This window comes from Oculina patagonica, chromosome 11 (genome assembly GCF_052425735.1).
Source record: "Oculina patagonica isolate OP01 chromosome 11, crgOcupat, whole genome shotgun sequence".
Classification (NCBI taxonomy): domain Eukaryota; kingdom Metazoa; phylum Cnidaria; class Anthozoa; order Scleractinia; family Oculinidae; genus Oculina; species Oculina patagonica.
The window spans coordinates 8,346,884-8,418,972 of NC_135768.1; the positions used below are offsets into that span (position 1 = coordinate 8,346,884).

The 72,089-nt window shown below is 38.7% G+C and overlaps 2 protein-coding genes across 9 annotated transcripts; both read right to left on the bottom strand.

The window, feature by feature from the left end:
* Positions 1-7,024: 7,024 nt before the first annotated feature.
* Positions 7,025-45,752, bottom strand: LOC144631042 (uncharacterized). 8 transcript variants are annotated; one of them, XM_078489405.1, is made up of 10 exons: positions 45,499-45,752; positions 43,918-43,978; positions 43,515-43,568; positions 26,556-26,616; positions 24,707-24,767; positions 22,666-22,726; positions 22,113-22,177; positions 20,336-20,396; positions 17,351-17,406; positions 7,025-12,253 (listed from the first exon to the last, which is right to left on the bottom strand). In XM_078489405.1, the coding sequence occupies exon 10, from the start codon at positions 12,240-12,242 to the stop codon at positions 7,965-7,967; it is 4,278 nt and encodes a 1,425-aa protein (XP_078345531.1). In that variant the 5' UTR covers positions 12,243-12,253; positions 17,351-17,406; positions 20,336-20,396; positions 22,113-22,177; positions 22,666-22,726; positions 24,707-24,767; positions 26,556-26,616; positions 43,515-43,568; positions 43,918-43,978; positions 45,499-45,752; the 3' UTR covers positions 7,025-7,964. The 8 variants fall into 8 exon arrangements, with proteins under 8 accessions (XP_078345531.1, XP_078345535.1, XP_078345538.1 ...); XM_078489409.1 differs by lacking the exons at positions 26,556-26,616; positions 43,515-43,568; positions 45,499-45,752 and adding an exon at positions 44,343-44,466; XM_078489412.1 differs by lacking the exons at positions 26,556-26,616; positions 43,515-43,568; positions 43,918-43,978 and having other exon boundaries at positions 45,503-45,752.
* A 9,410-nt stretch (positions 45,753-55,162) lies between these two features.
* Positions 55,163-58,906, bottom strand: LOC144631043 (uncharacterized). The gene has a single exon (XM_078489414.1). The coding sequence runs from the start codon at positions 58,904-58,906 to the stop codon at positions 55,163-55,165; it is 3,744 nt and encodes a 1,247-aa protein (XP_078345540.1).
* Positions 58,907-72,089: the final 13,183 nt, after the last annotated feature.

Consider the following 72,089-nt stretch of genomic DNA (forward strand, 5'->3'; position numbering starts at 1 on the left):
GATAAACTTTAAATTCTTTCTACAGATTCACAAACATTCATTTTAACGTTAGTCCTGAGTTCATCAACGCAATTTATTCCGTAGCCAATGATGTTTCTTTAGAATATGTTCAGTTTCGTTACGCAAGGGAGTCAAGATGCCCATCACTGGTGGGAATGAAAGAATTTAGTAGCAACAAAGATGTCACTTACTTAGATGGACGCTAATTGATAAGTTTTGCTAGATTTTACTCTTTTGTCACTCTGCTTAATTCAGTTAACCATAAGCACTGTCCTGCTTTTTCTCTTTGACACATCTTTTATATCAAAATCCCATGTAACTTAAAATATTTAGCCAACCGAAATATCAATTCTCTCAAGTGATTGACAGATATCGTTTTAACGTTTGTTATGAGAATTTAGTGATACATGAAGACCTAATAATTTTATTTACTGTGTTCACTTGTCCGCTTGACAATGTATTGGTTTGGTAACAAGAAACAAAACGTTCACTTTTCTAGGAAAGGAAAGGTTTTAAGAATAACAAAAGCGCAAAATACCTGAACAGACGCTGATGTTGTAAATGGTTGATTGGTTTTGCCAACTTTTTTCTCTCTTCTTATTACTTGGCTTCACACTAGAGCTTAAAGTATAGTCTAAGTGCACTTGGAACCTACTTTGAGTGTGAAGGGGTAAAACGTACTTACTTGAACTTTTCTTGGTGACCATGGAAACTTTCGTAGTTCAAAGAAGCCGAAGTAGGCCGCCAAGTATGGTCTACACCACACTTGAGAACGCACTTGACCAATAGGAAATGGAAGCCAACTGAAAGCGCGCGCATGCAGCGTTGTCCCGATTCTGAAAAACAACTTGCCAACTGAAATCAGAAGAAATTCAAAATGGACGGCTGGTGTTCGGAGGAGCAAGAGTCTTTTATGTAAGTTAACAAAGAAAGAAAAGAAAAGTCGATGCATATGGTTAAACTTATAATAAACTTATAATCCTATTTTAACTTCCTTTTTTTCAGAGACGGCTTTAACCATCGGTTTTCATTTCTACCACGAAATGCGGTTCTTCAAAACCAGCCACACGTGCAGCCACTATTTAAACCTGGCCACTTCTTCTTCTTCTTCTTCTTCGCGCCGACAAAATAAATAGGAAATTACAAAAAACTATTATCTTTTGCAAAGGCCTCATGATTTCACAAGCGTGCAATCGTGTTTGTGATAATTATGCGTGACTGATTTACCCCGCGAAAGATGATTGACAGCTTGTACCTCAAGTAATATACTTAGTCATCAAGTGTGAAGCCAGATTTTGTAAAATACGACTCAAGATTTTTAAGTGCACTTGATTCAAGTACTGACTTGAAACTAACTTAGCTTCTAGTGTGAAGCCAAGTATTGCAAAAGAAATTTTGTAAGAATGGAAACAGATTGATTGCAAACAGATATGATTGCCAGTTTTCAGCTTTCGTAAAAGTTTACATGGAAATGGTAGATTCAAACGAAATACCAGACGAGCGACTATTTATTGAAATACACCTTGAGCTTTTGCCACATTGTTAAGTAAATCACATAGAGTTTCTTTATCTTCTCTTGTCTTTATCGATTTGGAATTATTTGGTAACTTTTCTTGGAAACGAAAGGTTTTAAGAACAATAAAGATGCAAAATACCTAAACAGACTTTGAAGTTGTAAATGGTTGGTTGGTTTTGCCGATTTGCTCTTTTCTTCTTTCTTGTTTATCCAAATGAAAATGTGCAGGCATGGATAACAGACAAAAAGTCACCGGTAATACAGCTTTCTAAAAGTTTTACTCGGAAGAAGTAGATTTGCATCCTAAAGTCCTGCCTAATGTCTTTAAAGGACACCAGACGAGCGACTATTTATTTATTTTATATACAACTAAAGTAAATTATACGTACTAGTGTTTGTCAAATCAACAACCACTGATCGCTACTTCTGCCTTTCTGTTCTTCACCAAGCGCCTAACAGATGTGAAACCTTTTGACACGCTTTTGACAGTTAGTTCCTTTGTAATCACATGACTTTTTAAGGGGGTACTAAAAATAATATTAAAATTAGAGCTTTTGGGATGAGACTCGTGATGCGTGGCCTGATATGTCAAAACTAACCATAAACCATAGCTTGGTGAAAAAACATTACGGAAACAAACAATTAAGAATTATTTAAAACGAACTTTCATTGTCAATGTAAACTGAAATATTGAGAAATTGCTATCACTACTGCACGAAGTGACGTCAAAGACAAGAATAACAAATCACAACAATTACCTTAGTTAAAGTGTATATGACAGATTTTTTTTTTATTTGCCTGATCAAATCTACGTGGTATGCTGATGCGAACATCGAAAAAAAGAAATTCGAAATCTCGTTTTTTAACCGCGTTTTCGAACTAAAAAACGCAATATTTTCACTTCCGGTTGGGTCCAAAACCGCGCACGGTGGGGAGCTGGGTCTATTCTGCTTTTGACGTCATGGCCGGTCTAGACCCAGCTCCTCACTGGGGGCCGTGACGTGAAACAAGTGATACCCTCAAGAACCAAAAAAAAATGAACAGGGAATTTCAAAGGAAGATTGCGACTGGGTTGCCGGGAAACCGAAGTCTAGAGAGATACCAGTGTAATAATAGTTTTCAGTTTTAGAAAAGCCGATGGAAACAGCGTGTGAAAATAAATCGTATATCATATCATCAAATACACAGGTAAGTAAAATGAAAAGGTGGTTTTTAATTTTGACGTATTAGGCTCAAAACGAATTTAGAAGTAGCGCATGTGTTGTTATGATTTGAGCGATTTTAAATCCATGTTCGGTTTGTTTGGTTATTGAGTGCATGTATCACTGAGCGCATTCTTTCTTGTTTGACGTCACGGTGCACGGTGGGGAGCTGGGTCTAGAACAGTCATGACGTCAAAAGCAGAATAGACCCAGCTCCCCAATGTGCGCGGTTTTGGACCCAACCGGAAGTGAAATTTCACGATTTTAGAGCGCGAAAACGCGGTGAAAAAAATAGATTTCGATTTTTTTTTCCGTGTTCCCATCAGCATCCCACGTACATTCGATCAGGCAAATAAAAAAACTGTGTTATATACAATTTAACATATAGATTGATTTTTGTCCACTCCCGGGGACGATTGCGGTCAAGATAAATATACAAAGAAGGTGAATAATTGGTGGTTAACGTGAAAACAAAGAACTTTAATTAAATATCTTGTAAAGATTAAGCAATGCTGGAAAATGTCGTTAAGCAAGCATAAAATTAGGGGTTTTTCCCGTTACGGTTTGGTAGACTTAAATGGTTGTAAAATAACACTTTATGATTGACATTAATATTCAAGTATTTGAGGTTTATTAAGGATTTCAGCAAATTTCTTATAAAACCAACTAAGGACCATATAAAAATTTAAGAAAGACAGTTCTCGTTTGCTCAAAACATATCAATCCCACGACACTGATTAAGTTATTAACCTTTTCAATCCAACTCTTCATGAACTTTAAATTCTCTCTACTGATTCACAAACATTCATTTTAACGTTAGTTCTGAGAATCAAGTTGTTCATCAACACAATATATTCCGTATCCAATCACTTGGAAATGAACGAATTCAGTAAAAAAAAAATATCTTACTTACACAGACGCTGCTTTCGGTTCTGGTTTATAAGTTTTGCGAGTTTTTACCCTTCTGTCGCTCTGCATATTGCATTTTACAGAAAATGTATAGTTGTGTAAGACAGCTGTTTGGCCCCGACGTGGATTCATCCATCTCATGCCGAAAATCTTTAAGACAAATATCACGCGATATATCGTTCATCGGAGACTGGTTACCATGGCCAGAGGGTCTCAATGGGGTGGTAGCTTTTACTGTTAACAGTTAAAATTTTGGCTTTTTACAACTAACGGTTAATTTATTTCCATTACGGTTAACAGAAATTAAAAATTAGTTTCCATTGTTTTTAAAAGTAACAAATTAATTTCCAATTTTTAAAAAGCATGTTTTAGATCTTAGGACCATTCTGTGACGATGAAGTGATTTAGTCTGTTGTATTTATAATTACTGACCGATATTTCACGGTTAACATATTTTATGGCTAACGGTTAAAAATTTTCAATCAGTTTACGCCTAAGGGCTAAATTTTTGTGTTAAATGACTTGCTCCGCCGCATCTAAGTGACAAATATAAGAAAAGAGACGTCAGTAAACACTCTCGCAATACCAGGAACAACATCGGTTAGACTGATTCCACTTTTTAGATCCGCCGTTGGTCAGCAGGCAATTGTATTTCGAGCAGTCTGTCTCTGGTTTGATCTCCCAGAATTGTTAGCTAGAATAAAGAGCCCCATATCAAAAATAAGTCTTTTTGGAATCATTTTTTTTTTTCATTAGAAGCCATATCATAATGATGTATTCATAGCATTATTAATATAGTAGATTGATTATTTTCATAGCATTTTGCGTATGTTAAATAGCTCCATTATTGTTAAATATTATATTCTTATCTTAATATTTGTAAAGTTTGCTGAAAAACCTTTAATTGGAAACAACTAATAAAATATTATTATGTAAACCGTGGAGGGGGGGAGGTCAGGGTGCTGTTCCCCCCCCAAACAAAACGTTTTAGGGCGCAGCGCTAGCCCTCCATTCTTGCTAAAATACTCAGTCTAGTAAAGTTTTTTACAAATGGTTTCATAAGGATCGCGCTCGGCGAAATAATATGTTGTAGGACCTTCAACAAATCTCTCGCCACCAAAACGCTACCAGGAATGATTTGTAATTGGCAATACCATATTTGGCACCGACGACTGCAGAGTATATATTTTCTGCCCTGCTACGACACAAGAACACTGCAAGAAGTACAATGAAGCAGGATCCTCTGAACCGCTTCCTACTTATGCATTGTCACAAATCAATTACTGAAACATTGGGCATTTTGGGAAATTTGAGTGGGGGTATGCGCTTGGCTTGGTGTACGATGTCTTCCCCCTCCCCCCAAAAAAACTTCCCGAAGGTTTTGAAATGCTTCGCCTCCTCTTCTGATTAAAAATTAAAGATATTGACGTATTTATAGTTATTGATTTAGTTCTACCTACTTGTGTTTCGGTACTGCTCAAATCGGAAGCGATCACTATTTTTTACTTTTGCGTTCGTATTCTTCACCTCCTGAACTTGTGAAACTAACTTTCCACTTCAGAAGAAAAGTAAAGTGAAAGTGCGAAAGACAAGGAATAAACTTCAGCCCTTTAGCCTTCAGTTTCGCTATATCTAAAGACTCCACATGTTTGACGTCCGATATAAATCTTTGTCCTGTCCTTTTAATAAATTCTGTAATTATAACTTCCCCGGTAGATAAATGGATCTAACGGCCTTTATTGGTTTTGAAATGTGCCGCATTGACGTTGAATCATGGTTCGAAGTTCTTGTAATTATTTCTTGAATTTCTTGAATGCACGAAAAAGAATTTTACAATGAATTGCAAGGACTTCGAGTTAATTTTTAATTGCTGCAAACAACCTTAAAGCTTAAGACTTTCTGGTTAAAATAAAAAAAAAGATGTTCATGTCGATTAAAATAGACGTGTGGTTTAATTTTTTCGATAACCTCAATATAACGAATTTTCGGAAAAACAACTAAAATGTTCGTTATATCACGGTATAAAACGGTTTTACGTTGCGCTACCCTGTGCATTTTTATGAGTAGAAATATTAGTTAAATTTGGTTCTTCTTGATTTTGTTTAGCAACAAGATATTTATCAGTATTCATGATTTTTTTAGCAACCAGAGATATGTCAGGATTCATTAGACCTGGACTCGAACAAGGCTGGACCCTCTGGAAAATACCAGGATGATGTAAGAGTTTACTTTTCAATCCATAGCTTGAAATACTAACTCTTCCTACATCAAGGTAATATCTCCTAGTTGATGGACTTGCTTATTCTTAATACCTGTACACATTACAGTGTAATGATGTTTTAAAGGAGAAATAATAAATGGATCACTTTTCGAAAATAAAATTTTCACTTTCGATTATTGATTATTGGTTTTAATGCAGAGATAGTCATTCTCGACCCAGAGCTCTTGTCTTTTGCAAAAGAGAAGTGCTCTGAGGTCGAGAATGTGTGAGAGTAAAATGTATTGCCATAGAACACAACACAGCGACCTTGCCCAGGGTCTTGATAAATAGATAGAGAGATAAACTTTATTTAAACACGATTATAATTAATTCAAAGCTAAAAGCTACTATACGATAACAATAAAACAACTAAAAACTGATTGTATATATTAAGTCACTATGTCTGTGGCAGGTTGTTGAAACCAACAGGGCGTTAAAATTAAAATCTTTAAAATAGGCTCTATTTACAACATGCTTTCTCAGCTCGAAAAAGCTTGAAATACTTTTATGTTGTTCGTGGTATAAAACAATGTTCCAAAGTACAGATCCCTTATATCTAAGTGAGTCCTTCATGAATCGCAAGTTAAATCGTGGTATAGAAGAAAGTTATTTCCCTCGGAGCGAAAAGCCGTGACTGGAGTTGTCAAGTATCGATTACGAACAGCTTGTTCCTGTCCAGCACGATAACCATTAGTCCAACACGTCTCCTATATTGGGTGTATATGTGGGAGGAATACCGCGTAAAATTAACTTATCATAGTGACATGACACCCTTCAGTAGTGAAACGAACACTGCAAGTCCAGTCTCTGCGCATACCCTTACAACGTAAAGTACAGAGCGAGTGCTATTTTGGGGGATTATAAACGGAAAGGCTGTCCCATGAGCTTATATTTGGGAAGGCTTATTTCTTATTTCGAGGGCTTTTTTATTTTCATCATCATCATCGTCATCATCATCATCGCCATCATCATCATCATCATCATCATCATAATCATCATCATCATCATCATCATGATCATCATCTCTTCTTGGGGAATATATCGGGGGGGGGGGGAGGCGGGCTTATTTTTTGAATTTTGCGATCTGCATAATAAATGACAGAAAGTGATGTTTATGAAAGAATCAAAACCTTGTTTTAAAAGTGTTACTTTAATCATATTATTTACAATATAAACACAGAAAATGATGCACTTAAGGCCACTCGTCTAGTATACTTTCGAAAATATATATAAAAAAAGTCGCCAATGGAAGCCTTGAATATCTTCTGATATGAACGGTCGCAAGGTACCCTGGTGTCAGAATTTTCTAACCTTAGTCAGTGGATTGCGTGAACTGCGTACAACTCGCAAAAAAATAAAGAACCTGGCAACCAGGATACTTGGAATATCTAATTTACACTCAAAGCTGCAAAGTTGAGTAATCTCATTTTCAGCGTTTTACATTCGCGGCTGTTATAGCCCATGGAATACAATACCAAAAATATGCGACGAGGTTTCATGAATTTGCCTCTACTGCTTAACATACAACCATCACAAAAATGTCTTCAAAATACGAAACTAATTTATTTCCCAATAAAGCAAGACATTAACAAATGGCCATTATTGTTAAAAGTCTGTGCCTTATTACTCATGATTTGGACAATATAACCGTTATAAAAGTTGTCATGGAAACAACTATAACAAAAGTGCACAATGCTTATATAATAAGATATTTCATCCCTCACAATATTGTTAATGACGGATTATAACTGTTGCAAGCAAAAGACTTCTCGGGAGCCAGAAAACTAAAAAAACGATTCTATATGTACACATTTTCTTTTGAAAATGTTAATTTTCCGCCAAGTTTGCAACATCAAAGTTTAATGAGTGTAACATTATAACAACGTAACAAATTATAAGTAAACCGTTGTAATTATAAGACATCACTGAGTTGCAAAATTACTTCCAGTTTCGACGTCTTCGGTAAACAGAACACAATAAAAAGTTGCACAACCGGAAAAAAGCTCACGAATGTAAAGCATGAGAGACCGGAAGTGAGAGCCAACTTCCGCTCCCTCACGTTCGATGTTTAATCTTGTTACAATAAATTACAAACCCTCGTCCTGGATCGGTTACGCTGACTAAGGTAACTATTAACGATTTCTAAGTTGCGGCAACTTTCTGCGACAAGAGGATGTTCTTCGCCGTAAATCGTTTTGTAGATGACCAGTCCCTTCTCGTGGTATTCTTTTGCTTCATTGTACCGTCCGAGATCTTGATAAACAAGTCCCAAGTTTTTATAACTTACTGCTACATCTGCATGTTCCTCGCCCAAAATCTTTTTCCTGATGGCAAGTCCCTTCTCGTGCTTTTCTTTTGCTTCATTGTACTGTCCGAGATCACGATAAACAAATCCCAAGTTGTTATAACTTGCTGCTACATCTGCATGTTCCTCGCCCAAAATCTTTTTCCTGATGGCCAGTCCCTTCTCCAGGTATTCTTTTGCTTCATTGTACTGTCCGAGATCTTGATAAACAAGTCCCAAGTTGTTATAACTTGCTGCTACATCTGCATGTTCCTCGCCCAAAATCTTTTTCCTGATGGCCAGTCCCTTCTCCAGGTATTCTTTTGCTTCATTGTACTGTCCGAGACCACAATAAACAAGTCCCAAGTTGTTAAAACTTGCTGTTACATGTGCATGTTCCTCGCCGTAAATCTTTTTCCTGATGACCAGTGCCTTCTCGTGACATTCTTTTGCTTCACTGTACTGTCCAAGGTCACCATAAACATTTCCCAAGTTGTTATAACTTGCTGCTACATCTGCATGTTCCTCGCCCAAAATCTTTTTCCTGATGGCCAGTCCCTTCTCCAGGTATTCTTTTGCTTCATTGTACTGTCCGAGATCTTGATAAACAACTCCCAAGTTGTTATAACTTGCTGCTACATCTGCATGTTCCTCGCCCAAAATCTTTTTCGTGATGGCCAGTCCCTTCTCGTGGTATTCTTTTGCTTCATTGTACTGTCCGAGTGTACGATAAACATTTCCCAAGTTGTTATAACTTGCTGCTACATCTGCATGTTCCTCGCCCAAAATCTTTTTCCTGATGGCCAGTCCCTTCTCGTGACATTCTTTTGCTTCATTGTACTGTCCGAGATCTTCATAAACAAGTCCCAAGTTGTTATAACTTGCTGCTACATGTGCATGTTCCTCGCCGTAAATCTTTTTCCTGATGGCCAGTCCCTTCTCCAGGTATTCTTTTGCTTCATTGTACTGTCCGAGTGTACGATAAACAGGTCCCAAGTTGTAATAACTTGCTGCTACATGTGCATGTTCCTCGCCGTAAATCTTTTTCATGATGGCCAGTCCCTTCTCGCGACATTCTTTTGCTTCATTGTACTGTCCAAGGTCACTATAAACATTTCCCAAGTTGTTATAACTTGCTGCTACATCTGCATGTTCCTCGCCCAAAATCTTTTTCCTGATGGCCAGTCCCTTCTCCAGGTATTCTTTTGCTTCATTGTACTGTCCGAGATCTTGATAAAGAAGTCCCAAGTTGTTATAACTTGTTGCTACATCTGCATGTTCCTCGCCCAAAATCTTTTTCCAGATGGCCAGTCCCTTCTCGTGGTATCCTTTTGCTTCATTGTACTGTCCGAGATCTTGATAAACAAGTCCCAAGTTGTTATAACTTGCTGCTACATCTGCATGTTCCTCGCCCAAAATCTTTTTCCTGATGGCCAGTCCCTTCTCCAGGTATTCTTTTGCTTCATTGTACTGTCCGAGACCACGATAAACAAGTCCCAAGTTGTTAAAACTTGCTGATACATGTGCATGTTCCTCGCCGTAAATCTTTTTCGTGATGACCAGTGCCTTCTCGTGATATTCTTTTGCTTCATTGTACTGTCCAAGGTCACTATAAACAAGTCCCAAGTTGTTATAACTTGCTGCTACATCTGCATGTTCCTCGCCCAAAATCTTTTTCCTGATGACCAGTCCCTTCTCGTGATATTCTTTTGCTTCATTGTACTGTCCGAGATTTCGATAAACATTTCCCAATTTGTTATAACTTGCTGCTACATCTGCATGTTCCTCTCCGTAATTTTTTTTCCTGATGACTAGTGCCTTCTCGTGATATGACTTTGATAATTCATACTGGCATGCCAATGACAGTGCATTTCCGTGCTCTTCAAAGATCTTTGCTTTTAATTGGTCACCCTCTCTTGTGCTACTGATGTATTGAACACAATCACAGGCTGATGCGGAAAATAAATTTGCAACTGATGGATTGCTGAGGCGACAACACACTGAAGCAGTGGAGCAAAGCCACAAAACAATGTTGTCTGGAGGAATAAAGGGTGTTAACTCTTTCACTAAAACATCTTTTGTAGCAAAAGAATTAGAAATAATTCTATGCAACTCTTTACAATGGGTCACAATTTTACGTAGCATTACACAAACGTACCCGCTTTCATTTAAAATATTACGCTTTGACTCAGTAAGGGAGCGAAACTCCTCCATTGCCACAGATATACACTCAAGTTTTTCTGTAAGGTCAACATCCAGCGTCAACATTTTTTTGAGTGCTTTATGAATAACGTTATGTACTCTTATATAGTCGGGTCTCCCATCTTTACTGTATAAGCAAGTAGTGAGGGAGGATTGTAAAATCTTTGCTCTGATTAACTCTTCTGTTTCTCCTGAGGTGCGATATTTGACAAAGTTAACAGCTGCCTCTACTGGGAGCGATTCGGAATCACAAAGTGAAAGAAATAACAGTACCTGGCGAAGAACTTGATCGCTTTCCAACGCACTATTTATTGCCATTGTTATTGCAGTAGTCATTGTTTTCGAATACGCTGGATTCCCTTCAGCAAGAGGTTTTTGTGTCGCTTCATGATCGCCACGACCGAATGCTTCTATGTAGTTTGTCCAACTGTAATTTGGAGAACCTTTTCGCACAACAGTTTGTACATAGAATGCAGCGGCTGCTAAGGCAAGTGGTTGATAATCTAGAACCTCAGTAACCGTTTGAACTTGGTCGTCATTTGACATTTGCGCAACTTGTTTCAATAGCTCCACTGCGTCCTCCGGCTGCATTCCTGCACTTAGGGATTCGTGGTAAGTATGAGGAGCATTTGTAGGAATCACACTGCTGTCTTGAGTTGTAATCAATACCTGACCGTGACCCCATTCTTCACTGGCAGTCTGAGGCAGATAGCTACGAACCAGGGACAGGTCAACAACGTTATCAGCAATTATTAACCACTCTGAGAACTGTCTAGTCTTTGGCAGGGTTAAACAACGGAGATGCTGGACTATTTCCTTGGGGCTGTTTAATTTCGAGGTCGTCAGGTTAGTTAGAGTGTATTCTGTAATTTCTAACCGTTTAGCCAGACTGATATACGAGTCTGCTAGCGTTTCAAGTGTTTCTGCATTAAGGGTTGCGACAAATGTTAAGCCTTTCCTGTTACTTGACCACTTTGTAAAGATTTCTTGTCCAATTCGACGAGCAATTTGAGTTTTGCCACACCCAGGATTTCCTGACAGAAAAATGGTACTGACTGCTCCATTACTTTCATCGTGAAGCTCTTGCATTTTTGACATAATCCTTGTGACATCATTTGAACGTCTGATGATCTGATGACATGGTTTGAATGTGAGATTACAGAAAGACTCGACTTTGGAATTAATCTCTTGCATGAGACATTCAACTTGTTCTTCTTTACTCTGTATCGTGTCTTGTGCGACTTGTAAATCAGATACAACAGCTTCGACTTGTTTTTCTTTTGTCGTAATTGTGTCTTGTGCGACTTGTAAATCAGATTTGGCTTGTCTCAATTCTGCTAGGAGATTAGCAGACTGTAACTTTAAGTTATTTACTTCTGCCGTGGGAAAGCTCGTCTGGTTTTTAACTGCTTCGATATCAATGACTGGAAGACTTAAAGAGTTGAACGCAAGCAACACTCTTGCAACATAATTTTTGAACTCAGCATCCGTAAGTTTGGCTTCCCTGATGTGAGCAATATCATTTCGGACCTGACGAAGATCATCGACTTCTTTCCTGATTGCTGCACTAATGGTTGTGCCAATGCTATCTGAGAAGAGGATTGCGAAGAACAAACAACTACAGTCCCACTCTGCCGTGTTTCCATTCTGTATTGTCGCTAGAAATCTTGCGTTCTTTGAACGGCTTCTACGAGATTCGTTGTTGTAGAAGTCTAATCCATTCTTTGGTGTGTCTTTCCATTCTCCAAGGGTTGTTTTGTAACGAAAATCCCATTCTTGTCTGAAGATTTTTCGTAGACCTTCGGGCACCAAGTTAAAAGCGATGTAACAAATTCGAAAATAGTTTAATTGTTCTGATGAGTACTCCATTCTGTAAAGCCCTACAGTGAAAATCATCAGGCGTTGGCAAGTTTGTTTAACAAAACAAAAAGATCCGCTGATGCCCGTGGGGCATAATCTGCGGTAGTAATGTTTGTGTACGTTTGGTTTTTGGCAGGGGCGTGTAAGCCGTACAAAGGTAATTTGGATGCCACCAACCCCACCACGTCAAAAATGCGCGGCTGGAACTCTTTGAATTTGTCTTTCATTTTCTTGGCACATTATTATAACTGTAATAATAAAAAGACCCTACTCATATATTAGACAGTTCGCAGTCCCCTATTTCCCCGTGTTTGTCGTGAGACATCGCTGTGTTTGACTTTTCGTCATCTTTTTTTTTTCATTAACAAGGGCAACCTGGGGAGAGAGCAAAATGCCCGTGGGGAGGGGATCTGGTGCGGACTGTTCCATTTTCCATTGTCACAGGTATAGAGGACTGTAAACAGTTTACTCATAGAGCTGCCAGAAAAAAATAGGACGTCACGAAAACGTCTGTACGAAGTGCATGGCACATTTGACTCTAGCCTGAATTTCAGACATCCCTCTTTGGCCGCCTACCCCGGCCCTAATGCCGTCTGGTGACGTCACTACACTTTGGTTTAATTCATGCGGAAAAGTTTCTGTCGAGGCCATGACTTTGTGTAAGAAAAATCGCTTCAATAAAGGATTACAGGGTAAAGAATTGTTTTTATAGTAAACTGTAGAAAAGTTGAGACTAATGGATAAGATTTTCATCGACTGCAGGCTATATTATTTACGGAACCGATTTAATCTGAACTGATTTGCTGTATCTAGCGATCAAAATATAATATGTTACGCAGCGGACAAATACAACACACTTGTGAATACTTAAATGAATCAATTTAGACGGTTTCAGAGGCATCAAGAACCGGAATTCAATACAAGAATATCCTACTTGACCGTGCACATTGAGTTCAGAAATCACTGGCTCGTCGAGGCTGCAGGGCAAAGGCGTCGAGCAGCTTTATCCAAAAAAAAAAATTACCGGCCTGGCAGCTGGTCATTGGTGGCATAGTGGGGATGATAAATGTGGGTTAAAAAATTCCCAGTTGATGCGTGACACTTTCAAATTAGTACTATAAAAAAAAACTAAAAAAAATGTTGTCAAACAGTGTCATTTTGTGTAATTAACACAAACGTTTCGGGCATAGCCCTTCATCAGTGTGAAAACCGTTTTCCAATGTGTGTACGCGATCGCATGTTGGATTTAAAAGGCCCAAGAGCGCGCGAAAACCTGAGCGCGCGCGCCCAGTTTAAATGAAATGAAAAGCATTGTTCAAGCCCAGCGGTTTCATTGAACCGAGCTTAAAAATGCTTTCCATTTCAATTTGCTTCCGTATGGGATGATTCCCACTTAGAAAATCGTGTACCCGGGTTCGATTCTTCTTGGTGTCAACTTTTTTTTAACTTAAAAAAGGTAAAGCGTGATGTTTACTTCATGTATGAAAAAATAAGAAGTCTCACATGGTCAGAAGTAATGCTTGGTAATGCTTTCCTGCATGTCGAAGCGACGAATGCCGCCAACTTAAAACCTACCGGTTTACTTTTACTATTCTACATCCGTAGGTAAATTAAAAGGGTAATAAACTTAAGGTAAATGACTAGTAATTTCATTTCTGGGAAGTTGAACTCTTTCGAACTCTTTGCAAACGTTTTCAAATGACAATCCTCGCGCGTTTAGATAACTTCACATAATTATGCAAATAATTTGTAAATCAACCAATCAAAATCACTATCCGGTTTTCGCGTAGTGACGTTACCGGACGGCATTAGAGCCGGATTTTTTTAGACGACCCTTCTCGAGAGTAGGCGACCAGAGAGGGATGTCTGAAATTCAGGCTAATTTGACTCCAGCAAAAGACAGATTAAGCGACAAACCAATTTATTTTTGAGCGTGGTGGGTGTTTCTCCTTAATTTTTCAAAGATTTTTTTTCTTTTACCCACCGCCGACTTACCCTCGTGTTCTCTTTCAATTGCCATTCTTCGTTTGCTCCCCAACAAACGAATCGATTGGACAGGCTAGATACCCGATTGGGCTCCAGGCAGTCTAATATACCAATTTGCAATAGAGTTAAAGGGACTACGTCACGGGGATTTCGCAGATTTTGGTCTTAACTGATCTGAAATAATTGGTAGGCAACTTTACCTATGAAAAACATTATCTTTAAACATTAAACTGAAGATATACCTTTTAAAAATGGACCTATTTTTTTAAATTTCCTACGACACAAAAATAAATTTTGGGTGTTCAAAAATCTGTTAAAATCCGTAACATAGTCTCCTTAATGTTCGCGGGCGTTGATACCTTTTTGACCCGACTCAGGTGCATTTTAACCCGAGCCGCAGGCAAGGGCTAAAAATTAGCTCTGAGAAGGGCCAAAACGTATTTACACCCAAGAACACCAATTATATTTATTTACTGTTACAATAATTTCAGAGGGCATTTAGAAAAGGAATCAAACACAGAAAGCGATATCTTGAACACTGCCGTTGACAAAATTGGGCAGAAAACCGCTAAAGTACTCGGAAATAGCAGAATTCTGTCGAAAGCAAAGAAATAGTCGTCATTTAGAAGTGTTAATTTAATTGTGCTGTTAACTGAACTGGCAGTTTGGCTTTATGCCTGAGCTGAGCGAGTTTGAAAAAAAAAATCAAAAAACACAAACCAGGGGGCGGGGGATAGAAACCCGGTCTGGAACCGCGTAGCAATGCTCTCACAACTTGCAACGCGCTCAATTCACGATGTAGTCAGCGGTTTTTGGACGATGATGCAACAGGCAATCTTTCCCCGCGAAATTAAAACTATGGCAGTCACGACTACCATGCTGTTGAATCACTTATTATAAAGGGGTCCAATTCTCTTAACCCTATTCAGACCGGGCTTTTTTGGACCTTCTCAGACCGGGGGGGGGAGGGTTCGGAAGCCCCCCCCCCTATGTCCCTATGTAACTTCCAAAATATTTAAGCAATCATCTTAAAACTTATAGGATGTATGGTATGTCCAAAACTCTTTCATTTGGTATACGTCACGTGGGATGGTGACGTCACATCACGTGACAATTACATCATGATGTCAAAACAGCCGCCATCTTGGATCCGCCATCTTGGATTTCAAAATTTTTCCAAAATGCCAGAAAACCACCCAAAATCACTGCAAAGTACTCAAAATAAATAAAAACGTGCTTTAAACCTCTAAAAATGTAAAAATAGTTCCATTTAAGTTGATTTTTATTAACAGAAACACGCAAAATTACAAATTTGGGAAAACATGCCTGTCAAAATGCCGTTGCCATGGTGATGTCAAGTTCCTGACACATCATGTAACCCTATCAAATTGTTGCCAGATAAATTTTAGGAAAACTCAGAAAGTTTGGCAGCGTTTGGTTAAGTCTTAAACAAGTTATAAAAGGTCAAAGTCAGCGCGGGCCTCAAAAGCCCCCCCCCCCGGTCTGAATAGGGTTAACTAAAAATCTAAAACCAGTGTGATTATCTGAAAATTTCGTCATCGTCGTGTAGTTATAAGAACGCAGAATTTTGTGATGCCGTGCTACTTTATAGTGCTGAAATGCAAATGATTGTACCACGATGAATGAGTCAAAACAAAAAACGATTAAGTCAACAAACAACCTCGAAACAATAGTGAAAGAACAATAGTTCCGTCCGGCGAAGGAAGATTCGATCGCCACGTTTTCATTAATTACCATTTCCGTGATGGTTTTATTTCATAACAAACACCACATATTGACACCAAGAACCTTTCCGGAGACATTTTCGCTGCTTTAAAGACAAAACTTAGAAAACCTTTTTTTTTCACTACTATAAAAAATAATAATCAAACTCTCCCACTGGTCCCATGTTGTTATGGCCGCTGACTGCCGCCCCGATGATTGCTTTGCAAGTTGTGAGAGTATCGCCCAGATTTCATATAAGAGAATGTATGGGAAGTTGCCCCCCCCCCCCCCCTCCGCTTGAGACAAACTAACATTTACTTTGCCGCCTTTTACTTTTTCGTCATAAAGCTCAAAACCAGTTTGCAGTCGAGGATGGAAGCGGAGCTTGGAGTGATGCCAGCCAGCAGGAAGGGCGCGAAGAGTTGAGTGGTTTTCAGTTCTGATTGGCTGGCTTCAATATTTTTTTATTTCTGATTGATCCACGGCAGCGGGCTAAAATGCAATGAGTTCATCATTTTAGCCTGCAAAGTACGCTACAATGCCCCATGAAATTATTATAAGTAGTGATTTTAGATTTGATAAGATACATCTAATGCACACCTTAATGGCCTACGTAAAGTCCATCTCGGCGGCTCACAGCTCTGTAAATATAGCAAAGAGAAATAAAGTTAAAATGTGCCAGTAAAGCGAATAGCAGACGGGAGCAAAATTAAATGGGTCAACTTATTGTTTAGAATTTCTCTGACGTTTACAATATACAAATCTGTTATTTGCTTTTCACTGCTATACTTTCCTACCCCCACCCCACCCCCTCCCCCCCCCAAAAAAAAAACTTATTTATATAAGATAGCAAAGTCAAAAGTTCTCATTAAGTTACCCAGATCAAATTTAAATCAAAGTATTCAAATTGTGGGAGTGAAGAGTTATATGATCTCTTCTTGGAACAATGGATGGCTTAACAACAACAACAACAACAACAACAACAACAACAAACAACAAAAAATAGGATAACTAGACATCTTTAATGACCTTCACAGGATTTAGTTCAGGTAAAATTGTTCCGTTACGCTATCTATGTGTGGAACTCTAATTAATTAATAGAGAGCGTTCGTTTTTAGTGTTTGCTTCAGCAGAATTGGAAACATTGTTTTGCATCATTCACCCGGCTAAATAAATGCGCAGTAGTCTGATATTTTTCCATAATATATCTTGTACCTAACAGTGATTAAACCTTATTTCTTCCCAGAACAGCAATACAAAAGCAAGGAAGCAGGTCAGGAGAATTAAGGAAATGATCACATAATTTTGACGTATTAACAACGGAGAAAGTTGTCCTAATTGTTACGATCAAAATGAAACCATCCAGTTTTACTTTGATAAATAAAATTTGGAGTGTATAAACTTACTGAAACTCGCAATCCTGCTTTTGGTCACTGAAGTTGATTAAACAGTGCTAGTAGATCTAGAAAGTAAGAAAACCTTAACATCAAGCAAATGCAAGTGGCACTTGTTCACCAGATGTTGACATGTTACGTTTGTTCGGACTAAACTGCTATGCAAAATGTTCTATTTCAGAACAGATCATTACATTCCTTTTAACAATAACTAAAAGTGGCTATAAGCCACTAAACTCGGAAAAGTTATTATGAAACAAGAATCGAAAACAACAAACTGACAAATAAAGGTTTGCTAATACAAATGATGTTAAACTTTCCAAACTTCTGTTTACTTCACTTTGATTGTCATCAAATACTGATCGAGAGCAGACCGAAAGGCCAAGAGATAGAGTTGCCATCTGTTGCAAATTGATTTCTTTCTTTTTATTTTTCCTTTCTGTTATTTGAAGGTAACGGAAAATAATAATAATAATAATTTATTTATATATCATTGGCTATAAGTCGAGCGATTTTTTTTCAGCAAATCATACTGAAATAAATTCATCTTTAGCTGAGTGTTTTGGGTTAGTTTTTTCTAACTGATTCTAAAAAACCAAAGGTTTACGGTCTCTGCTTATAGCTGAATAAATATCATAATGTTATTTCAAGAAAACTGACATTAATACAATATTTCAGTTGGTGACTAAGCATGTTAATTTTATGTAATTTAACAAGAAATGTAGGTAACATAGAAAAGGTCTAATTCTGTAGAGGCCTTAAAACACTTGCACGCATTGCGTGCATATGTCTAACAGGAAACGAGTGAAGGAGTGATGGAGTGAATTCACTTCGCCCACTACAACTCTTTTCCGAGTTAAAAAGCAGCAAACGGTATCAAACTAACTTTTTGGGCACTAGCACTTCATTTTTCGATCTATTAAACTGGGAATAAAAAATTCTGATATTGATATTATTCGATTTGATTCACACTCAGACGTAAATAATGTTGAGGTCTATTACATGTTTCATCAGTGTATCGAAGTGTATTTATGAAGTTACTAACTTCTGTACTTGGAAACTGGACTTAATTAAATAGTGCCACAAGCTGGGAACTAGACGGTAGAAAAAACGTAATTAAAAACACTTAACAACTGGCAAGAGAAGCTAGTAAATAGACATGTACATGACAGTGCTTCCATTTCCCTCATTTCGAACTCTTTGATGATCCAGTTGCCTTTGTAGCAGTCACGTGCCCTAGGGTGGCAATTTGTTGTTTAAAAACCGTGATGGCGAAGAAATTAATTCTGTCCGGCAAACTGTTAGCCTCCCACGCAGTCGTTCTAAGGCGCGATCGTGGGGAGGAGTGAAACACGATCGCCCCTAAGAACAACTGCGTGGGAGGCTAGCAAACTGTAAGAAAATTTCAATCATCGCAGAAAACTCAACTTTTAACCAAAATATGTGAAATAAAAGACCCCTCATCGTCTCGCATGATCCAGACAAAAAATAGAAAAATAAAATCTTTGGCCTTTCTGAATGCACTGCACAACTGATTGGACACTTTGACACCTTCTAATATACACCTACATGAAAACGTTCCAAAATCATCGTAGTTTCTTCTCGGTGGCACACAGTTTTGGCAGTTTTGCACTCTGAACAATGAAAACGAGCTAGAATTCCTGACAGACGGTGCAAGCGAAGTGTTATATGATCCACTCGCATTAGGAACAATGAATCACTTGTAATCACTAAGTTAGCACGAGACGGGAAAACGTATTAAAAGGTCAGCTAGAAGTCTAGCAGAGTCCTTCATTAAATTAACATTCTGTCACATCGACTTAAATTGATTTCTCTTTCTTTTATTTGCTAAAAAGTGCAATTTGCTTTTCATTGCTTTATGTACTTTAAAATTAGCAAAAATTGTATGCCTTGAGGTAAAATTGTTCAGTTTCACTTGTGTTTTTTTCTCGGTGCCTACTTTATCAGACAATACAAACATTAAAGTAAGCACTTGTACATACACATATATATATGTTGTGGTTTAATTTTTTCTTTGGTTTAATTTTTTTCAAACCAGTTTGATTTTTATTTTCCTTTGTTTGAGATTATGTTAATGAATATAAGACAATGAAAAATAAAAATCAAACTGGTTTGAAAAATTTTAAACCAAAGAAAAAATTGAACCACAACATATACACGTTATGCTCACATGCTTTATTTGTAATCGATTGATATTTTTCCATAATCTTACACCTTGCAGTGATCAAGCCTGATTTTTCTTCAAAACAACAATACAAAATCAAGCATTCAGTAATTAAAGGAGAAGTAAGCAATGATCACCAAAAGAAATACGCGCTATAATGTATTGACATCGAAGAAAAATTATCTCAATTGTTATAATAAGAAATGCATGGAAACCAGTAAGGAGAATTTACATGTTCACATATGTCAGAACTAAAAGAAGAAATTAGAACATTTTGCACTCGTATCTGCTGTTTCCGTAATTAATAATAAATGATTGTGTAGTGTGGTAAAATGCTGGAGGCTTCTTTAATTTGTTTACTGCAGAAATCACCAAAAGTTGTGCGATAATAATTTTGTTGAAACTTGAATAAACTTAAGTTATATAGACGTACTACAATTTGAAATCCTGTTTTTGGTCACTAAATTTAAAGTTGATTATGCTTCAAACTGGATCTAAGAAGTACGAAAATGGAATTTAAAACCTAAACAACAGCTTAATACACCAACATGTCACTGTTCGAACTAACTGCTTTGCAAAATGTTCGATTTTAGAACAGACAATCACGTTCCTTTGAACATAGTTATTAAAACAGCAGTAAACGCGTATACCAATTCTAAAATAAATTCTGGGGCATTTCACGTTCTCGATGTATGGCAACGAATAACAAATCTTCTACAACAGTATTCAACAGTTATTAACAATTATGAAATTCGGATATTAAATCAGTTTGATACACACGTAGACGAAAACAATGTCGAGTTCTAACTTACTCGAACTAGTACTCTTGTATTTGGCCACTGGATTTGATTGAAAAGTGCTACAAACTGGAATCTGGAAGGTAAAAAGAAAACGCAATGAAAAACTAAACAATAAGCAAGGCAGCTAGAACAAATATAAGGGATATGTTCTAGCTGGTCTTTACTAGGTGTATCCCAGAACTGTTTACTGTCGAGTTAGACTCATGTTTTGCTGCTTCTATAGCAGTCTAGGGTCCCGTGGATGCAGTTGGAGGTCTGAGTTTTCGAGACACCCGATTTAAAACCGTAATTTAAGCGAAATACTGTCCGGCCAACTGTTAGAGAAGCTTAGAGAATTACAATCTTCACAGAAAACTTAACTTTGCCAAAATACGATACTGTATGTGAAATCAAAGACCTCTCGTCTTCTTACATGATCCTCAAAATAAAATTACCTACATAAAATGTCCAAACTGTTCGTGAAGTTTCTTCTCGGTGGCGCACAGTTTTGTCAGTTTTGCATTCTGAACAAATGAAAACGAAAGTGGATTGTGCAAACAAAGTGACGTTATATGATCTGCTCGCATTATGAACAATGGATGGCTTGTAATCACGAAGTTAGCACGAGACAGAAAAACAAGGTCAACTCTATGTCTAGAATTCCTCTCCACTAAAATAATTTAACATCCTGTCAAATTTTACATCGATTTCGCTTTCTTTTATTACCACAAATTGTGGTTTGTTTTTTACTGCTTCATGTACTTTCAAATTTTAAAAGCAAAAAATAGTAGACTTTGATGGAATATACAGCTCGCGAAGAGCTCATTTCGGGTGCTCCTCATTGAAATGGCAAGCATTGTCTTACATAATTTGCAAGCAATTGATATTTTTTCCATCATCTTTAACTTAACAGCATTGAAATCTAATTTTTCCTGAAAACAGCAATACAAAATCAGCAAGAACGTCAGCAGATGTAAATTAAATGAACACCAAAAGGAAAATGTATAAATAGCAATGTATTGATACCAGAAAGGAATTGTATGTTCACAATAGGTTTGAACTAAAACTATTTATTATAACATTCTGTACTCTTATACTTTTATCTGAACTGCTGTTTTCGTATTACGAAAATCATTAGTGTAGGGAGGTGCAATATTGGAGTTTTCTACAATTTGTTTGCTGCGGAAATTATCGAAAGTTTTGCGACAATTAAAGTCCCATTTCAAGTAGTTCTGCATATACCGTCCCTTACAATTGTCAATTAACTGAACCAATACTCTTTCTACAGGCAAATCAATTTTTAAATAAGGCAATTTGCGAATTCAGAAACCTCAGATTTCCCGTTCCCATGCAATCAAGAGACACATAAGATCTATCGAGTTTGCGCATCCCGACACATTTGTTACCGCGCGCACTCGCGCGCACTGGTTTCTGAACCCGTGTTAAAGAGTACTGAAATTTGTACGCAAATATGCACTGAAAGAACGCTACGTATCCTGTATTAAAGCGGAGGGAACACAAGATTCTTTGAAGTTCTGTCCTTAGTTTGGTAATAATGTTCTGAACCGAACAGCAAACAAAACGAAACTGAAAGTTACACTGATTTGCGAAGTTACACTCCTTCGCTATATACATCCTCCAACTGGTTTTCTCGTTTTGACTTTTGACTTTGCCTTCCTATTTTATGCCAATAATTTTTTTACTTCGCGAGAGTTCTGCTTTTTCTTTTTTTTTAATCGCATGGTTTCACTTTGATCAGAACATAATTTTGAGCATATTGAGTGAATTGTTTCAGTTTGTATAAACTTACTCGAACTCGCAGTCCTGTTCAGTTCTCGGTCACATAAGTTGATTAAACAGTGCTACAAGGTGGATCTAGAAAGTAAAAAGAAAAATGGAAATTAAAACCCAAACAACAAGCAAGCGGCACTAGTACACCAACATGTCACTGTTCGGTCTAAGCTGCTCGAAAAGCAAAATGTTCGATTTGAGAACAGATCGTCACATTCCTTTAATAAACCCTGATACAAACAGCAACAAACGATATCGATACCAAAAGGAATGGCATTTCACCTTTTCGATTTAACTGTGAATAACAAATCGTGACAACAGTATTCAACAGTTATAGGAATTACGAAATTCTGACTTTGCATGTAAAAGATACACTGACGAAATCAACTTAAAATTTGAAAAATTGGCTTTAAAAATCCTGACATAATCTTAGTCTTCCAAGAATAAGCTGGCTTATATATATATATATTCTTTTTTCTAAGAAACAAAGATAAATTCAATTTGATACACAGTTAGACCTAAACTATGTTGACTTTCTATTAGTTGCTCATTGTTTTTATAAAGAAACTTACTAGAACTAGTACTCCTGCACTTGGCCACTGAACTTAAGTAAAAAGTGCTACAAGCTGGGACCTAGACAGTAGAAAAAAAGTAATTAAAAACCCTTAATTAACAAAAAGGAAAAGACTGATGCTAATACATAAACATGTACATGTAAATCCTCCTATTCCCCTTTGCTGGTTTTACCTAGGTATACCCCAGAACTGATCGCCGTCGATTTAGGCTGTTTTGTTTCCTCTGTAACAGTTTCTTGTTTTGAAACCATGATAACGAAGAAATTAGTTCCGTCCGGAAAACTGTGAGAGAATTCCAATCTTCACAGAAAACTCAACTTTACATGTTTATATGTACAAACACAAAGACTCCTCATCTTCTCGCATGATTCTCACAAATAAAATCAATGGTCTTTATGAATTACCACACAGTCAACTGATTAGACACAATTCTAATACACCTACATAAAACGTCTAAAATGATCGTGAAGCTTCTTCTCGGTGGCGCACAGTTTTGTCAGTTTTGCACTCTGAACAAATGAAAACGAAAGTAGATTCCTGTCAGACAGTTCAAGTGAAGCGTTATATGATCCGCTCGCAATAGGAACAATAGATGGCTTGTAATCACGAAGTAAGCACGAGACGGAATAAGATATGAAAGGTCAACTAGAGGTCTAGAAATTTCCTTTACTAAATTTAACATACTGACACTTGAACTGAAATTGATTTCTCTTTCGTTTATTTGCCAAAAACAGCAATTTGCTTTTCACTGCTTTATGTATTTTAAAAGTAGGAAAAAATATATGCCTTGAGGTAAAATTGTTCAGTTTCATTGTGTGTTTTTTTTCACAGTGCCTACTTTTTCAGACAATACAAATATTGTCCTACATGTTTTGCTGTGCTTTATTTTGAAATCGATTGATATTTTTCTATAATCTTACACCTTACAGTGATCAAGCCTGATATTTCTTCAAAACAACAATACAAATTCAAGCAGCACAGGAGAAGTGAGGAATGATCATCAAAAGGAAAATGCGCTAAAATGTATTGACATCGACGACAAATTCTCTCAATTGTTGTTTTAAGAAATGCATGGCAACCAGTAAGGAGAATTTGCATGTTCACAATAGGACTATTTTGAACTAGTATCTGCTGTTTTCGTAACTAAGAATAAAAGATAGTGTAGCGGGGGTAAAATGTTGGAGTTTTCTTTAATTTGTTTATTGCGGAAATCACCAAAAAAGTGTGACCGAAGTCCTGTTTCACAGAGTTCCGCATCTACCCGTCGATTATCAAATGCCAATTTACTGAAGCTATTCTCTTTCTACAGGCAAATCAATTTTTTAATACTGCATTTTGAGAATTAAAAACATCAGATCTCTTGTTTTATATCTGTACATCCCGATATATTCGTTGCCGACCTGTACTAAAAATACGCTAAAGGTACGTGAATTTATACTGAAAGGTAAAATCGTCCTGTTCTAAAGCTAGGGTGTAATGTGGTTTCACTTTGGCATCATTTGAAGTATATTAAGTAAATTGTATTTATATAAACTAGCTCGAGCTGGCAGTTCTGTTCTTGGTCACTGAAGTTGATTAAACTGCAGTGCTACAAGGTGGATGTAAAAAGAAAAAAGAAAATGAATTTTAAAGCTAAACAACAAGCATGCTGCACTAGTACATGTCATTGTCTGGACTTAACGGCAAAATGTTCGATTTTAGAACACATCATTACACACCTTTGAAAATCTACTGCAGCAGACGATACCGATTCCAAAAGATTTTGGGGCATTTTAACTTCTCGATATAAGTGCGAATAACAAATCCTTTACAACAGCATTCAACAGTTATAAGAATTATGAAATCCTAATATTGCACGTACAACATAAACTGATGAAATCAACTCGGAAATTAAATGTTTTCAGTAGCATGGTTATAAAAATGTTGACATTATAAATCTCTTCTAAGAATCAGCTTATATTTCTAAGAAATTACAATTAATTTATTTTAATAAAAATTAAGACCTAAAACATTTTGAGATCTATTAGTTGTAACTCACTTGAAATAGTGCTCCTGTACTCGGCCACTGAACTTAATTAAAAAGTGCTACAAGCTGGGATCTGGAGGGGAGGAAAACAAAATGAATTACAAACCCTTAATCGACAATAAGCAAGAGATGTTAGTACATGAACATGTACATATAAATTCTCCTTTGTTGGCTTGTTTTTACTTGGTGTGCCGCAGAACTGATCGCTGTCGATTTAGGCTGTTTTGTTGCCTTTGTTGCAGTTTCTTGTTGTTTTGAAACGAAGAAATTAATTCCGTCCGAAAAACTGTAAGAGAATCTCAATCTTCACAAAAAACTCAACTTTACATGTTTATATGTACAATCACAAGGACTCCAAATCTTCTCTCATGATCCTCGCAAATAAAATCATAGATCTCTTTGAATTTACCGCAATTAACTGATTATAGACGCACGTCTAACACACCTACTTGAAACGTCAAAATTATCCGTAAAGTTTCTTCTCAGTGGCGTACAGTTTTGTCAGTTTTGCGATCTGAACAAATGAAAACGAAAGTGGATTGTGCAAGCGAAGTGTTATATGATCTGCTCGCATTATCAAGAATGAATGGCTTGTAATCACGAAGTGAGCACGAGACGAGAAAAGATATTAAAAGGTCAACAAGAAGTCTAGAATTTCTCTTCACAAAAATTTCACATCCTGTCTAAATTTACATCGATTTTGCTTTCTTTTGTTAGCGAAAGCTGTGGTTTGATTTTTCATGCTTTGTCTGTTCATGTACATTCAAATAAGAAAAAGAAATGTACGACTTAGATGGAATTTTATACAGTTCGCTAAAAAGCTCACTTTCGGTGCTCGCTTCGTCAGAAAAGTATTGCATTGAACACACACATTATTTTGCACGCGATTGTAATTTTCCAGCATCTTTAACTTAACAGGATTTAAACCTAATTTTTTCTCAAAACAACAGTGCTTAAATTAATCAGCAAGCAGGTCAGAAGATATAAAGAAATGATCACCAAAAGGAATTAAAATGCAATGACGAAGTGGCAAATTCTCCCAACTTTCATTATTAAGAAATTATAGAGACCAGAAAGGAGAATTTGTATGTGTTCAACAGGGCTACGCTTAGTTAGAGGGGGGAGGTACAGAATAGGGAGGAGGGAGAAATGGCCAAAACAATTAGGGAGGAGGGAGAAATTTTGGTTAAAAATAGGGAGGAGGGAGAAATTTTGGCTAAAAAAATAGGGAGGAGGGAGAAATTGGCACAAAAAAGTAGAGAGGAGGGAGATTTACTCTCCTGTCCCTCCTCCCTCTAGTTAGTACTTTTATCTGCTGTTTTCCTACAAGGTATCGCGTTAATGTAGTGAGGTACAATGTTGGAGTATTCTTCAATTCGTTTGCAGCGGAAATCAGCGAATGCTGTGTGGCAACTGAGTCTCATTTGCCACAAAGCGGAAAGGGTGCTCAAAGCTACAAGAGTTTTGCATCGACCGTCGCTTTAATACAATTGTCAGTTTACTAATTGTAGCCAACTCGCCTCCGACAAGTGAATCCGCTTTTAGCTCGGTCATGGTTTGTTGAGGAGGCTATGGTACGGCAATTTAGAAATTTGAAGACTTCAGATTTCTAGTTCTCAATCTGAGAGACATAAACGATCTGACGAGTTTGTACACGGCGGCACATTATTTTAGTTTCCCCAGCAGCAAACGCGTATACCAATTCCAAAATTAATTCTGGGGCATTTCACTTTCTCGATGTACGGCTACGAATAACAAATCTTCTACGACAGTATTCAATAGTTATTAACAATTATGAAATTCGGATATTAAATCAGTTTGATACAGACATAGACCAAAACAATGTTGAGTTCTAACTTACTCGAACTAGTACTCTTGTATTTGGCCACTGGATTTGATTGAAAAGTGCTACAAACTGGAATCTGGAAGGTAAAAAGAAAACGTAATGAAACACTAAACAATAAGCAAGGAAGCTGGAACAAATATAAGGGATATGTTCTAGCTGGTCTTCACTAGGTGTATCCCAGAACTGTTTACTGTCGATTTAGACTCATGTTTTGCTGCTTTTATAGCAGTCTCGGGTCCCGTGGATGCAGTTGGAGGTCTGAGTTTTCGAGACACCCGATTTAAAACCGTAATTTAAGCAAAATACTGTCCGGCCAACTGTAAGAGAAGCTTAGAGAATTACAATCTTCACAGAAAACTTAACTTTGCCTAAATACCATACTGTATGTGAAATCAAAGACCTCTCGTCTTCTTACATGATCCTCAAAATAAAATTACCTACATAAAATGTCCAAACTGTTCGTGAAGTTTCTTCTCGGTGGCGCACAGTTTTGTCAGTTTTGCATTCTGAACAAATGAAAACGAAAGTGGATTGTGCAAACAAAGTGACGTTATATGATCTGCTCGCATTATGAACAATGGATGGCTTGTAATCACGAAGTTAGCACGAGACAGAAAAACAAGGTCAACTCTATGTCTAGAATTCCTCTCCACTAAAATAATTTAACATCCTGTCAAATTTTTTCATGGATTTCGCTTTCCTTTATTACCACAAATTGTGGTTTGTTTTTTACTGCTTCATGTACTTTCAAATTTTAAAAGCAAAAAATAGTGACTTAGATGGAATTTACAGTTCGCGAAGAGCTCAATTCGGGTGCTCCTCATTGAAATGACACACATATAAGGTGGCGCTTTTGGCACAAATCGCGACAACTCGCTCGGCTCGCCATGGCTCGCCTCGCTCCTTGTCGCGATTAGTGACCAAAAGCGCCACCTTATATGTGTGTACAAAAATCGCGAGCGGCACCCAAAATCTATGCGGCTTGAGAGCTCACAAATCTCAAGCTCCATTGATGTGCCAGAAAAAATTCCTATTGAACAAATGTTTCTCATTGGTATAAACGCCAACATGACTGCTGCAAGTTATTCGAAAGAAGTTTTGCAAGCACTCTTGAAGGAAATTCGCGGCTTTAAAGAAAATCCACAATGGAACAACAATTTTTTATTGGCCCAATCCGATTTCAATGAATGGCTACGAGTGTGGAAAATGACCATACCAGAAGGAAGCCGAATCAGCAAAGACCTTTTTGTCTTTCAAAAGAAAACAAAAGGAAAGTTTGTTTATTTGGTAGAGAATGAAATAAGAGATTTGAAAAGCGTAAAAGTGAGTTTTGAGATGAAAATAAAATTTACAAAAGAAAATTTTGAGACTGGTGTAACACAAGAGATGGAGCATTATTTTAAAGAAAAAGAACCGCACGTTTTTAACGAAAATAATAAACAACAGATAAAACAAGATTTCGATAGATTTATTGAAAGAGCAAAAGGTCAAATTGAGGCTTGGTCAGAGCGCGGCTCAGGCTGGGTTATTGAAAGAATAACCGAAGCGTACGTCAATGTTGCACGCTATCAGCCATTGCGCGGAGGAACTTATTTGCCTCTCCCAGCCAATTTGGCAAAAAAGAAAGCAATAATCAACGTGCAAAACAGGGATAACGAATGTTTGAAGTGGGCTTTGAGAGCTGCACTTTTTCCTCCAAGGGACGGAAAAACCTTCAAAGAACAAGCAAATACCCGGCCAACGACGGAATTAACTACAGAGGCATCGATTTCCCCACACCTGTAAAACAGATTGACAAACTCGAGAGGCAAAACAGCAACCTCTCAATAAATGTGTTCGGCTGGGAAGACAATCGTGTGATTGTGCACAGAATAAGCAAAAAAGAAAAAAACATTCCTCGTATTTGCCTTATTTTGATTGAGTCAGGATTAATTCAGCACTACTGTTTTGTAAAAAGAGTAAGCGTGTTACTCTTTGATCAGAGCAAACATCAACATGCAAAACACTTTTGCATGATGTGTTTGACCGGTTTCACAAGAGCGGACTTGCTCGAGAACCATGAAAAACATTGCAATGGCATGAACGGCAGGCCAACAAGGATCGAGATGCCGGAAGAGGGGAAAAACACCCTTTCTTTCCAAAATCATCACAAACAGATGAGGGCGCCATACGTGATATATGCGGACTTTGAGGCTTTGGTCAGAAAGATTCAAGGATGCGAGCGTGGGCCAGAGAGCAAGCAAAAAAGCTACACTGAGAAAACAGAACAGCACGAGGCATGTGGTTTTGCTTACACAGTTGTAAGGAGTGACGGAAGAAATGAACGGCCAGTGGTTTACAGAGGTGAAAATGCTGTTGAAGTGTTTTTGAACTGTCTTCAAGAGGAAGAGAAAAAAATAAGAAATAGTTTGTCATCGCCAAAACCTCTTGTGATGACAGCAATAGATTGGGAAAAATTTAAAAATGCAACTGATTACCATATTTGTGAAAAAAGTTTGATAAAAGATTACTTTTTAGACTCTTTACCTGTATGGATAAGTGAAACAGGTAGAGTATACACTTATGATGGGCAATGGCATAAAAAATGTTATTACAATGTAAAGAAAGAACACGACAGTTCGTTTCTCATTCTAAAAAGATTGACAGAAGAAGAGCACAAAGAAGCTGCAGAAGAACAAGATGACTGCTTATGCTGTGGACAACCTTTGCTTCAGCAAAACTTCAGAGATGCAGTTAAGGACCATTGCCACATAACAGGCAAGTTTCGAGGAGCCGCGCACAACGCATGCAACCTTAAAATGAGAATAAAACCAAAAACGGACCAAATACCAGTTGTATTTCACAACCTTAGGGGCTATGATGCACACCATTTAATGCAGGCGATGTCAAAGCTGTCTCAATCGACACAAAAAGAGGTGAAATGCGTAGCCAACAACATGGAGAAATACATAACATTTTCATTTGGCGGTCTGCGCTTTATTGACAGCTTGAACTTTCTACAAGGAAGCCTCGATTCACTTGTAAGCGCAACACCGAAAGACTCATTGAAAATAACAAAATCTCTTTCTTCGACAAAATTTTGAACTTCTTTTAAAAAAGGGAATTTACCCTTACGAATACATGGAATCGTGGGAAAGGCTTGACGAAACAAGTCTGCCAGACAAAGAAAAGTTTTACAGCAAGCTAAACGACGAGCACATAACAGACGAAGAGTACGATCACGCAAAGAGGGTATGGGAAGCTTTTGGATGCAAAACGCTTGGTGACTACCACGACCTATACGTGAAAACAGACGTGTCCCTGTTGGCTGACGTTTTCGAAAACTTCCGAAAAATCTGCCTTGAGCAGTACGGGTTGGATCCTGCGAATTATTACACGTCGCCTGGCCTTTCTTGGGACGCACTCTTGAAAAAGACAGGCGTGCAGCTTGAGCTCCTTACAGACTCAGAAATGCATCTATTTGTCGAAAGGGGAATAAGAGGAGGTATTTCCATGGTTAGCAAGAGATATGCAAAGGCAAACAATCCTTATGTTGAAGGCTATGACCCAAGCAAGCCAAAAAAATACATAATGTACCTTGATGCAAACAACCTTTATGGGTGGGCAATGAGCAAGCCACTGCCAAAAAGTGGTTTCAAATGGAAAAGAGTTATGCCGACTGAAAAAGAAATAATGAGAAAAAAGGAGTTTGCAAGAACTGGCTGGATATTGGAGGTAGACCTTGAATACCCCGCAGAACGTCATGAAGAGCACAACAGCTACCCATTGGCACCAGAGAAAAAGAAAATAAGCGAGGAACTTTATTCTGATTACCAAAAAAAATTAAATGATAAGCTTGATCTGGACCCACCAGACAGCGAAAAGCTTGTTTTGACTCTTGAGGACAAAAGTAACTATGTTGTGCATTACCGAAACTTGCAGTTTTATCTTAAGCAGGGCATGAAACTAAAAAAAGTTCACAAAGTAATGGAGTTCGAACAAGAATGCTGGATGGAGCCGTACATCCGGATGAACACAGAATTCAGGAAAAAAGCGAAAAACGACTTTGAAAAGAACTTTTACAAGCTCATGAATAACTCAGTTTTCGGAAAAACAATGGAAAACCTGCGTAACCGTGTTGACATAAAAATAGTGCGAAGCAATGAAACAAACAAAATACGAAAATTGATTGCAAGCCCATTGTACTCAAGGCATGTAATGTTTTCTAACGATCTGGTTGGAATAGACATGCGCAAAAGCAAGCTTATTCTTAATAAGCCTGTTTACACTGGGATGACTATCCTTGACAACAGCAAGATACTAATGTATGATTTCTTTTACAACCATCTGAAAAAGGTATACGGTCCGCGTTGCGAGCTCTTGTATACGGACACAGACAGCCTTTTGCTCGAGATCGAAACAGATGACATCTACGAAGACATGGAATGGAACAAAACTCTGTATGATACAAGCGACTACCCAAAAGAGCATCCACTCCATTCATACGAAAACAAAAAGGTCTTGGGAAAAATGAAAGACGAATGCGCAGGAACCCCCATATCAGAGTGTGTTTGTCTCAGACCGAAAATGTACTCAATAATTTATGGGGCGCAAACCGAAGACCAAAAAAAAATCAAAAAAGCGAAGGGTGTAAAAAAGAGCGTTGTAAAGAAGCAAATTGTACATGAACAGTATAAGGAAACGCTTTTTAGCGCTAAGCAGTTATGGCATGGAATGAACATACTTAGAAGCGTGGGACATGAGATTTACGGAATGCATCTCAACAAGGTCTCGCTGTCGCCTTTTGACTCAAAGCGATGGATAGCGGATGATGGGATACATACAAATGCTTACGGGTATAAGCTCAAAACTTTTATAGCTTTTTTAGGGTTCGCTTCGCGAAGGTTGTAACTGTGTATTTGGAGGAATAACGAGCAATTCTTCACGCACGAAGCCTCGCTTGGGGCCATCGTGCAAGTAATAAAGCACTGGCTGATCAGGTTTAGTAACAGACCTTTCAATGCTGTAGACTTTTAATGACCAAATCGGATCTGTAGCCCTTTTTACGCCGCCTTCCAGCTCGCCAGGTTGGTAAAGATAGCGCACATTAACGAGAGAGGGGAGCTTTTTTTCTTTTAAGCCAACAGGTCTTGTATATTTTGACGACGGTTTGGAAAAAACAGCCTTTTCTTTGATTGCGGCAGCTGGTTTCTTGCCAGTAAGACTTGTTACTTCGTTGTTCAGAGCTGTAACAACTTCGGGTAGCCTTTTAACCCACGCTGTCGACCTCTGGCCAGATGGCAGGGTCATCTCGACACCGTACTGATAACCAAACAGGCGCTCTGCCAGTGTTTGATTAAAACGTTCAACAATGGCTTGATCTCTGTGGATGTTAACACGCCCGCGCCTAATATAGGTTTTGTGATTTTCCATTTCTTTGGTAACAGCACCCATGAATTCGCGACCGGGGTCAACTTGCAGCATCTGTGGCCATTTTAGTGCACTTCGCCTGTAAATTGTCTGAAAACCTTTTGCAACCTCAGTTGAATCTTTGGAGGTCAAAGGCTCGGCCTCTTTGTAACGGCTGGCAACGTCAACAACAGTCAGCGCGTATTTGTAAACTTTTCGCCCTCGCGGCAGTTTGTCGTGTGGCAGAAAAAGAAGGTCCGCCTGGTGGACCGCGTTAGGAGTAGAAACATCGAATTTTGGGCGAGGAACGTATCGTGGTGCCGGAAGGTAGATCTGCCAAAGGGCCTGCTTAACTAGCCACTTTTTTGCAGCATCTTCGGAAACCTTGGCGGCCTCGGCTAATTTTTTTATCGCGGCAATTCCTTTCCAGTAGCCCTGGGGGCTATAGTAGACTTTCGAGATCTTTGCATCCATGCGTATACAAGAAAAAAAGAAAAGTTTAAAGAAACCGAAAGGCAGCGTACCCAAGTGCAAGCGCGCCAGCACCAACGAACATAAGTTCACCTTGTTTCTGCTGCTCGCTTGGCTGATAAAAATCAGAAAACTTTGGCTCTTTTGGAGGAATCATTTGCTTGTCAGGATGTGCCTGGTTGTAGAGTTTGAAAGCGTAGTCAGTGTTCGTGAAGTTATGTTTGGCCTGCTCTTTTATTTCCGCGTTAGTTTGTATCCAGTCGAGGAGCTTGGTGCGGTCGCGAGAGTATTTCGCGTACGCGGCCTGGTAAGCCTCGAGAGCTTTGTCGTGCCTTTCTTTTTCTTTCAAAGCTGCGTCATCTCCACCACCCAAAGCTCGAGCAAGGTAGTTGCCGCCAATGAAAGCAGCAGCGTTCAAGATAGCTCCGCCAGCCATAATCGCGATGCTTGCCATTTTAGAACCGCGACTTTGTTATATTATGTACGAATTTTTTTAATTGTCTGGAAGAATTTTCTGATCCTCGAGATACTGTTTGAGTGCAACGCTGCCTGCCATGACGGCTGTGAACTTTACGTAGTTCATAAAACTGCTGCTGGGGTCAGATGTAAAGTTTTCTTTCACAACTTTTTTGGCAGCCCAGCCGATTCCTGCGGCGAGACCGGTAAGAGTGGCGGCATCCATGAGTGTTTTCACGAGCTTGTTGTCGGACATGACAGTTCAGTATAAAATAAAATAAAAATATTCAATTGAAAATTTTTTAATCCATCGGACGAATTCCTCTTTTTGGTTGCGGAATTTTCGATGATGCGCTGATTCGCTGCCGCTCTGCAGGAGCCTCTTGAGCGGGCTCGGGTTCTGGTGCCGTGCCTTTGGCTGGGTGGGTTTTGCTCTTGAAAAAGGCATTGATGTCTTCGCGTTTGAAATAAGTTGTAATAATTGCAACGCCAATGCCCAGCAAAGAGATCCATTGATTTGTGCTTAGACCGCTGGATTCCGGAGGAGACTCGGTCGGAGCTGGTTCCGTTACGGGTGGAGTTACATTTCGCTTAGCAGACGCAGATTTCTTTTCCTTTTCTTTTGCAATTATGGCAGCGGCCTCGACAGCAGCTTTTTTCTGTGCTTCACGAGCCTGTTTTGTTTTTCAGCTGCAAGCTTGCCAGCAGCCACTCGCTTTGGATTTTTGGCAGGTTTTGTTGCAGGAGTTGTTGAAGTGACTTGTGGAACGTTTTCTTGAACAACTGCAGGTTCGCTCGGTATTTGTGTTTCAGGGTCCGCCATTTATTAGAAAAAATAATAATATTTAAATGAAAAATGCTTAGCAAACTTTTTTGGTCAGCATTTAATGAGCATCGTTCAGTAATTACTTAGCATTTTCTTAGCATTGCTTAGTAATTTACTCAGGAAGATCTTTATGCTCGCTTTCTAGAGTCGCTTGTGGTGCTGTGCTGTAATCAATGTGCTTTGCTGTTATCAAAGCAACAGAAGCTGGAGCAAGAAGCTTGCCGTATTTAAAAGACAAACCGCCGACAAGATTGGAAAGCTCGTTGTTGATGATGTAGTCATTTTTAAGCTCTTTTTGCAAAGCTTCAATATTTTTTAATGGCACGAACAGACTTGCTGCTTTCGTAAAAAGAGTGAGCGCGCTGTCGATCAGATTTTCTGTGGTCTTGGCTCCAACATACGCTTCGTACCTCTTGAAGTACTTTTCGACGTCTTTGTCGGTCAAGCGCTTTACCTGCTCGTGAGTTAGCTGCACACCGATTGCTTCTTTGGACTTGCCTGTTGACACAAGTCTTGCAAGCTGTTCACGTAAAGCTGGAATGTCAGGTCCCGCTGCTTGCATCTCTGACGGCATACTGCCTGGTTCAGGTTCTAGCATTTCTATTACGGACGTTTCCAACATAATTCGTTCACTTGCAGCGTGGTTCACGCTCTCGGAAGGGGAAGTTGCGAACGGGTCAGCCATTTATTACTCTAAAAAATATGTTCAATAAAAAAATTCTGTGCCGTAAGGGTGGCGATGAGAAATAACAAGATGCGAAAACTTATTTTTTTTTTCAGCTTTGAAATGACTTCTTTGTAATCTTCATGGGAAAGTTCGCCAGCGTAATCCTCAAAGATTGCCTTCGTGGTCTTGGCAGAGGGGGTGTAAAAGAAAACGATTGCCGCAACATTTTCACGGAATGAGGATGTAATGCTTGTCATTTTTTGAGTCAGCACCCACACGCTCAAACCTGCGTGGCGAGCAGAGAAAGCAAGATTTACTAACTCCCCCGTTCGACCTTTTACATCTTTCGAAGCAGCGCAGTCGTCGAGGATTATAAGCGTGTTCGTACCCTCAAAAAGAATTCTTGCCAGACTTAACCAATATTCAACCTCGTGCTGCTCGCAAATGTAAACATAAAAGCGCGGATCTTCCTCAGCAAAGCGATAATAAGTCTTGTTGTGCGCGAAAGTCGGGCATATGAGCACGATGTAGTCAAACTTGCCTCGGAAAGGGCCACAAAGCTGACTGACCACGTACCTTGTTTTTCCTGAGTTTGTTGGTCCCACAATGAGGGCGTTGAAGGGTATATTGGCTGGATCCATGTCAGAACTTCTTTCGTATATTATAAAAGCACAGATTCTAACTGCCTGTTAATTATGTTCATTTGGGCGTCGCTGATTACGTAAATGTGGCAGTTCAAATTACCTGAGCCGCTTGCTTTCCTCTCTAGCTCAAGCTGGACACCGTCCTTTGTGTTCACAAGGCGCGTGCCACTTCCGTGCATCGAGTGGTCAGCCATGGAACGCAGATCAATCAGAAGGCCGAACTTGTCTTCTGTGTAAAACTTTTGCAGGGTCATGTGCTGCGTTTTATTTTTTTCTTTCATGTAGAATCTTTTAACTTCTTCCCATATGTCCATTCCTTCGATGCCGTTGTTGTACAGCATGTTTGGTGTGCCGTTGACAGTGACGCTTACTTTTGTAAGGTCTGGGTTAATGTACTTTTCAGAGATCCTTGCACCTTTGGCATATTGCTCTATAAAAAGTAGCAAGATACCTTTTAGGGACCTCCTCTGAGGGTTGACCTTAAGATTCAGACGTGTTTCGGATCCTTTTGCAAAAGTAACAACTTCTGCACGCTGAATGTGGTCGTAAGCGAACTCTTTGCCGCCAGTGTAAGCGCTGAACGCCTCATCTGCGATTTCCTTGCTTCTTATCATTTCGTACTCCAGCTGTATGTTTGTCAGCTTGTATTTCAGTTTTGTCGTATCTGAGCCTCTGACAACATGTTCGGCTGCCGCGAGCTTCAGTTCAAAAACAAGATCGTTGTATAGTGCCTGTGGATAAAATGCACCGTGGTCAGTTAAAATCTGGTGTTCCAGGCGTATCCTGTATTTATTTCCATATAGCTCATTCAGCTTTTTTTCTGCGTCGACTCCTGAAGTTTTCTTATCGCCAGCATTTGAGCGAATTTTGTTGAGGTCCTCGCTCTGAATGCCCTCTGGCACCCTGTCGTCGCGCTCCTCCTGCGAAAGGAAAAAATCCTCAAATATTTTGTAGATGTCATAGCCAACCGTGTCCTGCACGACGGTGCCTTCGTACTTTACAACAAGCTTGTCGACGAGAGCTCGGCTGACGTTGTCAACCAGAAAGTTGTTGGCATGGCCTCCGCTCAAGTCGAGGTTGAAGCGCAGCGCCAGCGAGCCAGGCACAATGACCTCGTTTTCGTTCAGCTTTGGCACTGAAACATACAACGTTTCCTCTGGATTGGCTTTAGTGCGGTCAAAAGTGATTCGTTTTACAGCGCGCTCGGCTTTCAGTGCGCCGAGTATTTTCTCTGTGCGTCCCGGTCGAAGGTTTTCTTGAACAGCAGCCATCTCTCGATTGGTTTTATTGTTAAATTGAAAAGTTTAATTTGAAAATATATATATATAATTGAGAGATGTCGGGAGTTGGGGAGGCAACAGGTGGTGGTGATTTTGGATACGAGGACCATGATTTGGACCGAGATCTTGACAAAAAAGACAATAATGATAATGATGATGAACAAGAGGTTGACACAACCAGACCATTTCAGCCCTGGAGGGCATCAACTCCCTACCATGGTGGTGAAGAAATTCAAATGCAAACGATGCAGCACGAACAGAGCGGGCTGCCAGAAACATCCTACGACGAAACACCTTTGCTTGAAAGAACCCCTGATCAATAAGTGATCTTCAAAATGAAAGTAATTTGCGACAAAAACTAAAAAAAGCAGTAGACATGATAAAAGGCAAATTTCCCAAAGCAAACTTTGAAAAAATAAAAATCAGAAGAGGCAAAGGGAAAAATGAGGGTAAAATTGTTGCTGTAGGAACAAAAAAAGGCGAGTACAAGATTCTAAAAGAAAATGAGTCAGGCTTCATGAAAAGCTTTTTAGACAGCTTCAAAGATGAACTTGGGCCGTCAGCTGAAGATCTTATTGCTCAAGACAACGAGAGCATAAGAGATGAACGCCAAAGATTAAGAGAAGCTGAAAAACAACTTCAAGAGGCCCAAAAACTCGCATCGGAAAAAGAAAAAGCCGCCCTAGAAGTGCAAGATCTGAGAAACAGAATCGAGCGAACTCAAGCTCAGATTGAAGCACTTACTCAAGAACACGGTTCGAATCTTGAAAGTGATTCAGAACTACGGAGACTGCAGCAACTGAAAAAAAATTATCAAAAGGATCTTGACAACGCGAAAAAAGAGGTGGTAGCCATTGAAAAACAATCGAAGCAGAAGACAAAAGAACAAACACGGGTCGACCAACTCAGGGCAAGCCTCGCTGCCAAAGAGAGAGAAAGAAACACTTTGCAAGAAAGGCTCAACGACATAAGAGCGTTGGATGATCTAAAAGAGCAAGAAGCCGAGCTAAAGCGACAAAACGAGGAAGATCAGGCTGTAATAGAGGATGATAATGCCTCACCATCTGAAAAACAAGCCGCGGAAGAAAGAGTTGCGGAAAGAACCGAGGAACTTGGACGTTTGCAAACGCAGATTGCGGAAAGAGAAAGAGCGCTTCCACTTCGTGAGAGGATCAAAGAAATCTTCAAAAAAAATGGCGTGACAGTAACAGCAATCTTTCTTGCTGCTGGTGTCACGATTGGTGCTGTAATTGGTGCCATTACAAACTCTTTGAAGGCTACCGGCAAAGCGTTGGGGAAAGGCTTAAGTGATGTTGGCTCAAAGGTGGCATCAGCTCTGCCCGGTCTTATTGGCTCGATTGTAAGTTTTCTTTTCAAAACAGCTGGTCAAGTAATTGGCTTTCTTGCAGAGCACACCAGGCTGCTTATACTTGCTGCGGTTGCTTTTCTTGTTAAAATATACATCGAGAAGAGACGTTAACGCATAAGGGCGTAGAGCAAAGCTGCAGCTCCAACCGCGCCAACAGCGACAGTTGCTTTGTTTATTTCGTGTGTATCATTGACTTCGACCTTCGTCGCTTTTGCGCTTTGCGCGCTTTCAGCTTTAGCACCTTCTGTGATCACTGGTGCCGTAGTTTTTTTTGTGTCCCTTTGTGACTCCTTGTGTATAGGATTTGAAGGGTGGCTGTTTGGTGGGTTTACCTTTGATGGTCCTCCTGCCATCAGTTTAAGAGCTGCTTTTTTTGTTGATTTATTAACATCATTATTCAATCCTATTTTCATTCCTGCTACAGCCTGCTTCAGCTGATTGTTGTAGCCGACAACGCTTTCTGTGTTTATCACCATACTACCCGGCATCAGCCAGGCACCAGGGCAGACAGCAAGGTTAAGCCGAACCTTCGCTTCATCGATAGAAAGTTGGTATCTTTGAACTGACTTTGCCAGATCTGGTTGCCTTATAGCGTCTTCAACCAACACGAGGAACTCACTTTGAGCCTCCTTTGCGCGGCCGCCTGTGCCAAGTATGCTACTTCGAACGTTGACCTGCGAACCCAGAATACAGTAGACAAAAGCCTCTATCGACTGGTTTACTCTCGACAAACCTGCCTGAGTCAGCCCTTCCGCGGCGTTAGGACAAAACCAGTCTGCCTGTGCATATGCAGCGTCGTCTGGCTCGATATATTGAATTAAGTTACCCTTGCTTGCAGCTCCCCCTTCGTCCGAAAATTTATCGTAATCGGGGTATTTTGCTCCAGAATTTTTTGGTCCAATGTTAGTAAACCAGATATAAACATCACCAAGCCCATGATTGGCACCTCTTGTAAAACGAAAATCGCTTGACGGGTCGACACCGAACTCAGCGCATATTCTTTTATACGAAGCCACGTCGTACTTGTTGTCGAACTGGCTAAACGTTGGGTCGCCTGGCAAGGCACTTACGCTCTGAATTCCACCCATCTGAAACAATATTCGCCTGATTGTGAAATAAACGTGAAAGAGGTAAAAATTACGCACAACAGGTGGCAAACTGAGAGCTGAGTGTTCTTCATCAAAAATTTCACGACTAATTCCGCTGCCTGTTGTCGCGCACCAGACAGCAAAGTTTATTTGTTGCGGCCAATAGCTCATGTCAGGGCCGGAAAGCCACCTTTTTGACTCTTTTCCTGATGTATGCTTCAGTTTTGTGTTTTGAAAAATCTCTCTTAATTTCGTTGTGAAATATTGGTCCGGTGTGACGTAGATGTTTATTTTGCTGTTAAATATTTTTTTTAAACTCGGTGCTGCTTCGTGAAATACAACCGCGGGAATTGGCAAAGATGAGCCTTTTGCGCCGCTTGGTGACAGCTGTTGTGGAAAACCTCCAGCGCTTTGCGCAACACCGAGTGCATTTTTCATATCCTGGCTCCAATATTTGCTGTCAGAGCCAAAATTATTTATCAAATGGCCTTGCCCTGCCTTGTAATAAATGTCTGCCGTTGCTGTGTGGTTGTACGCGAACTCAACCTGTGCTTTAAATTTTGTTCGGTCAGCGTTTGGATATTTTGCAAGAAAAGGTTTCCATGCATTGTCTTTTGCCGCTTCAGAAATTTTAGTTGCTTCTGGGGTTTTCATCCACTTCATAAAATCTCTTTCTTTTGAATCAAGAAAAATTGATTGAGAAATGTCATCAGCTCTCGGAATAGGCGGTGCCATTTTTATATTAAAGATTTATTTTTCAAAAGATAATTATAAAAAATGGTTGTGCTCACTGTCACCACAACAGAAAATCCTCACACTGTGAATTTCGATTATCCTATTCCAAAACCGAGCTATATCAGACTTCTGTCATCTCATATCCCTACTTGGTTCAATCTAAAAGAAGATGGAACAATCCTTGTAAAAGATGAAAAAGATACAAAAGAAAAAACGGTAACTGTTCCCTTTGCAGCTGATTATTACACACTCGAAATGTTGGTGAGCTTATTTAAAAAGAAATTGGCTGAACATGATATTGAAACGACCACAGATGTTAATACACCGCTTGTAATTAAAAATAAAAAGAATAAAAAAATAATTCTCAATAAAAGTATGTCTAATTTACTGCCTGGAATAGATAATGTTACGCATTTGGGATTTATGACTTTTATAAGAAGATTAAATTCTCCCACAACTTATTTCATACATTGTGATTTAGTTGACAGAGAACAAAATCTTTTTAAGGGAAAACCGTCTTCCGTTTTGGCTTGTTTTGATATTCAAGGAAAAGCTTACGAAACAATTAATTATCAAAGCACACAACAGAATGTCTTGCGTGACGTTGCGGCTGAAGAAAATGTATCATCTCTGACTCTTTCGATTAGAGATGAGAATGGAAATCCATTCGATTTTAAAGACACAAATCTTACATATGAGATAGAATTAAATTAAATTAAATACAAAATTAAATTTTATTGTATACGACCATGTCATCTGCTAATGTGCTCCCGAGTGCTCCTGCTTATGGTGTTCACGAAGAAGACAGCGTAAAACACGCGGAAACTCAAACTTTATATCCCGCTTTACCGCAACAGAATGACTTCCGTTTGCAAAAAGCGAATGAAGTTTTGAAATATTTAAGCGAAGAAGTTGACCACTATCGGCTGGTTGCAAAAAAATACAAGCGAACCAAGACGATTATCAACTACGCTTGCTTCATTGCTGGTGGCGTTTCTGGTGCCCTTTCAGCAGGGGGGGGTTGGTGCTGCAATGACAGGGATTGGCTTACCTGCGGCCGTTCTGATTGGCATCGTCGCTGCTACGTTCGGTGCCAGCGCTGCAGTGTTAACCGGTTTTTACAAGAAACTCGAGCCCAAACTTATTAAGCACTGCAAAATCATGGCCCTTGCCATGTCAAAGTTGGATACCGTCAACCGCATTCTTTCCAAATCTCTTGTTGACGGCAAAATAACAGATGCTGAGTTTCAGAGCGTTCTTAATGAGAAAGAGTGTTATGGAATTCAAAAACAAATCTTTCGTAAGGGCACACTTCCAAAAGAAAGTAAAAAGCAAAGAAGTCCTGACATTGAACGGCTGAGAAAACAGATAAAAATGGAAGAACTGGAGAAATTAAAAAAACGGATTTCAGCCGAGTCGAAATCAGATTTGAGAAAATAAACACTGGATTTCATCTTAGAAGAGCGCCAGTGTGCAAAAAAATAAATATGGGAACATTTGAGGCTCTGTTCTTTTTTTCCACGATCCACGATCCACGATCCTGATTTTCCCAAAGTCCCAATCCCCCTCAGCATGCCTGTCACGCTCTGACTGCGACAAAATATTTTAGCGGCCGCCAGCGAAAGACGGGTAACACGCATTTATTTAGGTGAGAAGCGGGGGGTTATTTGACTTTTATTTTTTTTTTGCTTGGGTGCCGTTGTATTTATTAATATATAAGCAATCAATAAACATTACAAGTGTGTTAAGTAAAATAATTTTATTCAGTTGCTAAGTTAAATGTTTCTTGACAACGGCGGACATCCCATGGCCGCGGTAACTAAGGTAAATTGTTCGTTGACAACGGCGGACATTTCATGGCCGCGGTATCCAAGGTAAACAATTCCTTGACAACGGCGGACATCTCGTGGCCGCGGTATCCAAGGTAAACAGTTCCTTGACAACGGCGGACATTTTATGGCCACGGTATCTAAGGTAAATTGTTCCTTGACAACGGCGGACATCTCATGGCCACGGTATCCAAGGTAAATTGTTCCTTGACAACGGCGGACATCTCATGGCCGCGGTATCTAGGCAAGAGCTCCTTGACAACGGCGGACATCTTATGGCAGCGCGGCGACGCGACCAAGCATCTGATTGTTGTCCGTAATTGCTTCGGTTTCGTGAAGCGAAGGCACGAATAGATGATGTAAAATATTATAATCAGACCCTCGTTTGTCGTTTCCAAAGGATTCATGTCCGTAAGCTGCGTCTTTGCTTCTTTTTTCGATGAAGGTTTGATAAACGTCTTTATACATCGGCCATACATGTTTGTGTAATTATGAAAAAAGCTTATGTAAATAATATAAAGTTAAGATTTAACCTGTGATTGGCTGATATAGCAATTACATCAGCAATTAAAATAGATTTCGGTAAATAACCTTGGGTTAATACACGTGACGAAAATACTATAAATAAATAAACGTGACAAAACACGAGAAAGGTTTGATTGCACGTGTCAGAAAGCGCTAGAAAAAGGTATTGTTACATGTGCAAGAAAACGCTAGAAAGATATGACTTGTCAGAAAACACGTGAGAGGAAACAATACACGTGTCAGAAGGCACAAGAAAGGTTTGGTACACGTGTAAGCTAAGTCAACTGGATAATATTGGTTACAGAAAGCAAACAAAGTTAAAAATGTATATTATGCGCCGCGATTGAGCTTGTTGATTGTCTGAACGAGGCAAAATAAAAAGTTTTTACTGTGTTGTGGTTTTTGGGAGCAAATTTGTTAAGGCAAAAGAGATTTCGGCCGCGACAAAGTTGCTGGTGGCCGGTTTTTCGAAAGATTTATGCCTGAATGTTGCCGCAACCAAGTCGCAAATATGTGCATATTTTTCAACATCGCTGGACCGTGATGCCATTTTATATTTTCTTTACTCTGTTGTGGTTTAAAAGTCACGCGCTCGAGATTTGTGCGTGCCGCTCGCGATTTTTGTACACACATATAAGGTGGCGCTTTTGGTCACTAATCGCGACAAGGAGCGAGGCGAGCCATGGCGAGCCGAGCGAGTTGTCGCGATTTGTGCCAAAAGCGCCACCTTATATGTGTGTAAATGGCAAGCATTGTCTTACATAATTTGCAAGCAATTGATATTTTTTCCATCATCTTTAACTTAACAGCATTCAAATCTAATTTTTCCTGAAAACAGCAATACAAAATCAGCAAGAACGTCAGCAGATGTAAATTAAATGAACACCAAAAGGAAAATGTATAAATAGCAATGTATTGTTACCAGAAAGGAATTGTATGTTCACAATAGGTTTGAACTAAAACTATTTATTATAACATTCTGTACTCTTATACTTTTATCTGAACTGCTGTTTTCGTACTACGAAAATCATTAGTGTAGGGAGGTGCAATGCACAATTTGTTTGCTGCGGAAATTACCGAAAGTTTTGCGACAATTAAAGTCCCATTTCAAGTAGTTCTGCATATACCGTCCCTTACAATTGTCAATTAACTGAACCAATACTCTTTTCACAGGCAAATCAATTTTTAAATAAGGCAATTTGCGAATTCGGAAACCTCAGATTTTCCGTTCCCATGCAATCAAGAGATACAGAAGATCTATCGAGTTTGTGCAGCCCGACACATTTGTTACCCACGCGCACTCGCGCGCGTTGGTTACTGAATCCGTGTTAAAGAGTACTGAAATTTGTACGCAAATATGCACTGAAAGAATGCTACGTATACTGTATTAAAGCGGAGGAAACACTACATTCTATGAAGTTCTGTCCTTAGTTTAGTAATAATGTTCTGAACCGAGCAGCAAACAAAACGAAACTGAAAGTTACACTGATTTGCGAAGTTACACTCCTTCGCTATATACATCCTCCAACTGGTTTTCTCGTTTTGACTTGCCTTCCTATTTTATGCCAATAGTTATTTTACTTCGCGAGTGTTCTGCTTTTTCTTTTTCGTTTTGTTTTAATCGCATGGTTTCACTTTGATCAGAACATAATTTTGAGCATATTAAGTGAACTGTATTCAGTTTGTATAAACTTACTCGAACTCGCAGTCCTGTTCAGTTCTCGGTCACATAAGTTGATTAAAGGTGGATCTAGAAAGTAAAATGAAAAATGGAAATTAAAACCTAAACAACAAGCAAGAATGGCATTTCACCTTTTCGATTTAACTGTGAATAACAAATCGTGACAACAGTATTCAACAGTTATAGGAATTACGAAATTCTGACTTTGCATGTAAAAGATATACTGACGAAATCAACTTGCAATTTGAAAAATTGACTATAAAAATCCTGACATAATCTTAGTCTTCTAAGAATCAGCTAGCTTATATATATAACTATATATTTCTAAGAAATTACGATAAATTCAATTTGATACACAGTTAGACCTAGACAATGTTGACTTCTATTAGTTGCACATTGTTTTTATAAAGAAACTTACTAGAACTAGTACTCCTGCACTTTGCCACTGAACTTAAGTAAAAAGTGCTACAAGCTGGGACCTAGACAGTAGAAAAAAAGTAAATAAAAACCCTTAATTAACAAAAAGGAAGAGATGCTAGTACATTAACATGTACATGCAAATCCTCCTATTCCCCTGTTGCTGGTTTTTACTAGGTGTAGCCCAGAACTGATCGCCATCGATTTAGGCTGTTTTGTTTCCCGTGAGCAGTTTCTTGTTTTGAGACCATGATAACGAAGAAGTTAATTCCGTTCGGATAACTGTGTGAGAATTTCAATCTTCACAGAAAACTCAACTTTACATGTTTATATGTACATTCACAAAGACTTCTCATTTTCACGCATGATCCCCACAAATAAAATCATTGGTCTTTCTTAATGTACCACACAACTGATTAGACACACCTCTAATTCATCTACACAAAACGTCCAAACTCTCTGTAAAGTTTCTTCTCGGTGGCGCACAGTTTTGCTAGATTTGCACTCCGATGGCGAACAAATGAAAACGAAAATGGATTGTGCAAGTGAAGCGTTATATGATCTGCTCGCATTAGGAACAATGTTTGGCTTGTAACCACGAAGTAAGCACGAGACGGAAAATGATATTAAAAGGTCAACTACCAACAAAACGTCTAGAATTTTTCTTTACTGAATTTATCATTTTGTTGCATTTATCATCGATTTCTTTTTTTTTTTATTAGTCAAATTGTGGTTTGTTTTTCAATGCTTCATTTACTTTCAAATTAACTCAAAATGGTATATATGGCCTGAGATGGAATTTACAGTTCGCTAAGAGCTCATTTCCGGTGCTCGCTTCATCAGAATAGTAAACATTGTACACAATTTATTTTGCGCTGCTTTGCACGCAATTGTTATTTTTTCCAGCAGCTTTAACAAAACAGTATTCAAACCTAATTTCTTCTCAAAACAACAGTACTAAATCAGCAAGCAGGTCAGGAGATATAAGGAAGTGATTACTAAAAGGAATCATGCATGATCAAACATGCATTGACGCAGTGGCAAATTCTCCCAACTTTCATTATATGAAATGTATAGAGACCAGAAAGGAGAAATTGTATGTTCTCAACAGGGCTGAACTTAAGTTATCAATTAAGATAATTGGTACTTTTTATCTGCTGTTTTCCTACTAAGAAAAACGTTAGTTTAGTGAGGTACAATGTTTAAGTATTCTTCAATTTGTTTGCTGCGGAAATCAGCGAAAGTTGTGAGACAATCGAGTCTCATTTGGCACAGAGCGGAAAGAGCGATCGTCCATAGAGCTATAAACGTTTTGCATCGACCGTCGCTTTAATACAATTGTCCGTTTTATGATTAAAGCCAATTCACTTTCCACATGTAAATCAGTTTTCACTACGGCAATTTAAGAATTCAAAGACTTCAGATTTTTAGCTGTAGTTCTCAATCTTAGAGACAAATGATCTATCGAGTTTGTACATTGCCACGAATTATTTTATCTGCCCCACTCGCGATGTATTTATAACGGCACCATGATAGCTATATCTGTCTACGAAAGATAAGTAAAGATGTAACTTGTAGGTACTTACAATCGGCCTGCGTTAAATCTGAGGAAACTCTTGACTCTTTGAAGTTTTTTCCGTTCGTTTGTTAAACTTCTGAACCCAACTGCAAACCAAATCGAAACTGAAAGCTACGTAATGCTCGAGTTAAGCGTCATATTATCTGCCCACATTCCGAACTGTCTACAACTTGAATGACTTGAAATCACGCGACGCTTGGATCAACAAAAAGGTCAACATCTAAAATGATCTAGTTTTTTTGGTTGCTATATTAAGATCCCTCTCTCCAGCTACCGGTTTCGTTTCGACTTCCCTACCTATTTTATGCCACTTTCCACTGTTTTTGTTTTGTTTTCCAGTAATGGAAATTAAAAATTACATGAAATCTGGTTTTGCCATGAAGACCATTAAAATAATGTAAAGAAGGTATTCCGGTGATTTTTGCGCTTTTGTTTCTTTTTGTTCTGTTTTTTTTTTTTTTTTTTTTTTTTTTTTTCACGTTAAGGTGTTGGCTGTGTGCCCCATTTTTTAATTTATTTTTTTAAATTTGCACCTACTCTCTTTTCTCTTGCTATTGTATCTTTGCCTTTGCGTTCGTTCTTAATTAACCCTTGGACGTCAAAGGGTGGGGGATAAGACCCTGTTGATAATTTTTCGTCATTTGAAAAAGAAGATTCACTATATAAAGCATAAGATCGCGGGGGGGCGGGGGGGGGGATGTATCGCTCATCGTTATGCCTTTCTGAAACGTGTATGCACTTTGTTTCCTTTAGGGCGTAGAATGTGTGGATTGGTAGCGTAAAGAGTACTAAAACCTATAATGACCCCGATGCAAAAAGGATCGACGCCTGATTGCAAGTTAAAATGGCATTCACTAGAGTTTTCGCGGTATCATCAATTAAGGGGCTTTTAAGGTTATCAATCTGAAAAGTGGCGTTACGAAAATGACTCTATTTCTGGAACAATTCATCCAGTCATCATTGAAATTGTCAATTTGTTATTTAAGGAGTAATACCTCTTATGGTTGAAATTGAATTTGGGTCATGCCCAACTTGATTCCCAAAGTCCCCTTGCCTTGAAATAAATAAATAAATAAATAAATAAATAAATTACTATATTTAGAGAGGATGCCACATCACATGGTTTTTATGCGAGTCCTCTATCAGATTGGAATTTGGGAGATGTTGGTCAGAAGGGAGGACAACTAGGATGAAAACTGATGGATGGAGCAAGGACGAGAACCAACAACAAACTCAGCCCACATTGTCTGGGAATGGAGGCCGGGACACATTGGTGGGAGGTGACCGCACTCACTATTGCGCGATCCCTGCTCCTTTGTGATTTGTTTCCGTTGTGGGAATTGCCCATTACAGTAGAAGCCGGCACATTGTGTTGGAACCAGATTGTTGTTCGCTCAGAGTTTTAAAGATGGTTCTCATAAGATCGCCCCGATCGATTCTATCGCCTCTGTCACTTCAAAAAGTTTATTCGCGATCGGGGCGATTATATGAGAACATTATAAAGACGATCGCTAATGTCTGCGGCGATTGGGGCGATCACGATCGCTTGGATCGCCAATATTCTATCCTTACAGCTTCTCCTTCCCTTCTTCGCCGTAAAACTGCAATAAATTAGAAGATAAAAGGCCACAAGTTTTGCTCTTTCATTGAAGGCTGTCATTGCCCTGGATCTAGGGCTAAAATGATTGTATTTAGCTGCAACTTGTAGGTCTTCGCTCATACCAGGCGATCGGGACGATCATATGAGAACCCCCGATCGCTTCCATCGCCTACGATCGTCTCAGTATTCGCAAACGATCGATGCGATAGAAACGATTGGGGCGATCATATGAAAACCAGCCTGTGGATGTCTCTTGTTTGCCAATTTTTATTCCCCCGTCAAGAAGCATCCGCGACCCTAATACTAAACCGATAAGGTACATATGTAGCATCAGAAATACATCATGCAATGTCTGATTGGTTTCTGCAAGCTTGTGCATGAATTTTCTATCCAAAAAAGGCCCTATATTTATGTATTCTTGTAGTAAACCATGCACAATTACAAATCTTGCAAAATATCACCTTCCTGAGCAAGGTGATTATTTTACGATTATTACTTTACGCACTCATGTTGTAGCCATGTTTCTTTATTACATTAGCTACAATCCTTGAAAAAACTAGTTGAGAGAAACGTCAGTTTAGCGCAAATAACAACAACTCTTTTTGAATGCTACTTCTAAAAGCTTGCACATTTTGTTATTTCTCCCTCCTCCCCGCTGTGTTTCAGAAAGTTGCCCTTCCCGTGGGTACGCACCCGCACACCTACCCACGGGCTTTTTGATCTCTCCCCAGTTTTCGCTCGCGTTCAGGAACCAAAATGGCGGCCAGTCAAACGCAGCGACCGATCTCTAATACTTCACGGGAAAATAGGGGTTTGTGAACACTCTATTATACTCGAGACGTGATTCTTGATTAAAAACAACACTGAGAATGGGGATCGAAAAAAAATTAACGTGCAAAGAGAGGTGGCGTACCTTTTATGACCTCAAATATATCAGGCAAATTGTAACTTAACAGTTTTTTGCAGGATTGTCGAGAGCACGTTTATAAGGGAATTTTCAGGATTTGCATCATTTTTGGAAGCTTAGAAGCCTTCGTTTTCTAAGCCTTCGAGCTGCTTTTATAAAACGATTTTCTCCTTAAGAGCAAGATGCAATCAAATTTTTCGAGCGGAAAATACAGTAATGATGATAAAAATAGCTTTTTACGAATAATTACTGACCAGACTACACAAACGATATCCTACATTAGACCAAAATGGTCAAAATCTATTAAAAAACAAACAAACATACACACAACCAAACAAACAAATCAAGTGACACACTGTCTCGGACACCAACTCACGGCCTGGCCAGTACTTCACTCATGCGCGCAACTATATCTCCTGGGAAGTGGCAGCCATGGACAGCTGATTTGGCCTCATTAGGCGTCATCTGCATGGCATAGCCGTCGGGTAGTAATAGGAGATAAAAGTCCCATCAGTCTGCCTATTTAACAATTAGAATATGAGCTCGAGATTTCTATCGCAAGATAGTTGATGAGGGTTTCGCCCTCATCAACTATCATACATAGAAATCGAGAGCGAATAACCTAATTGTTTTAGTATAAATCTACTCGACGTTCAAAACTTGACAACAAGACAGGCTCTCGTTTTCATTGAATAATGGTATAAATAGGTCACGCCACAAGAGGATAATTGACAACTGCATCGAATTGCATTGGCATCTGTGTGCGCGTTTTTTACTTCATTCACGATTTATTGAAACCGTTATTTGCTTGAAATTGAAGGAAAGGCCAAGTTTTTAATTGTAAAACGACGGTTGAAAGATGTACTGAGGTATAAGGGCCCTTGGAAGTCAAGTTTTTTTTTCAAATTCGAAAACGTAAACGATCAGAAATTCCTGAAAAGTTGAACGAGTTGTTCGCAAGGAAGAAACCACATTGAATTAGCTTATGTGGGCGCATTTGTATTTCATTCACGATTTATTTAAACCGTCATTTCATCGAAATTGAATAATGAAAAGCCGCAATTATCATTATAAAATAACAATTGATAGATATATTGACTAACAAAGGCCCTTTTAAAACTGATCGCCACAAAATGTCTCGGTGAAACGCATCTCTGAATGTTATAAAATTATAAAATCGCCCGCTTTTAAAGGCATAAATAAAATAATAAATTCTTTTCTTACCGTGTAAAACCTTCATTTACCGTGTAAAACCTTCATCGTACGTTGATTGTACAAAACAAACAAAACACCCAACATCAAGATTTTTTTTCGGAGAAAGTGGTCAAATTGTCTTTGAAAAGTCATGGAAAAGATCATGGGCTATGGACATTGCTCTTCTATTTTCAGATGGTGCTACAGGTTACACAGATATCGTAATCACCCCAGAGCAATATATCTCCAAACCACACGTTGACGAAGACATGAAAAGGCAACATTTTTCTGGAACTGAACTCCTTAAGAGGGAACGACATTACTTTACAATGATCACAAAGTCTCGTCTCCTTCTTTGCTAACAAAGCAAATGGAGGAGAATGACGTAAAAAATATTACCAAGCCCCAGGTGTGATTTCTGCAAATACGCAATGTTCAAATGAAGTGATTGAATGGGTGAGAAATCGTACAAGGCTGATCCGTTTTAAATGGAAAATTCGAGACCCTTTCCCCAAGCAAGCCTACACCAACTCGCCCACAGAAGACCTCTTTCCAATAAAGAAAAGATATGCACTGATAATATAGAAAAGGAGAAAAGAGAGACCTCTATCACAATGGGATCTGCTCTAACAATTTCTGTACGTGGAAATCCAAACAACAATAGTTTTATAAAATTTGATAGCGCAGAACGGTCGGATCTGGTGGAGATTATACAAAGGAAAACTCGTTTGAGTCCTAGCTCTTACAATGATCTTGAGAGATCTTTAATGAAATTAAAAAGCTGCCAATCTGATACATCCTAATGTGGCAGCAATGTCGCACCAGGTGTAGGTGCTGTGTGCAATGAAAAGATCATCTTTCCTTAGAAGATAATCTTGAACTTTCCTCGCGGTGGAATAACAAAGATGTGAGTACAAATGGACCATAGAATGTGACAGGTTTCATCATGCAGACCACGATTTCTACAAAAACAAGATTTGATTTAGACAAGTGTTCATCATTCGATAAGACAAAGACAGCGAGAACACGTGTCTATTACAGGAAAACCAAATACAGAAAACTAAAACAACAAAACGATTGTCTCCAGAAATAAAACGTGGTAAACATCGGGACCATGTTAGTGGCGAAAGAGAAGAGAATGCATGGAAATCTGGACACAAGGAACATTCTCCGTCAGCGAGAACATCTGTAGTTGATCATAGTACCACCTCGCGACGGATGTGGAAAAAGGTTCGTGTCTATGATTGGTATCTTCACAAGTTCATTAGCTAGAAGTCTACATCTAGGATTAGGGCGCATGCTATGTCTTTAACGAGCAGTCTATTTTTAGAACAAGCCTTCCAGTATCCATTTTCAAAGAAATTACACACGAATTAAAAACACCTTAAATTATTTGTTCCTCTCTTAATATTTTTAGCAACTACAGCTATGTCAGGATTCTTTAGAGCAGGACTAAAACAAGGTTGGACCCTGTTACGCCGCAAAATGTAATAATCGACGCAAAATGTAATACTAACGCAAAATGTAATAACAATCGCCGCAAAATGTAATAATAACGCAAAATGTAACAAAATTGACGCAAAATGTAATAAAGTTGTTAACGCAAAATGTAATAACTTTTTAACGCAAAATGTAATAACTTTTCTAACGCATAATGTAATAACGCAAAATGTAATAACCCTTAAATTACATGTTTGTTCATGAATTCAACAATTTGCATTCAGTAATTTACCTCGTGTAAGTTAACAAGGACCGAATAGGAGCTGCTTCCCCACCCCCTCCCCCTGCAAGACCTATTTCTTTCTGGCAGGTACTTATTGGAGTTAGGAATTTTGTACCTCCTCCAACCACGCTGTTCTTTTAGATCGGATTGGGGTGGAGATGGAGCCTCGATTCTTACCCGTTAAAAGGTTGGGTATGTTTTGTACAAAAATAGTAGCGAACAAAACGTGTCTCATAAGAACAGGCGAAATTGGCCTCTAAGCATGCATCCGAGACAAGTGAAAATAAATAGGGACGGATTTAGAAATCTCCCCCATGTGCCAAAATAGCAAAACAGATACACGCAAATAGTCCTCGTTTTCAACTGTACGCAAATTTTTGCCACCCGCAAAAACTAGCACTTTAAGGTGTGTCAATGTTTAAATATATTATCGCATTGAATGGTTGCTCGCAGTTTCTAGTCTCCTTGCACACCTATCCTATTCAATTAATACTTACTCAATGGAGAAGGTTAACTAGAACATGAAAGTATTTAAAATGGTAAATAAGATCACTGATAACAGGAACCTTGATGTGTTGTCACTGCAGCCGGCTTCGCAATCCTTTGGCCTCTGCCTTTTCGAGTTAATTGGGAAATGTAAAACACCCACTGATTTCACAATATTATCAACTTTGTATTCAAGTGGTCAAAATCTCTGTTTCATTTCAAACCAGAAATACTCTCTTTTTTTGTTCTGTTTTGTCGAGGAATATCCCGTTGATTACTTCAAAGGCGGAGAATTACTAGGTGAAAGTTAAACTCAAACAAATGTTTTTATTAAACCACAGTCTTCAGTTTACATCGAGCACATGGCAGGACTTCCAAACAAAGTACAAAGTTTCAGAGTTAAATTCAGAAGCATAGGCAATGCGACATACTCGTAGCCCTGCCAGCACATCAACATATCCCTCCCCGAGTCTGAAAGTTAAGTTAAAGCGGGGCATTTGTTGATGCTGGACTCGCGTAAAACCAACAAAAAGTTAATGTCACTTGGCTGATCAACTTGGCTAAACAATTTCAAAATATATATAAATTTTATAGTTATTACATTTTGCGTTATTACATTATGCGTTAAAAAATTTATTACATTTTGCGTTAAAAAGTTATTACATTTTGCGTTAACAACTTTATTACATTTTGCGTCAATGTTATTACATTTTGCGTCAGTATTACATTTTGCGGCGATTGTTATTACATTTTGCGTTAGTATTACATTTTGCGGCGATTATTACATTTTGCGGCGTAACAGCCTCTGGAAAAATTAATACCAGGATGATGCAAGAGATTACTTTTCAGTCCCTAGCTAGAAATATCAACTCTCCTTACTGACAGCCTTACATTTCTTTAAAAGAAGATATGAGAGTTTGATAGTACATCAAGTTGATGAACTTGCTTATTCTCAATACCTGTACACATAACAATACAACGATGTTTTAAGGAGAAAGAATAAATCGATCACTATTTTGAAACAATCAACAAAGGATTTCGTGCTCGTCCTTTCAGAGATTCAGCCATTCTGGTCAGACTAACTGTAGCATCCCAAGGTAAAGGGGCGACCACTAACTTACCCAAGGTATGGGGGGAATGGGGAGAGCTTTTGCACTCTCACCATTTTCCTCACGCCACGGATGGCGACTTACGACCAGGTCGGGTCGATTATTGACATCCATCATTATTCAAGTAATAAATGCTTCAAAATGCCTCCGCTCTGATATACTCACTTGTTTCGCGTATATGTTGTGGGTCAAATTGGTTTTTAGGTTTAATCTGTTTCCAACCTAGGTTAATCTGTTTCAACCCGAAGATGACACTTTTACAATGGCGTAGAACAAGTTGAATTCATTTAAACGAAATCCCAATAAATAAATTCAAATTGATTTATTAAGTGATTTAAAAAGTGTTATCTTTAGGTTGGAAACAGATTTAGCCTGAAAACCAATTTGACCTACAACATATACACTTGATTGGGAGAACTTGGTTGACACGAACAAAGTGTAAAACATGAACGGTACGAAAAGGAGAATTCTAAGAAGCTCGAAAACTGCGTTCTTAGCAATGACCTGTGATCTTTAATGCCACTAGGAAATAATCAAGACTTTTATGTACACACTAATTCTCCCCCTAGCATAAATTCGACGGTATCCATTTATACACGTGGGTGGAGAGAGATACTATGAGAGTAAAAGGTTTTGCCCAAGAACGCAACACAATGACCCTGGCCAGGGCTCAAACCCGCATTGCTCGATCCGGATCGGAGTCCAGCGCGATGACCATTAGGCCACCGCGTCTCCTATATTGGGTGTATATGTGGGAGGGATACCGCGTAAAATTAACTGATCAGAATGATATGACACCCTTCAGTAGTGAAATGAACATTACAGGTCCGGTCTCTGCGCATACTCTAACGACGTAAAATACTAAGCAAGTGCTATATTTGGGAGCTTGTAAACGTAAGGTTGTCCTTACAATAAGCCCACGAACTTATTTTTGGGAAGGCTTACTTCGAGGGCTTTTTATTTTCATCATCATCATCATCATCATCATCATCATAATCATCATCATCATCATCATCATCATCATCATCATCATCATCGTCGTCGTCGTCGTCGTCATCATCATCATCTTTTTTTTGGAGGTGGGATATTTTCCGGTGGGAATGGCTTGTTTTCGGAATTTTACGATATTCGTACTGAATGACACATAAAAATTTACAAGAAAATCATAACATTGTTTTAATAATGTTGTTATAATCATATTATTTACAATATTAACACAGAAAATGATGCACTTAAGTCCCCCTGTCTAGCATCTTTTGGGAAATTTCTAAAAACAGTTAACAATGAATTTCTTGATAAACATTTCTGATATGTACAATGAACTGTGCAATCTACCATGGGTGTAAGAATTTTCTTACCTTTGTATGAACTGTGAACAATAATGCAACTCGCAAAGAACTGAAAAACTCTGGCACCCACGGTTCTTAAAATGGTAGAAGAACACTCAAAGCGGAATTAAAGTTGAGTCACCTCATTTTCAGCGTTTTACATTCGCGGCCATGATACGCATGGAATACAATACCAATAATAGTTAAGAATAAAGGAAGAGGCAGCATGAATTTCCTAATACAGCTAAAAGTTACACGATTCGTTAAAATGTCTTCAAAACAAGAAACTAAATTATTTTCCAGTGATCGAAGCAAAACATTAACTATTGACCATTAGTGTTAAACGTCTGTTCGTTATAATCACGATTTAGACATAAGACGTTATAAGGTTTGTAAATGCTTCTCCATTCTGAATTTAAAACAAAAATTCTTTTTTTCCGTTTTTCTGCTAAGTTTCGAAAATGAAAGTTTAGTGAATGCAAAATTATAAAAACGTAATAAATTATAAGTGACATTTGTAATTCTAAAAGAAACCATGCAAATGCATTATTTGTTGTACTTTAAATATCTTCATTAAACTAAACAAGTAAAAAACTGCACAACTGGTGAACATTAACCATATCCAGACCGGGGGGGGGGGGGGAGGGCGGAAAGTGCCCGCGCTGACTTTGAACGCTAATAACTTTTTCAATATTCAACCAAACGCTGCCAAACTTTGCGACTTTATCAAACATTTATCTGGATTAATTTGCCACCATGGCAACGGCAATTTGACAGGCATGTTTTCCCAAATTTGTAATTTTCGTGTTTTTATTAATGAAAAATAACTTTAATACCATTTTTGCACTTTTTTACGGATTTTAAGCACAATTTTATTGATTTTGAGTACTTTGCAGTAATTTTGGGCGGTTTTCTGACGTTTTGGAAAAAATTCGAAATACAAGATGGCGGATCCAAGATGGCGGCTGTTTTGACATTATGAGGTAATTGTCACTTGTTGTGACGTCATCATCCCACGTGACGTATACCAAAAGTTAGATTGTTGGACGTACTATATATCCTGTAAGTTTCATTGTGATTGCTGACATATTCTGGAAGTTACGGAGTGGGGCGGAATCCGACCCCCCCCCCCCGGTCTAAAAAGATCCAAAAAAGCCCGGTCTTAATAGGTTTAAAAACAATCAATATTTGGTATCCATGTTTAGCAGCCCTCCTTTTTAGATAGCACGAAGAATTGACGCCAAAAGCGTACGACTGTTAAGCATGAATGACCGGAAGTAAGTCCCACCTTCCCTCCATCACGCTTGCGTTATAAACTTTTTATAACAAAATACAATCCGTCCTATTAACAATTTTTAACTTGCGGCATCTTCGTGCTACAAAAGGATGTTCCTCACCGTAAATCTTTTTCCTGATGGCCAGTGCCTTCTCGTGATATTCTTTTGCTTCATTGTACTGTCCGAGATAACGATTAACAAGTCCCAAATTGTTATAAATTGCTGCAACAGCTGCATGCTCCTCGCCATAAATCTTTTTCCTTATGACCAGTCCCTTCTCGTGATATTCTTTTGCTTCATTGTACTGTCTGAGATTACGATAAACAACTCCCAAGTTGTTATAAATTGCTGCTACATCTGTATGCTCCTCGCCGTAAATCTTTTTCTTGATGACCAGTGCCTTCTCGTGATATTCTTTTGCTTCACTGTACTGTCCGAGGTTACGATAAACAAGTCCCAAGTTGTTGTAAATTGCTGCTACATCTGTATGCTCTTCGCCGTAAATCTTTTTCTTAATGACAAGTGCCTTCTCGTGATAATCTTTTGCTGCATTGTACTGTCCGAGATTACAATAAACATTTCCCAAGTTGTTATAGCTCGTTGCTACATCAGCATGTTCCTCACCGTAAATCTTTTTCTTGACGAGCAAAGCCTTCTCGTGATATTCTTTTGCTTCATTGTACTGTCCGAGATCACGATAAACATTTCCAAAGTTGTTATAACTTGCTGCTACATCTGCATGTTCCTCGCCGTAAATCCTTTTCTCGATGACCAGAGCCTTCTCGTAGTATTCTTTTGCTTCATTGTACTGTCCGAGATCATGATAAGCAGCTCCCAAGTTTTTATGACTTGCTGCTACATCTGCATGTTCCTCGCCGTATATCTTTTTCCTGATGACCAGTCCCTTCTCGAGGTATTCTTTTGCTTCCTGGTATTGTCCGAGATGACGATAAACATCTCCCAAGTTGTTATAGCTTTTTGCTACATCTGCATGTTTCTCACCGTAAATCATTTTCCTCATGACGAGAGCCTTCTTATGGTATTCTTTTGCTTCATTGTACTGTCCGAGATCATGATAAACAGCACCCAAGTTTTTATAACTTGCTGCTATAGCTGCATGTTTCTCGCTGTAAATCTTTTTTCTGATGACCATTGCCTTCTCGAGGTATTCTTTTGCTTCATTGTACTGTCCGAGATCATGATAAACAGCTCCCAAGTTGTTATAGCTTGCTGCTACAGCTGCATGTTCCTCGCCGTAAATCTTTTTCCTGATTACCAGTGCCTTCTCGAGGTATTCTTTTGCTTCATTGTACTGTCCGAGATCATGACAAACAGCTCCCAAGTTGTTACAGCTTGCAGCTACAGCTGCATGTTCCTCGCCATAAATCTTTCTCCTGATGACAAGTCCCTTCTCGTGGTATTCTTTTCCTACATAGTACTGTCCGAGATTCACAGAAACAACTCCCAAGTTGTAATAACTTGCTGCTACATCTGCATGTTCCTCTCCGTAAATCTTTTTCCTAATGATCAGTGCCTTATCGTGGTGTGACACTGCTAATTCATACTGGCGTGACATCGATAGTGCGGTTCCATACACAGCCAAGGTATCTGCTTTTAATATGTCACTTTCTCTTGTGTTACTCATGTATTGGAAAAAATCACAACCTGCTGCGGAAAAGAGACTAGCATTTGATGAATTGCTGAGGTCACAGCACACAGAAGCAGTCATGTGAAGCCACGAAACAACCTTGTCAGCGGAGATAAAGGATGTTAACTCCTTTACCAAAACATCCTTTGTACCACAATCTTGATAAAGAATCTCATGCAATGCTTTGCAATGGGCCGTAATTCTACGTTGCATTAAGCAAATGTACCTACTTTCAGTTAAACGATTTCTCAATGACATAGTAAGGGAGTGAAAAACCTGAATTGCCACAGATATACACTCTATTTTCTCTGTGAAGTCAACATCCAGTGTCAAAATTTTCTTGAGTGCTACATGAATAACGTTATGTACTCTTAAATAGTCAGGTATCCCATCTTCACTGTATAAGCAAGTAATCAAGGAGGATTTTAAAATCTTTGCCCTGATGAACTCTTCTGTCTGTCCCGAAGTGCGATGCTTGACAAAGTTAACAGCTGCCTCAACTGGGAGAGATTCGGAAGCACACAGTGAAAGAAAGAATAGTACCTGGCGATAAACTTCATCGCTTTCCAAAGCACTATTTATTGCCATTGTTATTGCAGTAGTCATCGTTTTCGAATACGCTAGATTCCCTCCAGGAAGAGTTTTTTTTGTCGCTTCATGATCGCCACGACCAAATGCCTCCATGAAGTTTGTGCAACTGTAATTTGGAGAACCATGACTCACAACCGTTTGTACATAAAATGCAGCGGCTGCTAAGGCAAGTGGTTGATACTCGAGAACCTCAGCAACAGTTTGAATTTGGTCGTCATTTGAAATTTGTGAAACTCGTTTCAGGAGCTCTACTGCGTCCTCCGGCTGCATTCCTGCGCTCAGGGACTCGTGGTAAGTATGAAGATCATTTGTAGGAATCGCACTGCTGTCTTGAATTGTAATCAACACCTGACCGTGACCCCATTCTTCACTGGCAGTCTGAGGCAGATGGTTGCGAACCATAGACAGGTCGACAACGTTATCAGCAATTATTAACCACTCTGAGAAATGTTTAATCTCTGGCAAGATTAAATGTTGGAGTTGCTGGACTATTTCCTTGGGGCTGTTTACTTCGGAGGTCGTCAGGTTAGTTAAAGTGTATTCTGTAATTCCTAACTGTTTAGCCAGACTGATGTACGAGTCTCTCAGCGTTTCAAGGGTTTCTGCATTCAGGGTGGCAACAAATGTTAAGTCTTTGCTGTCGCGTGACCTTTTTGAAAAGACGTCTTGTCCAATTTGACGAGCAATTTGAGTTTTGCCACACCCAGGATTTCCAGACAAATAAATAGTACTAACTGCTCCATTACTTCCATCGTGAAGCTCTTGCATTTTTGACATAATCCTTGTGATGTCATTTGAACGTCTGACGATTTCGTGAGATGGCTTGAATGTGAGATCACAGAAAGACTCAACGTTGGACTTAATCTCTTGCGTAAGACACTCAACTTGTTCTTCTTTACTCTGCATGGTGTCTTGCGCGACTTCTAAATCAGTAGCAATGGCTTCAACTTGTTGTTCTTTTGACGTTGTTGTGTCTTGTGCGACTTGTAAATCAGATTTTGCTTTTTGCAATTCTGCTAGGAGATTAGCAGCATGTAGCTTTAAGTTATTCACATCTCTCGTGGGAAAGCTCGTTTGGTTTTTAACTGCCTCAATATCATTGACCGTAAGACTCAAAGAGTTGAACGCAAGCAGTACTCTTCTGACATAATTCTTGAACTCAGCATCTGTAAGTTCGGCTTCAGTAATGCAAGCTATGTTATTTCGGACCTGACGAAGATCATCGACTTCTTTTCTGATTGCGGTACTCAGGGTTGTGCCAATGCTATCTGAGAACAGGGTCGTAAAAAACAAACAACTACAGTCCCACTCTGCCGTGTTTCCATTCTGTATTGTCGTTAGATATCTTGCGTTCTTTGAACGGCTTTTTCGAGATTCGTTGTTGTAAAAGTCTAAACCATTCTTTGGCGTGTCTTTCCATTCTCCAAGCGTTGTTTTGTAACGGAAATCCCATTCTTGTTTGAATATTTTCCGAAGACCTTTGGGCACCAAGTTAAAGGCGATGTAACAAATTCGAAAATAGTTCAACTGTTCTGATGAGTATTCCATTGTCCTGCAAAAGTCCTGCAGTGAAAGTATATCCGGTCTTTAATGGTAGTTAGGAAAAAATTAATGCGTGTAAGAAAATGTGTGTTTAAACTACCACACTCACAGAATAAAAACAGCCCCTGATGCCGGTGGGGAGCAAAAATATCTGAAAGTAACAGTTATATAATATTATAGACTAGTCGCCTTGACTAGCCCTTAAAGTACCTATGCGGCTTAGCCTTTATATTAAAAGTGTTTTAAAATCGCATTGAAATAAAATTTGAAGTTGAAGTTGACAGTTTGCTTAGAGTTGCTTTTTGTCGGTAGTTTTAGTTGAAAACATATAATCGTATAGAAGATGAAGTATTCAACATGACACGAGCATGCGACAAAGAAAAATTCTGAGTCCCCGACGGGAATCGAAGCCATGGCCTCCCAGATACCGGTTGGGTGCTCTAACCAACTGAGCTACGAGAGACTCGTGGTGAGCTGGGTTATTTACTGGGTTGATATGAGACACGCGTCCTGCATACTGCTAGGATCAGCAATGTCGAAATCATCAAGTTTGTAGTAAATAATAAATATGGTAAATTATAAGCACGGTAATAAATAAAGAAGATGAAGTATTCAACATGACACGAGCATGGGACAAAGACAAAATCTGAGTCCCCGACGGGAATCGAACCCATGGCCTCCCAGATACCGTTTGGGCGCTCTAACCAACTGAGCTACGAATGACTCGTTGTGAGCTGGGCCAGTTTTTTGTTTCTTTGTCCCATGCTCGTGTCATGTTGAATACTTCATCTTCATTATTCATTACCGGGCTTAAAATTTACCATCTTCATTATTTACTACAAACTTGATGATTTCGACATTGCTGATCCTAGCAGTATGTAGGACGCGTGTCACATATCAACCTAGTAAATGGCCCAGCTCACAACGACTCTCTCGTAGCTCAGTTGGTTAGAGCGCCCAGCCGGTATCTGGGAGGCCATGGGTTCGTAATACGAAACCATTAGCAATAAGCAAGAGAAGCTAGTAAATGGACATGTTCATGTAAGTACCCCTATTTCCCTTTGATGGTCTTGCCGATTTAGGCTGTTTGGTTGCCTTCGTAGCAATCCCGGACCTCGGGGTAGCGGTATCACTTTGTTCTGAAACCACGAAAGTAAAGAAATTTATTCTGTCCGGCCAGGCTTTGTTAAATTAAGTAGAGAAACTCATGGAAATCAAATTTCGCATGATCCTCAAAATAAAAATCTTTGGTCTTCCTTTTTTCCTTTTTCATAACAACGTCGAGGCTGAAAAAAGGCCAACATTTAAGAACATCCTTAGAACGTCCCCAAGGCTGAAAGAAGTAAAGAATGAATTTTATTTTTTCTGTTTGTTGCGAGAGTCAAATACAGTCGAAGCTCTCGTAAGCGGACACCCTCGGGACGCGAAAAAAGTGTCCGCAACTGGAGCTGGCCGCTTATATTACGAGAATGGTTCTTCTAAGCGGCCACTAGAGGTGTAGGGGATAGATGGCCGCTTTCGGGAGCTTGCCCAGCTAACAAAATGGTATTATGCATGTTGGTGGTGTTTCGAAATGTAACCGGACGTGGATGACGACAAAACAAACACTAAAATATGGTACTGTAAATACAGAAAAATCATTGTGACGAACGGCGATGTGAAGTTGATTGATTAATTCAAGATACAGAGGTTTTTATATGATTTTCTTTGCGGTGTCCGCTTACGGGAGCTTAAAAACATAAAAAAAGTCTAAGTCGTAATCTCGGAAAGTGTCCGCGGCCGCTTACGGGAATGTCCGCTTACGAGAATGTAAAAATACAGAGTTTGTATGGGAGTAAAAACGGGGTTTCTAACAAGGTGGCCGTAAGTAGAGCTGTCCGCTTACGAGAGTGTCCGTTAAGAGAGCTTTGACTGTATATGTACTAAATATCAAACAAATCAACCCTGTCAGGTCAAAAAACAGTCAAAATTGACTACATTTTCCCTTTATTTATATTATGGGTTGTTTCGGTCAAAAGTTTTTTTTTTCTGAAAGCCTGTTTCATAACCTTTCAAACGATATATGCTGACTTGTAAGGGATATTGTCATCACTCATTGGTGATGTGAACATGTAGATACCGCAATGCAATACCACTCTTTTAATTTTTTTTAAGAACATTCTTATAACATTTCAGGCTCAAATCTTCGAAAAAGTTACGACAAGCAACATGATTGCGGCGTTGAAATGCGATAGCGACACAATAAACGCTAAAAAAAGACAGCGACTTCATTGAAAGTTGTGCACTTATCAATGATAGCGAGAAATGGTGAGTAAATATACTATAAATATCGCATGAAAGTGAGTGCACGAAATCATTGCATTTCTGAAAGCTCAGATTTTCAAAATTTCCATGCTCCTACATAGCTAGGCTCGCTGTTCTTGATTAATTTTTACTAAGGCCCTTTGATCCTCTGTCAAAACAGATTTTAAAGCCAATCATAACCATCCTTCCGTTGTTTTAGAGGATGCAGAAGCATAAAGGGAAAAAGCGAAGCTTCGGTGGCATTTACCAGCACTGCGAGGAGCGACAGCGACATCTACAGCCGTTGATTATAGGTTACAACGGTCCTCAAAAGCATGTGATTTTTCAACACGTCTACACCCCTTGGAAGGCCTCACCAGACGGGAAAAGACACGAGTTTTCTACAGTTATTTTGCTGCAGAAATCACCGAAAGTTGTACCAAAAGTTCCATTGCAAAAAAGTTAACTCGCCAATTGTCTTTCCTCAGGCAAATGACATTTTTTAATATGTTAGAAAAGAACTTTGAAAATTCGAAGAAGGCAGATTCTCATTCTCGATCAAGAGACACACAGCATTCATCGAGCTTGTATTAGTGTCGCACTCGCAATTTTACGTGTTCTGAAATGTGTTTTCCCCTTATCCTCTCTTGGTTTGACCCTATTCAGACCGGGGGGGACTTTTGAGGCCCGCGCTGACTTTGAACGCTTATAACTTTTTCAAGATTCAACCAAACCCTGCCAAATTTTGCGAGTTGATCAAAAATTTATCTGGGAATAATTTGGAAGGATAGGAAGTTGTGTCAGGAACTTGACGTTACCATGCAAACGGCATTTTGATAGGCAATTTGTAATTTTCGTGTTTCTATTGGTGAAAATTAACTTAAATGCAATTAATTTTTACCTTTTCACGGTTTTTAAGCACAGTTTTATTGATTTTGTGTATTTGCAGACATTTTGGAAAAATTTTGAAATCCAAGATGGCGGATCCAAGATGGCGGCTGTTTTGACATCATGATGTAATTGTCAAGTGATCTGACGCCATCATCCCACGTGATTATGTGAATTATTGTTTTCAATCCGGTCAGTGAAAAATGCAGACTGCAGACCAGGGGTAAACGAAATATGAGTCACAAAGCCATTTTTCCCTGCCGGCTCCAAATTTGAAAGGAATCTACTCCAGACAACGCATCACACGAGCGATCGCGTAAATAAAATGGCGATAAATGTCATATAAAATAGATTTTATGCCGACACAAATTTGATCAAAAGCTATATTTAACTTTTTGATACAATTAAGGCATTTTAAAGATTGACATCACACATTGTCATCACAGCAAGGTCACGTTCAGCGATCAAATTACTCACCGCCACAGCTCTTTCAAGTGTTTTTAACTGGCGCAGATTAAACCTTTCCGCAGTTAAGTTATAAATAACGGCTTTACTTCGTTAACAAGTCGTTATTAAACACTATATATAAAAAAAATAAAAAGTACAAAACTTTTATGTTTATAGCGAGCGGTTAACTTGCCCGCGTTGCGAATTGCAGACGATCTGGTATTCTGTGACACGTGGGGCTGCAACGCAGAGTAGCGGTAAACAAATGACGTGAGTTCGTGTGCGTACAAAATTAATTTCCGAAAGGGCACGGGGCTGAAAGGGCTGTAAACCGTTCAGTTTCATCCAGTTTACAGGTGCAGAAGACTTACGTCTCACAAGGTCAAGTTTGTATAAAAAGTAAAATTTGAACACATTTGCCGCCAGTCCATTCATGTGTTCGCTCATTGGGAACTTTGTCTGACGTACATTCTTTCGAACTTTGGAGCGGGCGGGGAAAAGGCTTTGTGACTCTTATTTTGTTACTTTACCCTTGGTCTGCATTTACTGCTGGTCTGCAGTTTTCATTTTACCCTCAATCTGCATTTTAACCCCAGTTTGCAGTCTTTGTTTTACACTGACCGCTCAGAAAACTGATGACCGACGTGAAAACACGCACAACTGTTGACGTCGTGAAAAGACGCGCACGTGCGAACACGCCAAATAAGGAATTGGAATTATGCTAAATGCCAAATATAGATCCACAACAATACAAGCGCCCGCGAATTTTAGGAGTATAAAAGGCAATCGCTAGTCAGCGTCCCAGAAATCTTTCTTTTACCAACATTAGAGTTGCTCCCAGCGAACTGCGCTGATGCTTGTTCGCTGGTCGCAATGAGGATTATCGTTCTTTACGTACATTCAGGTGAACATGGTGGGGATGTGCCGCCCGCGTTTCCAAATCCAGACCCAATTTCAGACCAAAAATGTTTTCAGACCTGACCTTGAAAATAAACAAATTTTCACACTGGCTTTGTAGTACGTGATTAAGGTCGGGACACACTATGCGACAAGTCGCTCCGTGTGTACTGCTTACAAACAAGTCGCTGCGACATGGCGCTTGTTCGGCGCACAAACAGCGAATTTGGAAGAGTGGGAATGCGAACTAGTTTTCCATATTCAATATGGCTAAAATACATGACGCTCTCTCATTGGTTAATTCATATTTTGTCGCTGCGATTTGTCATGTCGCCGCGACGTGTTGCTGCGTGTTGCTCCGTGGCCGGCCTCAAAGGTGAATAGGTAAAATACATTTTATCTATTTCTCTTTATCTCTCACCAGTTACTCGCCCCGGTTGCTGGGAAGAAAAATAAGTTTGTAAGCTTTCGTGAACGTTCCCCCGATAATCATAACCAATTTCAGACCAAAATGTTCAAAATTTATATCCGTTTTCAGACCAAAACGGCTCAAAACCATACCCTTTGGGGGGGCGGCACAAACCTATAAACCTGATAGAGGGGAGTACCACCCCCCCCCCCCCGGCCCCGCGGCATCGGCACCGTTTGTCGGCAGTAAGTGACACTGAATCGATGCTGAATTATTTCTCTTCGCATTGCCAATAGATTCTTCCAATGCCAAGTTAACTTTGCTGAGATTATTAGAAATTTTTTTCCATGAAAAGGGCTTTTTTTCTTCATTTTTCCCCTAGTAATGGCAACCGTTCTGACTGGAAAGGATCGAACTGAAAACATATATGAATCTGTACGTGACCGCTTAACGAAACAAACTACGTAGGGATTCCAAACCGCGGTATGGAAAACGCCAAGTAATGTTCATTACTTGTTTTACATCTTAACTTGGACAGTATTTTAAGATCATTAAGTACTGTATACCTTTATTCTATAAATGTGCTCCTGAGAGCAAATAAAAGCAAATTTATTTTATGGAGTTGCTTTCAAATGACGCGTACGGCGACATGAGCTTGTAATTGTAATTGTAGCTTGCGACCCCACGAAGCGAGGTCATAATTTCAAAATAAAGTAGTCCCTAGCCAAATGGCCTCAAAAGCAAACATTTCATACCTGTTTCTATCGGTATATTTTATTTTAGGTCGTCAAAAGCTCCAAATCTTTTTGATTTTTAAACGGTTTTCTTTAGCGACAGAATCAAAACAATAACAAACGCTCCCATACCTGTCGACAGAGAGTCTTAAAGCAAATCTTTAAAGATAGCTAGCCTACAGATATCGATGTCACTTGCTATGACTTGTAATAATAATAAATAATAATAAATAATTTTTCAAGAGGAGGCTCCCGTCACATAGAGTGGTTTTCAGGCAGGTCCTCAAATCAAACTAATACAAAGTTAAAAATTGAGTTACAAAGGTAAAAATATAAAATTACAAGTATAATGTTCTAAAAATAAAAGAAAAATGTTCTAAAAATAAAAAGCTAACAGTATGTAATATGTAGTTGTATGTACTTACGTCCTGTGTTAAAGCTGAAAGCAATCTACAGTCTTTGAAACTGTGTCTCTGTTCCTTTGTTAATGTTCTAAAACCAAATGAAACTAAAAGTTATGTTCGAGTAATGAGTCATATCCGAACTGTCTACAACTTGAGTGACTTGTGATCACGCGATGCTTGTATCAACAAAAAGCTATTAAAAGGCCAATATCTGAAGTACCTGTCAAATATTCTGTTTGCTATATTTAGCTTTCTCCCCTTATCGGTCTTGTTTCAACCTTCGAAATGATTGACAACTTAGTCGACCTTAGTCCTGTCTGCTAGCTGAGTCATGATTCTATTTCGTCACAGGATGTGAGCGAGATAGCACCCAATGCAAATTTCTGCACGCGAAAGGAATAAGATTACTGAAAACGTGCTGCAACTTAAATACTGACCGGATTTCGAAGCTCATATTTTGAACAATACAATGCAGTTTCTGTAACAACAAAATAGTCCTCCTCTTAGCGCATATACAAACGTTCCATTTGAGTCATATAAAAGAAACCATATAACAGTTGTCGCTAAAGGCTAACACTTTTGTTTGAAGCTAGACAAACTGAAAGATATTTATTTTAAAGTTTGTCATAAAGTTTTAGTGCCACACCAAGACATCTCCTACCTAGTGCGAAGCATCTAGACATCTATACAGAAACGGAAAAAAATCTGTTACGTATATAGTAACGATCATTCTGCAAACCTTATATATTCATTATGGCTGATGATGATGTTTGAAACATCGAAACATGTTCCGATAACTGAAAAGCGTTGTTGTGTTTTTAAAAATATTTGCAACCTAAGATATCAAGTAATGCGCATAGAGTTTCACTGGGTTTCACGTTCCGTGACCATTTACATGAGAATAAGAACTCAATCAGGAATGTGTAAACTGTTGTGTAACCACTCGATATATCATCATGACCATTTCGCAATCACTCGAGTACAAGGAGATATTCGGAACCCAATTGAAATCAAGCACGAGCACAAAGAGAATATTCGGAGCTAATTGAATTCCAGAATGATCACAAAAGGGATATTTGGGACAAATTGAATTTGAGAACGAATATACCGCGACGTTTGCGATGCTCTGTGTCAGTGATAATGCATTTGCTTCTAGTAGCGAAGTGGAGCGGAACTAGCTAGCCCAGAGAAGTTATTGAGAAGTGTATTTTTTAAAGCAAGAAAACGCTGAAGCTGCCCGACTGAAAACACCAGTGACTGATCGACCAAACATCTGCAAAAGCTGCTGAGTATTTATGTGGACAAAGTAATAACAGAAATAGTAAACTACTTGCAAATCATGTAAGCGTGGGTCAATGTTACTATTTACGTCTAATGATTACGGCTTATAAAGTAAGAGCCTCCATTTTTAAGGGATTATTGCCTTTAAGAACACGAGAAATTGCAGACACTTCTATAAACACAGTTTATCTACTACTTAAAAAAACAGTTAAAAAATCACACAATTTTCGGGGGTAACAATGGGCTTTATTAACCGTGCAAATAGTCTCCAAACTCCCCCAAATTTTTTGACATTCAAATGCGAATACAGTCGCCTCTATTGCTCCCGCTACTACGTGCGACACGCGGCAACTGGGGTTAGGTTAGCTTCTGTCATTCGTTTCCTTTAATAGATAAAGCCGCTTTAACAAGGTGTTAATTGCATCAATGATTATCTGTGATTATCAATGATTTGCCGCATGAATGTACTCGTGCTGACTGTACTCACGCTTTATAAATAATGTTTGACCCTGTTCCAATTTACTGTCAATTTAAACGTTTTAGGTTTTGCAAAGTTTGTTCGTACGCGTATTGCTTCGGAATTGCGAAAAAGCGTGCTTCCGAGATAAATGAAGTAATTTGATTATCTCCTTTAGATCGGCACGAAAGTGTTTAAATTTTTGTTATCCCTTGTTGGCCCGGCGATTAGCTGTTGGTGTTTACGCTGTTTATAAAATTAACATCAGGATCGTCACTGTTTTACAAGCATTTCGCAAGCCGCTTTAATTTCTAAATAAACAATTGAAAAAACAGGGTTTTAAGTATAAACAGGCCTAAAAAGTGCGATCCTTCAGTGTGAACTGAAAATAAGCGTCAAACTATCACTATTACTTGTGCGTCAAACATTTTTGCAAGACAACAGGGCAAGATCGTGGAGATAAGGTTGTGGCCTACATAATTTGCAATGTACACACACACACACACGGTATTTTTAGGCGATGATGCGAAGTCTTTTGTCTTAAGTAATGGTTTCGTAGCGATCGGCCGACCAAATAGGACTGCGAACTAACTACCGTAAACGTCGAACGGAGATTAAGTTTAGCACAACAATAAATCGCCACGAAAAACGCCGAGTAAAATTCTTAGAAAGGACTTTTACAAAATGTAAACGGAGGAGACAAATTATATTTGATGACTTCTATTAGATTCAGTAAAAAGACAACTTCTACAATTGGCCTGTGTAATTGGGTCGTAATTCAATTACAAGACCACGTTTGACCTCTGTCGCTAGAGAGAAGTATTTTTTATCAGGGATTACCAAATGTCACGCTACAAGATAACGCAACTTTTGTTTAGATCTTGTTGAACAGTCATTCAATACAGAAGTTGTCAGCTTCTTTTATTTAGTATGTTAATTTTTTGACAAATTTCCTTATTTAAGATCCCGTTAGGAAACGTCACCCTCTGCATGCACTGTGTGCCGTTTATTATATTGCTCACCATTAGAAGGCACATCCACGTTTTGAGAAATATTTTTTGGGAAAGATTACTGTATATGAGATATTATCGCCAAATACGTCGATTTTAAGAGCTATTTTTGCAGTGAAATAATTAAAAACCTTAAACTGGATAAGATTTATGACACGCATTCGACTCCTGATACCAAATTCCATTTCCAAAATTCAGAAAAAACTTAGAATTTGGAGTGGGTGGAGGGGAGATAAGTAACACAATTTTTTAAAAAAATTATCTATTTTTAAGGGTACAAATCGACCCATAATCAAAGAGCTAAAGCATACATCTTAGGCTCAATTAGCAGCCACTAACAGGAAATGAGCCCAAGCTCATCCCCAAAGCGAAGATCCTAATCCTCGGGAAAAACCAAACAAAGCTGGACTCGAGAAATCAACGGAAATCAACCATAGTTACATGTGTGATCGCGAGTACCAGTATCCACCTTTCACTAGACACCTGTTCGCATTGCGGACTTGTTATTGTGTATAAGTTTTTTACGGGAAGGCTCCGCCCCGAGGTCCAACCCCTTACCCATTTATATACCATTTTAACAGAAAAGGTACCCCTTTCGTATACCTTTTATGGAAAAAAAAGTACCCCTTTCACATACCTAAATGACGTAACATATACCTAAAATAGAAAGTGTTGTTGTCATTTTTATGTAGCGTTTAATAAATTAAAATGATACAGCCATAAGGTACGTCTGTTCGAAATATTTTAATTAAAGGCTCCTTTAAATACCTAAATGACAGATTTCCCTACCCTTACATATACCTAAAAAATTCCTACCCTTTTATATACCTGAAGCTTAAAAAAGGTACCCCTTTCGGGGTACCTTTGCACGCTTGCTATTTATACGCGCTGAAACAGACCTTATTGTGGTTTGTGACGTACGCAGCGGTAGCTGGCATGTTGCTTTGCATGCACGAGGGTTACGACTTTCAAAGGTTTCCAATGTCATAATAACTTGCGTGACGAATTATCTTACGTTAGCCGAAGAACCGAAGACAGTAAGCAATGTTGATACGTTATACCAGTAGAACAACCGGACCCATTAGGGCCCTATTTTCATTATTCTGATCACTAGTCCACTTGACAATGTAAGAAATAAGACGCACCGGTAGCTGGCATGTTGCTTTGCATGCACGAGGGTTACGACTTTCAAAGGTTTCCAATGTCATAATAACTTGCGTGACGAATTATCTGGTGTTAGCCGAAGAACCGAAGACAGTTAACAATGTTGATACTGGTCACCAGTCCACTTGACAATGTATCGATTTGTTAACAAGAAATAAGATGTTCACTTTTTCTTGGAAACGAAAGGTTTTAAGAATAACAAAGGTGCAAAGTACCTGAAAATTTTATTCTGTCCGGCTAGTAATTGTTAGAAAATTTTAATCTACACAAAAAAAAACTCAAGGAAATCAGATCTCGCATGATCCTGAAAATAAAACTCTTTGGTCTTTCTGAGTTACCACACAACTGATTAGACACCTTCTAATATTCACGTTGATAAAACGTCGACAACGTCCAAAAATTTCGTGAAGTTTCTTCTCGGTGGCGCACAATTTTGTCAGTTTTGCACTTATAAAAACGAAAGTTGATTGTGCAAGCGAAGAATTACTGATGATTTGCTCGCATTAGGAACCATGAATGGCTTGCTATCACGAATTCACGAGACGGTAAAAAATATTACAAACGTCAACTATTTGTCTCAGCTAGAATTTCTCCTCAAAAAATTTCACCCTGTCAAATTTTACATCGATTTCGCCTTCTTTTATTAGCGAATTTTTTTTTTTTTTAAACTGCTTCATGTACTTTCAAATTAAAAACAATGGTACGACTGAAATGGAATTACAGTCCGCTAAGAGTTCATTTCCGGTGCTCGCTTCAACAAAATGGTAAACATTGTACACAGATTATTTTGTTCTGCTTTGCTTGTGATTGTTATCTTTTCCAGCATCTTAACAGTATTGGTGGTTTTCACTGTCACGCCGCCAAAAAATAAATCCAAAACTAATGAGTCAAAAAAAAATCAAGAATGTGACAGGTTGTAGAAAATTACCTTATATACTTGTTGTCCAAGTCTCAGGTCTGTACGTTATTCCGTACTCGAGTTATCCGTCAAAATGTTTCACGCAAATTTAGAGAGCACAGTATGGAATCGCCATGTTGGAGCCCAACTGCTTGGGCTCCAACATGGCGGCCGGAAATCAATGAAAACATCTGGCATTAAATTCCGCTACAAAAAGCGGTCGAATCACCCCCACAAACAAGTAAACATTCACATAAACACTTCTCGCAAAACCTTTACTGTCCAGATTGTTAAAAATCAAAATCACAGGATGAGGCATTTTTTAAAGAAAACGTGACAGCCTTCCGGCGGCCATCTTTGATCTCGTGTGGCGTGAAACTACGAAATTCAAAATGCTCTATCTTAAAGACGGAAAATGCTATCGAGCTAAAAATCGTCAAAAAGATATATATTAAGGACGTGTAAAAGCCAGTGGAGGATAAAAACTCAGGGGTCTTGCGATTCTTGATTTTAGAATTTTGATGACGTCACGTGAAAACCAAGAATTCAAACCTAATTTCTCCTCAAAACAACAGTACTAAATCAGCAAGCAGGTCAGGAGATATAAGGAAGTGATCACTAAAAGGAATCGAACATGCATTGACGCAGTGGCAAATTCCCCCAACTTTCATTATAAGAAATGCTTAGAGACCAGAAAGGAGAATTTGTATGTGTTCAACAGGGCTGCACTAAAGTTATTGACAACGAGGCAGCCGGGCCAAGAGGCGAGCCTGACTCGGCGGCAGAATCATACACAGGGCGAAATGACACTTTTAAGGTTTCTTAAAGATAACTTAAAGGTACAGTAAAGAATCATTTCCTGTACCTTTAAGTTTATCTTAAATTTCTTAAATGTTTCTTTTCTTAATCTTTAAGTGGATCACTTAAATTCAGTAATGAACCATTTAATGCATCTTTAAGAAATGTACTTAAAGATGCATTAAATGATGTTTTAAGAAATTTTAAGTGATAAATTAAAGGAATTAAAGGAAATCTTTAAGATGCCTGGACGCATTAAATGTGACTTAAAGGTTAAGGAATGGTCGCGTTTAAGTGACTTAAAGCGTTTAACTTAAAGGACCAGTTAAGACTGCTTTAAGAACATTTAAGTGGCAGCTTAAAGAACAAGAAATGAATCTTTAGGATACTTTGCCACATTAAATGTCACTTAAATGTAATGGGAGGTTAACCTTAATGTTCAAAGAGACTTTAAGTGGCAGCTTAAAGAACTGGAAAGGAATCTTTATGATTCTATGCACCATTAAATGTCACTTAAATGTAATTGAAAGATAACCTTTAAGTTAATTTAAAAATGTTTCACTTAAAGGGCCAGTAAGGAAAGATATCACTCTTTCAGATACGATGACACATCTAATGTCCATTAATTTTAATGTCAGGGAAAGATAACCTTTTACTGATCATGAGTTATTTGAATGTGATGTACATCATCATTAATGTACATCTGGGATCTGTAAAGAGTACAATCCAAAAGCAATGAATGTGCAAGTTAACATCAAGGGAATCTTCTTGCAAGGACCTTCTTAGCATTATGTTCACTAACACAAATATAAATTATTCATGTAAGATTTCAAAGTAATAATAGTTTATTGTCTCTGTAATTCTTTTAATACAAACCTACATCAATAACTAAGGTGTTGACAGGTCTACTTTTGTTGTTTGTTGTAATTACAAAACAATCACAGTAACAATTATCTCCATAAACTCAAAAATTCTTCATATAAAGATAGATTCAATTTATATTGTAACTGTTTGTGTTACTCGAATACCGGTGGGTGACCCTGCCTGGCAGAAATAAATACTCCTGTCAAATATAATAATTAAAAAATAAGTGAATGTTTGTCCAGCAGTAGCAATGAAATAAATATTTGAGAGAATGTTCAGGCTCCCGCTCAGAGCCTGAATTTTTTTTCAGGTTTTCAGTAGTATGGCCGCATTTGCATCTCTCAAATATTTATAATAATTCAACTTTTCCAATTTAGCTCTATAAATGAATAATATATTTATGTCCTAAATTATTAAAAAATATGCTAAATGTAACTGTTCCAATCATTTTTTTAATGATAAATAAACATACAATATTTGTAACACATATGTTGCAAATTGCTTTATTTCAGTCTATGAAAGCTTAAAGGTTCCTAGTCAGCATCTGCCATCAATGGCATCGAATTCATAAAAATGTATGGTGAAGTGAAGCCTTATTGCATTGCTACAAGTTGCGCTATTGGGAGTCTGTTTAATTACCCTGAGCACTGAGTTT

Bases quoted from the DNA above. Each gene is read 5' to 3' on its own strand.
- LOC144631042 (XM_078489408.1), bottom strand. From the start codon at position 12,242: ATGGAGTACTCATCAGAACAATTAAACTATTTTCGAATTTGTTACATC.
- LOC144631043 (XM_078489414.1), bottom strand. From the start codon at position 58,906: ATGGAATACTCATCAGAACAGTTGAACTATTTTCGAATTTGTTACATC.